Below are 72,089 nucleotides of genomic sequence, written 5' to 3' on the forward strand. Positions count from 1 at the left end.
TGTATAGTAGAAATCCTTAGGTTAGTAAACTAAATCCAAGTTCTTTTTTTAGCCTACTTTCCCAAAAAATATCCACCCTTAACCTAAGCCAAATTATATCCCTTAAAGTCCTCAAAGTGTGTAAATAATTTTAACTTGACTATTTGTATAAAATTGTTTCAAATTTATAGCAAGGTACATTCATGTGAAGACTGGAGTGGGAAAATGTCGTGACCATCCCTACTAGCTTTAGGACATACATACGTGTATCATAGAAAAGAGTATGGTTGAGAATATATCGTACTTTCACCTAATCGGACCCGCTTGAAGGTAATGTGGTAAGTTAGTTGCTGCTCTGCTGTAAATATGATGAATGATGTCCTAAGCACAATTTCGATAAAGGTATGTTTTCCTAAAAAAAATGCAAAAAATAAAATATGATTTCGGGACTTGAGGACAAGCAACAATTTAAGTTTGGGGTTGTGATGACAGGTCATCTTACGTTATTTTTATCATGTTTTTCTGTCATTTTCATTAGGTTTTAGCATAAAAAAGGAAGAGTATTAGAACGATTGTCTATGATTTCGGGACTTTTGTAATGTTTTCTATATTTGAGTCTGTAATTCTAGTTTTCCCGAAACATAGCAATTTTAGGGGGTTTTTAAAGTAATTCACAAAGAAATCATACAAATCGGAAAATCAAGAACATCAGAAGATTTGTGAAGACTTTTGGAAGACCAATATTGAAGATTCAAGAGGTCTCAGGAGACTTTACAGTGGAAGGAATTCTATTCACAGGTTCCGAGGCAAGTTATTTGAAGAGGAACACCTAAAACAACGGAAAATCGGAGAAACTGGGCCCGGACAGTTGTGCCATGCGCCGAGGGCATCCTGGCAGCAAGCCATGCGCCAAGGGCATGGTTTTTGCTAAACTCACTTGCAGCTAGGCCAAGTGCCATGCCTCCCAAGCATCCAAAATGCACGGGGCACAAGTGTCTTTTTTTGCTTTTTGTGGGTAAAACCCGCGTTTTTAGCCCAAACCTAATTAGATACTCTCACTATAAATATCAGCCTTCCTTATTCAGATTTTCTCGTTCAGATTTGAAGCAATACAAGATGAGGCAATTCTAGAGCTTCGGAGGAGTTTCTATCTTCTTGATTTTCTAGGGTATGTTTTTATCTTTAGTAATTTGTTTTTAGTTACCATGTGTAACTAATTCTTTTTAGGTTAGAGTTCTAAGATGAACCTCTAATTATTTTTGTTGGATATTTATTTAATTTAATGTTGTTTATATTTTATTTATTTTTTGTTCGCTATTTTGTTTTATTTGGAATTTAGTTTATTTCTGTAGTTGCGCAAGATTAGATACTTAGGTTGTGACATGGCCTAATATTGATATTAACATCCTGATGCTTATATATTGATATTTATATCTTGCTATTAATATCTATATGTCTAGGAAGTAATTAGTTATAGCTTGCGAAAGATACCAAAAGCGAGTTCACCCTAGTAGTAAGTACTTAGGAGGTGACATTACTAATATGGAGTAAATTTGATGAACCTAGGAGGTAACTAGTTAATAATTAAGGAGACACGTGTCTGCTTGAAGGAAATAAGTTGTAGCCTAGTAGAACCATTCTCTTAAACCCTTGGTAAGGTAGACGCTGATAGGGTTGCCGATTTGTAGAACTACTAAGAGCGAGAGAGTGTGTGCTATTAGTGTTCTAGGATTCATATATGGAAAGACCTACATGAACATTGGCCTTCATTGTCGTTGGAAATCTTGAAAAGCCAATATAAAGTCTATGCTTTCAATTACCTTTGAGGTGGTAAGACCCCACACGTAAGGATCACCGTGTGACCAGTAGGTGCAACCAAACATTGGAGGGATAGACCTAGTCAATTGAGATAGTATAGACACCACACGTAAGGATCACCGTGTAATCAGCAGGTGCAGGTTGACAACTGATTAGGTTAGTAGCATCCCAACAGCCTCATCACTTGTATAATCTACCTAAGATAAATAAACGCGACATTACAATTATTTAATATCCAACAATATAAATAGGGGGGATTTGAAGAATCATAATCGCTGGTTACTTTTCTGCAACCAAAAATAGGTAACTTGCTCTGTTGCAAACAGATAAAAATTGCAAATCTCTAACCCTTTAACTCTTTTACTTTAGGCTTAATTGCACTTTTGGACCCTTATCTTTCCAAAAGTTGCGGTTATGGACCACTAACTAATTTAAATACAAAACAGCCCCCTATGTTTTGATTCTTTGGCAGTTTTAGACCCCCAAGGCAAAAAAAAAAAAAAAAGACACGTGGCACCTCACTTAGGGTGCCACGTCAGCGTTGACCGAGTCAACAATGGACTGGGGGTCCAAAACTGCCAAAGAATCAAAACATAGGGGTCTGTTTTGTATTTAAATTAGTTAGGGGTCCATAACCGTAACTTTTGGAAAGATAGGGGTCCAAAAGTGCAATTAAGCCTTTACTTTATTGTCAACTTAAAATAAGTAACGCGAATTGTTTGAAACGACAATCCATGTGGATACGATACTGTACTTATCACTTTATTACTTGGTAAACAATTTGGTACACTTGCCTAATCCGCACATCAAAGGCCCCTTTGTTATTTTTAACTACATTAATTATTTTTTTACCAACATACACTTATTTATTTTACACATTTTTCTTCAATCAAAAATAAATACTATGTTGGAAATATATACCAAGTCTCGCTCTTAAAGGATATAATTATAAAAACAAGCAGTAATTACAAATAATTTAATACTACAATTAACTTTTTAAATTCCTATAATTTTGTCTATAAGGTCCTCTATTTAAGGACATAGGTAGTAGTTGCTATAGGATATGTATGAAATCGTACAAGTATCTATTTTATCTTTTGTATTGAAGTGATCTCTTGAGTTGAAGGGATTTTTATTGAATAACGACTTTGTACTTAAAGATCGAATAGATACTTAACTAATTCAGAGTTGAGTGCTTGATATTCAACAATGGAACCATATGATTGTCTTGAACTCTTCATGTATCATTCATTCAGTTGATTGCTCGGTAAGACAAGTGAATTTTGGCGTTAATTGTAGCTGACTCTAAATATGATCATCATGTCTAGACAATGGCTTTTGACCTTCAATAGAGATGATGATTTTTGTTGACGCTCTATTGACCGAAAAGCTCCTTCTTTCTTGATCAATTTGTCATGTGTTTGATGACCACTTGTCATTTCCTCTTAAGTTGTTGCTCGTCTTCTAAACGACTAAAATTTATATTGAGACAAAAGTATTAACTTTATTATATACTAGACTTTCCACTCGTGCTGCCGCACGGGTCATATACAATGTAAAATAGTAGACAAAGCAAAATGATAACGTACATTTGGAACTTATTATTAAAACGTCTTAGCTTTAAATACAACAATAATTTAAGTTTAGAGTATCTACATATTAGTGGAATTTTTTTTAAACACAACATTCGAAATACTATCAATGCAAATACCGTCTTCATCATGACAATTTAAAGTCTTCATTCTCTCTTGTTTGTATATCTTAGGAGATAGCTTAATTCAAAGTGCTAATCAAACATGTATTCACAGATAACAAAAACGTTACGATCCACTTGACCTCCAACTATCAACATCACAAATGCATCATCACTTGACCTATTTGTCAAAAAAAGAAAAAATCACTTGACCCATCATATAAAAAAGCTACCGAAAATTAAAAACTGATAAAAAGGATTATGAATACCACTGAAAGAAATACCATAAATCAAAGATCCATGTTGTGTGAGTGCATGTTAATTCTAAATCTATCTTTGAAAATAATGTTGATTTTAGAAAACTGGAAAACTTGACTTTAGTTAAATTAGTCATTGAAAAACAACAGTACTCATTATAGAGACAAAATAACAGACAAAATAATCATAAAATAGTACCAAATGCAATGTTTATAGAGAATAAGAGAAAGGGACAATAAACCTTTATCTTATTGTCATCGTTGCAAGCGACCGACCACAGTGAACACAACAACAGTTCATAAGCAGAAGGCTTTTCATTGGTTCCAAATCGAAACATCAAGATAAAGCATTTGAATTTTCAATATAGGCCCCAAGTCTTCAAAACTGCAACATGGCAGTTCAAACAACATTAAAATTCAAACTCTATCACATATAAGACTTTTACAACTTGTCAAAATAGCCTGCAAATGAAGTAAGGAAATCAAATTGTTTTAAATTTATAAGCATGTTAAGCAATTAAAGGTAAAACAAAGATTCATATTAGTTTAGTGATGGGTTGAATCATATTCTTCAACCGGAAAAATGTAAAACAAATAACCAATAAGAAGCATATTAGTGGACTAAATCCTAACCTAACCTATACAGAAGCCAAAGGAAATAATAGCACACAAATTAAAGAAACGAAAAATGAAGGAGATGCCATTTCAGAGACTCCCAAAGCCAGGAAGAGTTCGTGAGAAACAATGAGAGAGAGAGAGAGAGAGAGAGAGAGAGAGAGAGAGAGTTGAAGATGAATGTGGGAAATGGCATAGAAGACATTGAAAAATGAGAGAGTTAACATATTAACCTTGGAAATGAAAAAGGTGTGACTACCAAACTTCCTTGAGCAGAGTAATGTCAACGGCTGAAAGATGATTAGGATAAGCACTTAGATGAATATGTAAAGTCTACTACTTTGTAGCCAAATTTTTTTAGGGTTAACTTATTAGCATTAATTGTTGCTAATTTGGCTCCAAATCTTTAGGGTTAAGTTGTTGCAACCTAATAAGATTAAGGAGTAAGGGATTTTTGGGTTAATAGTGTTTTTTACCCCTGTAATATACTAGATCGTCTACCCGTGCTGCCGCACGGGTCATATATAGTTTAAAAGACAACTCAGAGAGATATAAAATACCCACAAATTATTTGTCAAAGCAATACAATTGATTCAATGTGAGTTTGTGATAAATGGAGTTCACTGTCAAATAAGTCTTAAGCACTTGGTAATATTAAGCATTCGCAGTCATATTCAAGCATATCATAATGCACTTCCAATGTCATGAAATAGACTTCCAATACATATATTGACTAATGTGTCTGTATTGATAATGACATCAAAATCTTCTCACTTAATTCCCAATTCACGTGCAAACATTAAACATATCAACAGTTTGAAACATCACACACAAATTGAATTCGCCTGTACAAATACAGGAACAACCAAAAGAATCCTTCACAGTAGCATTATACTATATCTAATTCATAAGAATCTCAGGTCAGTGTTTACCTCTCTTCGATCAAAAGTACTATGACTCCGTTCTAAACGAACCATGTGAAGGCACGCTCATCATAATAATTTTGCATTCCAAGCAATTATTAATAACCTATAGCATAAGTACAAACAAAAACACAAATTCGTGTGCTGATACAAAATTCTGCATAGTTATGTAGAATTGCAAGAGCAGTCATGTTCTTTGATTTTTTTTACCTATTCCTTCATTCTGATCACTCATCCAAAAGTTTTGATATGTACTTGGAACTATGGTTTGAAGTGAATCATCATAATTAGAGATCAACAATTCAGGTGGGATATCAATATCTGCATAACTATCATTAGGTTCATATATTTTTCCATCTCCAACTTTCAGTATTCATTTGGAAAACTGTTCAAACTCCGGATCATTGGAACTCTGACCATTCTGTTGCAGCCACATGTTCTTTTTGAGTCTCACCACCTGACAGTGATCTCATATGCATGAAGAATTAATTGTGGCATGAATTATATCAGAACGGCTTCCTCTGGGTATAACTGGTAGTATTTATCGAAAATCACCACCGAAAACAATTACTTTCCCTCCAAATATTTTTGATGAAGACTTAGATCCGGTCATTATGTCTTTGAGTGTTCTATCCAATGCTTCAAAATAAAACTTGTGAGCCATTGGAGCTTCGTCCCAAATTATCAACTTGGTTAATTTCAAAAGTGCTGCACGATCACTTCCTTTGAAAACTGTTAATAGTTGCCATAAACATTAGTCAATAATACAATGGCAACAAATTTTGAAAACCAAACAAACCAAAACTGATAATAATAATAATAAATAAAACTGACCTTGTGCATCCTTGATCATTGCTTGAGTTAGGATAATGACAATAGCACCATAGTTTTTGTTTTGGTTGTAGTAATTTAGGAACTTAGATCCATAGCTTTCCCAAAAAGTGAAGTTAATCATATTGCCACTATGTTGACAGTTTTGAAAATCAAGTTAAAAATCTTGAACATATATCAATTCAATAAAACATGCATCAATTCATGACAAATGATGGGATCCATAAAGCATATATCAACTTGCAAAATACAACTTAAAATCATAGACAAAGTCTTACTTCACTAAAACGAACATCAATTTAAAAATCAATTTAAGACATATCAATTGATATTGATATACTAATTAAAGTAAATAATAATGGATAGAGTCTTACAACAATGGATACATTCATATATGAGAGTCTTAGTTCAGAGTAATCAATATCAGTAATGGTGTATTGCAATACCAATATGCTCACAAAGTAGAAACTAAAATAAAACATGACTTGTATCTATAGCATTATGATACATGCAGAGCAATACTTTTCATTTAAAAACTTGGATACATTCATATATGAGTCTTGGTTCAAATTTGTATCTAACTTCATAAAACTAAAATATATATCAAGTTGAAAATCACTTTCAGAAGTGAGAGAAATGAGAGTTGAAGATGAATGTGGGAAATGGCATAGAAGACATTGAAAAATGAGAGAGTTAACATATTAACCTTGGAAATGAAAAAGGTGTGACTACCAAACTTCCTTGAGCAGAGTAATGTCAACGGCTGAAAGATGATTAGGATAAGCACTTAGATGAATATGTAAAGTCTACTACTTTGTAGCCAAATTTTTTTAGGGTTAACTTATTAGCATTAATTGCTACTAATTTGGCTCCAAATCTTTAGGGTTAAGTTGTTGCAACCTAATAAGATTAAGGAGTAAGGGATTTTTGGGTTAATAGTGTTTTTTACCCCTATAATATATGTCATTTCCGGTTTTCACCCCTATAAAATTTTTGATTTGATTTGCACCCTCGTAAATTTTTTATTTTCCAGAAAACACCCTTAATAGGCCATTCAAAAACCAAAATTTCTTAAAAAAAACTTCTGAAAATGGCCTATTAGGGGTGTTTTCCGGAAAATAAAATTTTTACGAGGGTGCAAATCAAACCGAAAATTTTATAGGGACGAAAACCGGAAATGACATATATTACAGAGGTTAAAAACACTATTAACCCTATATTTTTCTATTTTATTCTCGATACTAACCTTCACCCTTGAGCACACATTTAGTAGAGCAACTGTTCCTTTATTATTAGTATTATTATTGTTAAAATTAAAATTGAAGTAAAATAATATCACAAAAATGAGGGTTTGAATTGTGATCTAATAAAAATTATCAAATAAAAATTCTCAAGTATATACTTGGATTAGGTTAGTGCGTTAGTTAACAAAACAATAATATTGTGAAGTGTGTGATATTGTTTAAAATAAAAGAGATAGGGAAAGAGAAAATCACACACAAGAAGTTTTCCTGGTTCCCCCAATGTGGGTTAGTCCAGTCCCCACAATACCGTGAGATTTTCCAATATTTAGTTGAGTATTAACTATATCTCAACTATGTCTTTTATCTTAGATCACTTCCTTGATCTATACAATTTATTTCTTTTCACCCCTTGGGATTTACACTAGTTTCACTCACTAGCTTTTTACAAACAACAATCACCAAAACACTTTTAGTGATTCTTTTCAATATCTTTTCTTTTGATTTACAATGTTTTTGTCTTTGTAAAGAACTCAAGGAAAAAAGAGTTGCTGTTGGATTTTTGCTATTGCACACAATGAAAAAGCCTTTGAAGTATTCTTGATGCTTTGAAAATCAAGTATGATTATATTTGCTTAATAACTCAATGCCTTTCCTCTTGATGCTTTGTAATAAACACACACTCCTGAGGGTAAAATGGGGAGAGGAAAGTTTGCAAACTCATCAAAGTGAAAAGCTCTTGTGAAAAATTTCTTGGCAGATTGTTCTCGAAATTCTGAGAACGTTCTCAAAAATCTGCTTGGACAACTTGCAATAAAGTGTGACATCATGAATAGTACGATGCAGATTTCTTGTTTGCTAGTTGGCAACCAAGATTGCTTTTGTTTGTGCAGTCATACTTACACGCCTTGGAGAGAAAGAAAGCAAGTACAAGTGATTCTATTTTATCTATTCCTTTTAGCTTGATGGGTTGCCCATCTCTTATTGGCTCTTGTACTTCATTCTTGATGTGTTGTCTAATGCTCATGGGTTCCTTTTTGTTTTCCTCCATATTTATTTATTTTCATTCTTATAAGTTACATTATACTCCCTCCGATCCTATTTATAAGAGACAGTTGACTTTTTAGATAAATTGAATAATGTATGTATCTAGTCAAGAACCTAAACCAAATACATAAATTATTCAATGTATCTAAAAAGTAAATTGTCTCTTGTAAATAGGACCGGAGGTAGTAATAAATATGTTCCTTTTGTAGCATAGAACTCTTGATCCTTTTGTTCTATATTTCCACAAAGATCCTTGACACATTAATTCTTCTTAAATGCCAAGATCTTCTAATTTGTCTTTGCTTGAGCTGACTTTGGCGTGGCATATCAAGATAGTGGTGATGAGCTTTGTTCTGAGAATATTCTTGAAAAACATTTGCTTGCTTTGTAACCTATCTTTTTCTTGGTTACATTTTGTAACCTATCTTTAAAATCACTCAAAAACACATGTTAAATAACAAATAATCTCAAAATTCATTTAATATAATGGCTTAATGATGTGTTTCATCTATGAAATTAGGCTTCATTTAAAAATTTGTCCATGTAATCGCTAATCCTGGCAAATTACCCTTCCATTGTTTAATCATTTAAAAATTCGTCCCTCTCCCCACTTAATTACTACCACGTCTCTAATTAGCTGATGTGGCACATCTGATTTCACATACAAACGTGAAAGGACGAAAATGCCCTTGATTTCATCTTCCTTCTCCCTATTCTTTCTCGTGTTCTTCTTCATGTTATTCATCATCATCAGCAACAAGACCAAGAACAAAAACAACAACAAGAACAACAACCCATAACCAAACCAGACCAAACTTCCGATCGCGAGCCGTCCATGCCGCCGCCGTATCTGCTCTGATCCTCTTCCGGTCATGATTTCGCATCCAGTCACCACCGTCCCTCCGCCGGTAACAACCTCTTTTTCCCTCTCCCACGAGTTTCCGGTTTCTGAAATTGGAATCACAATAGTCACTCTTTTTCACTTGATCCTTACCTTCATGCTTCTGTTTGTTCTTCTTCCTCTTTCTTGTCTCCATTCCGTGAATAAACACCCATTTGATTTTGATTTCTGTTTTCATGTCCACACCCATTTGATTTTCCATAAAAAGGAGAAAGAAGAATCACTTTGTCATATACCCTATCCTTTTTGTTTGTTTCTTACTTGAATTACTGGAACAAAATAATAACATTAGCAATTTCTGGGTATTTTTTTTGTTGTTTTGAAAATATTCCAAATTAAAAAAAAAAAAAAAACTAATTTGAGAAATTAAATATATACAGGAGATAGTGAAATTAAATACCCATAAATGGATTGGAGAAAATAGTATGTAGGTGCAGTGTTTAGCTCTCGTGGAAAATGAAATTTTGATGTTAAATTTGTGAAATGTAATTGAAATTGAAAAGAGTATAAGGTGAAGTTATATTTGTGAGTGAAGAGATGGAATTTGAGGGCATATTGGTAATTTCTTAGTTGCCTGAAAGTTAGAGGGGTATTTTTGTTAGTTGCTGAGAAGTCAGTGGTATTTTTGTCAGTTCGCATCAATTTTTGCCGAGTCAAACAGTCATTTGACTAATTAACAGCGCCACGTCAGCTAATTAGGGACGTGGCAGTGATTAAGGGGGGAGAGAAACGAATTTTTAAATGATTAAACAATGCAAGGGTAAATTGTCAAGATTAGCGATTAGAGGGATGAAACACATCATTAAACCTAATATAATTTAATTGTTTTATTATCATTAAAATAATTTAAAAAGGGATTTTTAGAATTTATCTCAACAAAAATATAATACAAAGTTATTGTTCTTTGAATCTATTTGATTCTAGAAAATGGTGCCAAAACTTTGATAAGACGTAAGTTTGTGATTTCTATTGCTTAATAAAAGTATCAATCCCACGAGGACAAGATTTGATTACTGATTCCTTCTTCGAAATCAATTAGCTAAAAAAATAGTTTTTTTTTTGGGTTGAAATCGGTAGAGATTTAACAATAATATAAAAAACAATTTAGGATTGTGTTTTTCTTACAATAGAAATTACAAAATGCATGACCCATATTGATTTAAATCAACTAAAGAGTGAGTGTTATGAGAATGTTGAAAAAAGAGTGTTACTACCACTACTTTTGATATGAAAATCAAAGTTCCAAAGGTGAGGTAAACTAATGCAACCTAGTGGTGTCTCCCAAAACATTGTGAGTATTTTAAGATGAAAAGGGTTAGTGCAAGTATAAATTTGCCAATTTATAGTATAAAAAGATATTGATCCCACATGGATTGGGAGCTATAGCTCTCTATAGCTTTCTAGCAGAAAACTTGTTTGTAAGAAAATAAAATAAATCATTTGTCACAACAGTAAAAATAAAAGTTAAAGGTTTGGAAAACAGTTGAAAAGACTTCGAAATTCTCAAAGTAAAAAATGTGGTTTAAACTAAGCTAAGTTATGACATAGCTTTACTACGATCTACAGAGCTATAACTTTCTATGACTTCCTGACAACCTGGTGGTTGCTGGGAGTGTGCACTCAGCCTTTGTATTAAGCCCGTGAAGACTACTAGTCGGAGTTCAATCACACAAACTTAATGCACAACGTTTCTAGGTTAGGATCTCAACACTTTCCACCGGAGTTTTATTATGCTGAGCCTTTGACCTATGACAAGAGTCCTAGTTAGATCTTGGGGCGTAAAGCCTCACCCAAGATCTAGTACTCGTGCAAAGTAGTCTCTCTTGTTCCGTTCACCTTTTGTATGCATAGGGACTAAGTCATATCAAACAAACATGTTCCATTCCCATACCCTGTCGGTCTCAAGGAACTATAGCATTAGAAATAAAAGAGATAAAGTTTTAATTCTAAAGATTTTGAGTAAATTAGTTTGTTTGAAAGACACGAAGCTATACCTTTATAAATCGTAAGAAAAGAGTAGTATAACCTCACCATGTCTAAACCACAAAAAGGAGTTTAGATCATGGTGAGTTGAACCTCAGAGATGAAGATGAAATAAAACATAAATGAAAACATGAAAAACTAAAATAATAGATTTAAGACTAAATTATACCGGGGGTCCTTTAAGTTTGAGATTTGTAACAAATTGGTCCTTTAAGTTATTTTGGTCGCATATAAGTCCTTTAAGTTTGTAAACATTTTTGATTTAGTCCTTCTACCACATCATCGTTTTTGTAATGTTTGGTTAACAAAAGGACTAAATTGAAAACGTTTACAAACTGAAAGGACTTATGTGTGACTAAAATAACTTAAAGGTTCAATCTGTTACAAACCTTAAACTTAAAGGACTTTTGTGTGACCAAAATAACTTAAAGGACCAATCTGTTACAAACCTCAAACTTAAAGGACTCCTAGTGTAATTTAGCCTAGATTTAATAGAGCTGGTACAAGATTACAATCTTTGAAGCAGAGTGGTGAGCTAAAAGCATCACCAAGTAATCCAACCCTAATTGTCTAAAAACTAACACTCATGCTCATCTATGGAGAAGATGAGATGGAGTGAGAACTATAAAGCTGCTAACCTAGCTAAAAATTTGCCTATCCAATTCACTAATAAATTTTAAGACCCCTTGACACCAACACGTGGTTGTCCTTTTATATTACAAGGTCAACCACTAAAAGTTGTACCCTTTGGTCATTTTCCTATGAGATGTCCTTATCTTATCCTGCCTACTCCAGACAAATTTTGCATTATTCCTCGTACTCAAATCATTGGCGCCAACCCACAATCCTTACCTGTTAACCAATGGCCAGAAGTGGTCTCATGGATTTGTACTAGTGTACGACCCATCAAGCGATCCAGGGTGCTGCATCTTTCGATATCTTCAGTGAAGCAATCTTAATCCACGATGTAGCTTCCCAAATCTTTAAAGCCTTTTCTAATTATGTACCTTCAAACATCCACAACAAGCATTACTATTTTAAAATGATTAATTAACACTAAAAACTATAAAATCCTAAATAAACATTGATTAGATATTTTAGACAATGCATTCACTCAATATCTTGCTCATTATGAAAAATAAGTGCAACATGATAACCAATTATTTTCTCGGTTATCACCCACGACTCATTTAGGGTGTTTCATAAGTGTACTTTGAACCAACTATTCATCTTATTTTCATGATGGAATCATTGAGAAATCCTATTAATCTCAATTACCCTAAAACACCTCAAAGAAAACAAGACTATTTTCACTCTTTGCATCCTTTGTTTTATCTTATAGGTCCGACAACAAATTTATCCTTTTGATCCATCACTCGGTGTATAAGATTATGAATGATAGTGTTATGGTTATCCATTCCTATATAGTGATATACTTCCCCTTTCCGTCCCTCGTTGATATCATATGTTTGAATAAATTATAATTATATGATTATCTTGTCTTATTATGCTCATTATTTGTCATCTTAATTAGCTAAGATCAAATAATCATATCTATGATTAATAGATAAAATAATAATATAAAATTAGAATTTTTAAAAAAATCATAGCAACAAGAAAGAATTAGGAGTTATGAAAAGTCTATCACTGTGACTTCTTTCCACAATTTGAGAATAAAAGGTGTCACCTCACAGAAGCTCACTATAGACAAAATAAAGTAATATAAAAGCACAAGAAAGAAGATAATAAAGCTTCCTTTGATTAAAATTCAATAAATGGAAAAAACAAGAACAAAATCTCTCAAAAGTTTAGAGAATATGAAATTATGTTACAAAACTAAAGCTAATTGAAGTTGCTCCTAGTGTTAGGTTTGTGTTTTGATGATGTTTACTAGCTAGATTCTTTTGATGATGTTTGATAAGTATTAGTTAAATGCCTAGAATATTAAAGCATCTAGTAATTCTTATCTAATTGTGTCATATGTGTCTTGAATATCAAGTTTATCTTTGTGTGGGAAAACCTTAATTTTTGTGTGTCAAAACCACTTTTCTACGCATTGATTCGATTCAAATATGGTTGAATCGTATCATTTCTTTTCTCTGTCCCTACCTTTTTGTTGACCATTTGAATTTGATTCGATTCATGATTCTATGAATTGTATCATGTATGAATCGAATCAAAATTGCTTGATTCGTATCATTTGTTTTCTTTAGTCTTGTGTTTTGCCTTGTTTAATCATATCATTGTTCTTTGGTTCATATCAATCTTCATCTAGGTCGTCTTGATTTGATTCAAATATTTTCTAAATCATATCAACCTTCATTGTTTCAGATTTGCCAATTTACACATGTTTGAATCGAATTACACTTTATCTGATTTGAATCATAAAATTGCTTTTGCCTAAAATATTGCACTTACCACTCATTCCTGTAGTTATACCCATACCATTTTCAAACTATTGAATCAATTGCGAGTAACATTCTAGAGTCTCCAAACTTCTCTCTCCACTTGTTCTTCAGATTAAACATTTTTTTCTAAGATTTTTTGTGGATTTTGAGTCATAGACTGCCATGGTGCTATAGGGATTGTATATTGATTTCATTCAAGGAACTTGGTTGGGAATCAAGGGTTCAAAGGTAAAAAGAGTGATTTATTTCCACTTCCAAGGTGAATTGTGGGGGTCTTTCTAATCTTCTCAAGTTCAAAGGGATCCAAGCTCCGGACATTGCAAAGAAGAGTTCAAGGTGAAAGAATTCTAAAGATTGCACGAGAGTTTAAGTTTCGAAGACTGAGAGAATCTATAATTTCAAGGGTTACTTGAAGATTGACGGTGTTGTGGTTGCTTATAATTGAAGATTTGGATTAACATATTATAATAGGATATACAACAAAATAGGTTACTACCTCTAGTAGGGACAAGTATATGATGATGGACCTTCACATCCACTTTCTCCCTATGGGCGCTAGATGTCAAGGTCTCCTTGCCTAGTCGGCGATCTATGTGAGTTTGGATTGTCAAACATATTTACACGACAAAAAACAATGAAAAACTTATTCATACATTCCATCAATCACTTGGAGTGAAAAATATAAAACATTGATTGATTGTGCTATTTCAACTTTTAAACTACCTCATTGAAGTCAAACCTAGCCTAAACAACATTCTCATTGCAAATAGACAATCATTGGATCATTTACTACCAAAAAAATTCAACATTTACATAAACCATAAATACTAACTTTTATCAATTTTAACAAAAACAAAAAAACTCAATGCAAAAAGATCAGACACTTACTTGTAGTTGAAGTTGATTTGCTTGAGTATGGATGGAGAAATGTTTTTATTTTGTGTTTTGAAGGAATGAGTTAAATGCAGTTGTTGTTCCCGAATAAACCAGAGTGCAACACTTAGCGAGCGGTAATTAATTGTCATTGTGACAAACGACAATTAACTATCGTTTTAGGGTGTTAAAAAACAAATTTTGAAGTTAAGAAAACAATTTCCAAAGAAAAATAGTATACCTCTGTTCAGGTTCATGCTTCGTAAGTCTAAATAGAGGAATACTGTCAATACTCACTTTTAAACACTCTTCTTAACATTCACTCTTTTATGTAAGAAATTAATGTATCTTCCACCATTTTGAGTGAGTTCTATTTCTAAAGTGTAGACTCTTACTCCCTCCGTCCCTGAATAAGTGACCTATTTGTAAAAAAAAATTATCCCAAAATACTCGACCTTCTCAAATTTTAAAGCAAAATTTGATAATTTTACTCCTTATAATTGCTTGTATGGTCTCCATGTAAAAAAGTGTGTCAGTTACTACTCCATTGAGTGCCAAGCATGCTTAAGTTACTACTTCACGTAGCTAATCAAATAATTAAGCATTGTCTAGCATGGAAAATTGGCCAATAACGTGAACTGCAAAACGGTTGAGGAAATAGACAGTCACACAACATAATTAAAAGCGAAGATTTAAAAATAATAATAAGGGCAATTCAGTAAAAATATCACTTTTTTTCTTTCATCTTTACACTCTTCTTAATCTGTGTGAAATGGTCAAGTAGTCACTTATTCAGGAACGGAGGGAGTAATAATTTAAACCAATAAAAAAAATGAAATTTAAAAAATATGTTCGAAAAAAAATGTTCATAACATTACTCTTTTAAATAAGCCATCCGAACCGAATGAACCCTAACCAAAAGATAATAATACTCCATCCGTCCCAAATTGTATGTCACTTTAGAAAAAATATTTGTTCCAAATTGTATGTCACTTTAGAATACCAATGAAACATTAATGTTACTTTTTCTATTATATCATTAACTATTTATTACCATTTCTTTTTTCAATTCTTCATTTATCTTTCCCATATCATTTATTAAGGATAATTTTGTAAAACAACTCATAATATCTCTTTCCCACGCAATATTAATTACATTTTTTAATATATATGAAATGCTCAAAACATTATACAATTTGGTACGGAGGGATTAATATAAATTTGTCTCATAAATTTCATTTAGTGTTTTGAATTTTTGATATTGTGTCATAAATATTTTGAAGTACTCCCTCCGTTTTAAAATATAAGTAAAATTTACTTTTTAGGTTTATTCATTTAATGATGTATGTGGTTCATAATATGAACCACATATATCATTAAATAAATGAACATAAAAAGTGAATTTTACTTATATTCTGAAACGGATGAAGAAAGGACACAATAAAGCACTTGAGGCCCCACGTGATTAGCATCCCTAAGGTGGGAGGACATGCGTGTCTCAAACGGCTTGTATTCTATTATTAAATTATTAATTAACCATAATGAAAAGTGTACTTCTCTCGTGCATTCTCATTATTGGGGTACCCCACTTTAGGGGACAAAATTTATCAATGTGGCATTCTTGTCCTGTCCCTTTTGGGTCACAGTCCCATTTGTTTGCCCCTCTTCAATTCCCACAAGAGAAGCGCAAAAGCCATGCAATTGCACCCTATCGTTACTTTCACATTATATAAATATTTGCATATTTTTTCTTACAATACTGTACATCCTCTGATCACTAATATAAGCAAAAATTTGATTTTTAAATTTATTTATTAAATGACGTATGTAGTCTTTATTATAAACTACATACGTCATTTAATAAATAAATCTAAAAATCAAACTTTTACTTATATTAGTGATCGAATGGTGTACGAAACAGTACAAATGAAAGAATTTAATGAACCCCCACCAGACCTAGTAATTGTTTGACTCTCTATCTCTAGTCTGAATTCTTCATGATGACGAGTGACTGCTGCTGAGGTTGAAGTCTTCAAAAAACGAAATCATTAAAAAGCAGACTGATCAATAGGTTTGAAAATCTCTTGGTTTTTTCTGAAAAAGTTGCCTTGAACCACGGCATTCGCCTCCTCACCCCATGACCATTAGGTCATAGCCTACCTAACTCTGACTACTCACCTTTATTATTATTTTCGACCAACAATATGAAACTTCATTTTACATTCTCCCTCAAGTCGTTATCACAAACAAAAAATGCATACAATCTTGGTTTTATTAACATTTTTTTTTTTTGAGGAATGGTTATTAACATAAATGAAGGGTGTGTTATAAACACTTTTTTTATCTAACATACACAAAATATTTAGTACTATGATTTATTATTATATGTTAATTTTCATCAATTTCTAATACAATATTTATATATGTTTTCTTGCCAAATTTTTTAATTGCTTTGCATTAATGTTAAACATTAAATTATCATAGTTAATAGATAAATTTAATTTTTTTAAAAAAATTACTACCTTATATTTACCTGAAAAATAACAATTGAGTTTGATATACGCCAGTGCAGATTATTTGTAGGGAAGTGGAGGCCTACTATAATTGGTGCAATTGTCTGTTGTTATGTCCACATTCTATCTAACACATTTTTGATGTAACATGATCACATTTTTTTTTTCTAATCAATTAATATTTTTAGGGTTAATTAAGTAAATGATCCTTATAAATGTTCAGAATTTTGTTTTTAGTCCCTATAAAATAAAATCATACTTTTTAGTCCTATAAAATTTTCCATCAACATTTTTAGTCCCTAAAAAATTTTCCATCAACATTTTTAGTCCCTAAAATGCTTAAGAAAAATATCACAGGGACTAAAATGTGTGATTTTAATTTCTAGGGACCAAAAACAAAACTGTGAATATTTATAGGGACTAAAAACTTATTTAACACATATTGTTATTTGTTTCACAAGACTTGGTAGTATTTGTCAAAAAGAACACCAAAATTCTGACTTTGATTAGTATGCATGTTGTACTATGTAATCATAAATTTCATTGAAGTAGATTGTACGTTCTCCTTGATCTTTAGAACGTGTTTGTCGTCTTAAAAAATGAGAAATTAATGGAGGAGAGATTATCACAAAAAATAGTATCATTTCAGTTGTCTTCTTTTGAATATATATCTTCACAAGTCTAAAATTTTCTTGCATCAATCCAAAGAAATTAAAGGAATAATATCCAAAGAAATTTAAACTAGAAAAAACAAAAATCCAATTGATCAGCCTCTCATAAAATTCCCTATATACAAAACTAAATCAATTTCCAATAACTCACTATATAATCAATTCCAATGCTGGTTTTTGAGGTGGAATCATCACTGGTTAATTTTGTTATTGTTATTACCATTGATTGTGGCACTAGTATTAGTGACAGATGAAGTGGCTGTAGAATTTGTTGCAACACGTTCACAAGAAGGGCACATAGTTAAAGTAGTTGCTGGTAATTGCATGTTGAATGGATTTGAAGTTTTTAAAGCTCTTAATTCTTGAAGTTCCTTGTGTAGCCTCCTATTTTCTTCTGTTAGTGTTTCACAGCATCTCTTTAAGTATTCACAATCCACTTCTGTTTGCTTCAACTTAGTCCTTCATCAAAACATAAATAAATTCATATGATTAAATTATATTTTCATATCCAAAGTTTAAATAATAAAATTGTATCCACTGCATTTGACTATAATTTTTTTAATTTAATATGATTTATCAAAATTAGCAAAGTGTATATATGTACCTTGCTCTTCTGTTTTGGAACCAGACTTCTACTTGGCGAGGGCGAAGATTGAGTTGTTTTGCAAGAGCCAGTTTTTGTTTCTACACCACAATTGTCATAAAATTTTCATCTTATTACAAAATTAGTACAAAATAATGTAAAATTAAATAAAAAAAATTGTGTTAAAATCATTCATTTAAACATATACAACAATAACATTACATATAATATTTTCTTTTGAAAGGAACATTACATATATAGATTTATTATTGATATCGACATGTTAGGTATGTGTGGTATGAATCTGGAAGTATTTTTTATATATTTAATAATACTATTTATAATATGACTCTTATAATAACACTAATTTGTATTCACATGAGAGAAAAAAAAAAACACATACAGGGTTAAGAGTGTGATGTTCTTTGAAACTTTCTTCAAGAAAAGCAGATTGATCCTTAGAGAGCCTAAGTTTCTTCCTTGTGTTACGAACACCACAGTTATCATCTTCATCACTAACTCTTGATGAATTCCTTTGATCATAGCCTTCACCATCAGAAAATTCTCTCTTGTTCCCTCCTGAACCACTCAAACTCCTACCACCACTTCCTCCTCGACTGTACATGCATAGATCCATCTGAAAAGAAGATGCTGCACTATTCGGGGACGATGAAAGCGCAATCTCATCATCCGCCATAACAACCACCGTCGCCGGTGGAACCACGTTCACATCCAATCCCCTTGAACAACCTCCAAACTCGGTTGATAATAGATTACCTATTGCAAAAACAATATAACTAGTTAAATTTTATAAGAGAAAAAACAAGAGTAAAAGGTAAAATATTTGTAACTTTTTAGGAAGTGGGTCGTTACCGTTTTGAGAAGGATTATTCCATGGGAATGAGAGTTGAGGAAGAAGATCAAGTTGATGCAATACATGATTAGGATTTTCAGTTCTATTACTGTTGTTGTTGATGTTGATGTCTCTTTGAGTCTTTTCTTCTTCTTGTTGTTGATGAAGTTGATCTCTTGGTGTAGTATTAATGATTGGACAAATTGATAAAGTGGTGTTGAAGCCTAAGCCAAGTTCTTTGGAAGTTTGATGAGGATGCTTTTCCATTAACCCAATTAGAGGCTTTGAAGAGTCTCCTAAGCTTAAACCTAGCTCCATGATTTCTTTCTCTACTTCTGCTGCATAGGGAAGAAGAAACACACAAAGTGGAGAGAGAAAAGGAATGAGGAATGTAAGTGGGGAAAGGGAATTCTAGCTTGGACTAATAAATGAAGATGAAAAGGTTGAAAGAGAAGAGTCTTTATAATCATAGAAATGAGAGGGTCCAACGTGATCATAGCAAGACCAAAATGGTCACTTTCTTTAATTAAAATAATATTTAAAAAATGTGTGGTGGCTATTTTCTTTTGTTATTTGCTCTCAAGACTTTTGATGTATGATGTGTACTTATAAATTAAAATATAATATCTGTAAAAATTAAACTAAATCAAATCTACTTTTTCTGTTTCATACTTTCATATCCTAACCATTTAAATTTAGGGTTAAATAAGTCTTTAGTCCTATAAATATTCACAGTTTTATTTTTAGTTCCTACAAACTAAAATCATACTTTTTAGTTCCTGTGACATTTTTCTTAAGTATTTTAGGGACTAAAAATGTTGATGAAAAAATTTTATAGGGACTAAAAATGCTGTTGGGAAATTTTTTAGGGACTAAAAATGTTGATGGAAAATTTTATAGGGATTAAAAAATGTGATTTTATTTTATAGGGACTAAAAACAAAATTTTAAATATTTATAGGGACCATTTACTTAATTAACTCTTAAATATATACTCCGTCCGATCATATATATAAGAAAAGATTCTCTTATTAGATACATTGAATAATTAATGTATCTCGTTTACAATGAAGAGTAGATACATTAATTATTAAATGTATCTAAAAAAAAGAATTTTTTTCTTATATATAGGACCGGAGGGAGTAATACTCTTATATCTAGTAATTTTAAGTATTAAAAAATATTTCTTTGATCTTATAAAATACAAGCAAATGGAAATTAATTTTATTTTATTTAATGTTATCATTTTTAAAGTATTCATAATTAATTTTGATTTCATTTTTTAAAAAAAATATTGATTTGTTTCTGCGGTTTCATCTTTTATCTAATTTAGCTATAAGCTAAAAAATTATGTTGCAACAATCAAGAATAATAGTTAAAAAACTGTTTTTCAATGAAATCAATATTACTTATATTTTAAAAATAAAGAATAGAAATAAATATTAATTTTGACAAAAAAAAGAAATAAATATTAATCATTTAGCATATGAAAAAATATATACACGGTCATAAATTATATGATTTGGATACAACAATGATATGATATGCGTACATCTCATATCACATCATTCTCTTTATCTAGTATCATCATGGTCGATTTAAGGGAGCTGCCACTAGAATAAGAACTTTAGCGCCCAAAAAAAATTAGGCTTCATATTAGAGCCTTAATTTATTTTTCGCTTTAAATATATTTCAGTATAATGTTAGTTGCAAGAAATATATTAAGACATATTGTGTGCAATTAAAATATGCAAAAAGTAAGTGTTTTATATTTGTGTTACAGTTAAATATTATTTTGTTATTTGAAAGTTTAACAATTGGTAAATAAGGTATATATCAAACATTTTTTTCAACTTGTATCATTAATTAAACTAAATTTTTGGTTAAAACGGTTCTTGCGCTTATAAGGTTGAGTCTAACGGAATGAGCTAGAATTTTACAGCCTAACAAATCAATGTTTGAACTTTGATTGGAAGTGATACTCATATTTAGTGTTCGACATGCCTCGTATAAAATTGTACTCCCTCGGAATCAAAATAATTGTCACTTTAAAATATTAATGCATCATTTATTATTATTTTTCCACTATTATACCCTAATTTATTGAATTTCATTCAACTTAATTATTTTACTAAGGGAAATGTTAATTTGTACTCTTAGGTCACATGTTAAGAATTTCACTGATAGAAATTATGTCTTGAAAATTATGTTAATTGTTGGTTAAAATATTTAATATTAATTTTTTTTCAATAAATTATTATCACTGATGGAATGTTTAACATGTGTCTTAAAAAGAAAAATTAGCATAAAATAGACAAATAATTTAAGAGAAAAAACTTTAGGAAAAAGTGCAACTATTGTAAAAAGGAGGATAAGATTTACTCCCAAAACAAATTGTGGAACGGAAATGGGTCTTTGACCGACAAAGCTTAACAAGGTTGACAAACACACGTGAAACCCTATTTTTATGGTAGATACTCATGCTAGATTAGATTGCATTAGTAGATTTAGTAGCAGATAGAATGGACAAAATTATTCCTCAAAAGAATTATGTTTGGCGCGTGACCACCATCCATGTTACTCCCTCTCATAGCAGCCGCAGGTAGGGGTTTGGTATTTACGAATAAATTGATTAAAATAAGATTTTTTTTTCCCTAAAATTATAAAAAAGATGATTTTAATCCATAAAAATAAAAACAAAATATTTGAATTCTTCCGAAGTTTTTTTCTTCATTTTTTATTTGATGGTAAGTTTATATTCATGCTTATGATTTTTTTTAACAATATTCATGCTTATGATTATGATCATTTTATGATTGAGATGTGTCTAAATTATGATAATATATTATGTTGTGTTGAACCAAAATGAATTTTGAACAATGTCTATGAAGTTTTGAAGATAACAATATATAAAAGAACGTGTTTATGAAGTTTTGATGATAATAACGTAAGAAAGAACAATTGAAAATGTTAATGTGTGTTCAGATATGCAAGACCATATAATTAAATTCTAACTCTTATAGTCTAGTTTTGGTTCTGAAAACACAAAGGAAAACATTTGATACAAAAGAGAAGTTGGTTTAACTTCAGACAAGATTTGAAGAAATGTCAACGTCAATGTCAATGTCAAAGCTCTGATCAGAAGAAGCATTTTGCTTGGAAGCTTCTTATGGAATCAGACTCTAAAGGATATAACATATGAAGATGATGTCATCAACTTGAACACTCTGATTTGATTTGTTGTCTTTTGAAGAAATGTAGCTATCTAAATTTGAATAATACAATTTTTCTTCTTCTGACCACGTGCAGAAACAAACAAAAAAAACTCAAGAACAATGAGGAAGTAATAGATCATTATATTAAAAGCAAAGAATTTTCAAATGACTATTCAGCGACATTATCCATTTGAGGCAACTTGACAACGACTCTGATCAAGCTTCTCAAAGACGAATTTGATGAGTTGACAAATCTTCAACAACGACTCCTTTGTTGGTTTATATGGCCAATAAGTTTATAACCTAGAGGGGTGGGGGGTGAATAGCGCTTTAAAAAAGTTTTTCAGAGTTTTAATAAAGAGTGAATTGAATTAAATTGACTATTGCGTGAACAATCACAACAATAAGCAAAACGATAAAACTATGAGCTAATAAGATTCAATATAGAATTGAGAGATTCACAATACAAATCTTATTACAATCAAAACTTAATGTGTTTTGAACAATTTCCAAAACTTAGCCAATTTCAAAACCAAACCTATATGAAAATATACCAAGCTATCAATCAAAAAACACAATGCATATGGAATTGAAGAATTGAATAGAACTTGAATCCAATTGATCTAAACTAAGTACTAAAACCTAATTCAATGAATTAGGTTAATTTTTAACGAAAACAACTTAGATCAATACAAGTTTCTATCCGAACAATTATTCAATTAACATATGCAATAATCGAAAGTAAAGAGGATAAGGAAGAGAGATAACACCGATATTTTTATAGTAGTTCGCTCTTTACGTCCTCGCTAGAGCTACGTCTACTCTTCTTGATGAAGTACACATCCACCAAGGTCATCCACTAATAGTAACAATGTTGAATACAAATGTGTTTACAAGAGTTCGTTGAAATTAAACTAATTCTTCAACCCCTATGTGAACATTCCCCCAAACTTCAAATAACCTTTGAATTTGGTGCTCCTTAAATATTTGAATCCTTGATTATTCGCGCACCCGTTCTAACTCTTTACTCAAGTCTTCGATGCTACGTCCGGTAAACAAACCCCTTTCAATTGCAAGAACGGTTAGAAAGACCCCCAAGACCTTTGGAGGTGGAATGAGATTATTCACTTCACTTTTGAACCTTGATTAAGCCCAATCAATTTCCTCGAGAGAACCAACTTACATTCCCTATAAGCACCCTAGCAAATCAATGTGACTTAATGTACAAAGTGATTCTAAGAAAAAGTGTTTAATCTTGAAGAATTTATAAACAATAAGTTTTTAAGACCTAGAGAGAATATATGCAAATGATTCAGTATTTTGGGAATTATGAGAGAGTGAGTATATATAAAAAATGAGTGCAAGTGTAATTTTTCGTCCAAAATCAACTATGTGAATCAATTCATTAAATGAGGGAATCGATTCAGACCATACAAGACAAAACTGGAGAAGGGAAGAAAGTTATGAAGAATGATGTGTATCAATCAAGATTTGAAATGATTCAAAATGCCTGAGATGAAGATTGATACGATTCAATTTAATATGAATCGATTGAGACTAAGTCAGAAGGTTTGATGATACGATTCAGGCATTTATGATATGATTCAACACTGAATCGATTCAGAATTATGTGAAACAATTTACACAAAGTCAGAGACAAAATGTGATACGATTCAGACATATGTGAATCGATTCATGCAGAGGAAACACATATTTAGAGAGATGATATGTAATGGAATGCAGTTTTCTTGAAACACACGCAATCTAGGGTGCTTTAAAAAATTCTAAGACACAACCATTAAACAATCAACATGCTAGACTAATAACATTAAATTAAAGTACAAAAATCAACATCATCAAAATAACTAACTGGCTAGAGGCTTCATCCTTTACTCTCACCTTTATTTGGTTGACATCAAAATAACTAACTGGCTAGAGGCTTCATCCTTTACTCTCACCTTTATTTGGACTTCAATCGTTGAAGAAACATAACAAGAATTCTATCATTTACTAGTGTCAATACTCTACCAAATTCTCTAGCGCATAAACACTTACAAAAATTCTTAAAAACTTTTAATCTTAGAATTTCTTAAGTGTTTGGAAGTCACTTACACATTAAGTTACTTACACCTCTTATTCTATATCAAGTGTAAACACAATCTTTTTACTTGATGAACTCTGATTGTAGAAGTTGTAAAGCCCCATATTTTAGATATATATATAAAGCCCTATAAACTCTGACGAGTACAGATTCTGATACAGAGTTTGAGTGCAGCAAAATATATAACACATAAATAAAAGATTTCACAATCAACTTAACTTCGTTACGACTTCACAGTCATGAGGACGAAAACCACTTTATGGCCTGCTAGTTATTCTTAATCTTATTACTACCGCTTATCCAAATTCCCTTTTCTTAAGGTTTTACAAGAATTCAGTCTTTATGAATTGAACTTTAATAATAGGGAGGTTATCCAAACTCAACTTATATCACTGACGATCCGTTTCCAAATAATGCTCTTCCTTTAGACATATACTACATATTAGTTCTCACAAAGCGATTTCTTGAATACCTTCCCCATTCACATCATTATATACTAAAACTCACAGATGGTTTGTGTTATCATGGTTTTTGGGTGCCAAGCCATTAATTGGACTTGAACCTTTCGACCGTTGATATCTCTCTTTTTTCTTGGGAAGGGTAAAAGGAGAAAAACCCTTAAAAAGTTCTAGATTCGGAGGTCGTTTTCGCTAAGGGAAGGTGTTAGGCACCCGGAGCGATTATGGTATTCCATAAGAACCGCTTTCCTAAGTTGATTTCTACGCTTTAGTTTTATTGCTTATTTGTAAAAAAAAGAAGGTGTGATTAGTTAAGAATGGGGGTGAGAAGAAGTAGAATTTGATTTTTATTTCGGCTTGGATGAGTTTTGACTCATTGCCTACGTACCCTTTTAAGGGATCAAAACCGTTCGTAGTTCATTCTCAAAAATGGTTTTTTGTTTTTGTTGGTTGATTTTAAGTTTGAAAAGAGATTTTGAAGAATAGAGATGAGAGGCCTCAAGGGCATAAGATTTGGAAAGTGTGAGGTGGAATTAGTCATTTTGCAAAAATAAAGTCCAAGGAGGATTAAGATTCATTAAAAGTTTTACTTAAGAAAATAAAAGGGGAAATAAGGAGTTTTGACTCCTTTTCATTTTCAAAAAAAGGTTTTCAAGTGAGGTTATTTGCATGTCTTGGAAAAAGTTGATTTTTTACTAAGTATTTAAACCTAAACGCTTATCTAACCATACAATCCTATGCATACATCTAAGGTGAGTGTGTGCGTGCCGGTGCGTCATAGTGTCCATAGTCCATATTACAACATTGCCTAAATACATTCTATGGCCTCTTTGCCAAGCTACAAACCAATGGTAAAATATTACATCACCGAATGAATTACAATTTGTAAAAAAAGAAAACTAAACTAACGGAGACAATAGTGAAGATAATGAAGTGCTATGAAGTGATCAACATGAAAGGAAATGTTAGTAGAAAATGGTAAAAAAAGGAATATGGCATAAAGCGATGGAAGAAAGTATGGCATAAGACGGTAAAGTGACGATGAAAATAAGCCAGAAACATGTGATGAATAATGCGCATGATGCAAGAATAAAACTCAACACATCAAAACAGTGACATATGCATAGCAAACAGTAGCAAAATTCACATGGAATAGCATGCAAATCAAACATGACGAACACGAACATTATGCACATGAAATGACGGAGAAAATACGAGAAGAAAACAACTAAAATAGTAAAATACGCTAACAAAACAACACATATGTTTTTACCAGTCTTTTCCAAGCAAAATACCACTAAAAATTATCAAGAAAGTAGTAAAAATTACGTGGTAATTTCCTCGGATTTCATGGTAAAATTTGGAGCAAGCAGGGGTGCAGGAAGCAAAGGGGGGGCGCGCATAGCAAGAGAAGCCAAGGGAAAGCTGATACCCTAGGCCCAACAGCGTAAGCCCATTGGGCTTAGAGGATAAAACCTCTATAAAAGAGGTGAGACAGACCTAGGGTTTCACTTTCCCCTTGTCTTTCTCTCTCTATACCACAATTGCTCTGTCTTCTCTCTAGCATGAGCTCACCAGATTTTGGGTTGAGCCACCGTGAGAGATGAAGGCCTGGCTGGAGCCACCGTAGGCTCGCCGGAACCTTCATCTTCTCCGGTGAGCTCCCCAGGGTTCCGGCGAGCTTTCAACCCAGAATTTGATGAAAATCATATCATTCTCTTCGTCTTTTCACTGCGATTACGATTCTGGCCTTGGCTTTTACAAACACTACGTGAATCAACGTGAATCTGGTCTTCTCACTTACGTTTTTCGTAAAATTAGAGTTTGCTTTTTTTTGATAAAATTCTTTGAATCTTTTTAAGATTCTGTTGATTCACGTACTGATGATCCTTTTTTACGAAAAGATGAAGAGATTAACGGCCTGGATGATGTAGATCTGTGCTTTTGGTGTTACGGTTTTTCTTTGAATTTTTTTAGATTTTTGGCTTAAATGTTTTCAACTTCACAGATCTACATCTTCTCTGAGTTTGTTATTGGCTTTGATGATGAGAATGATGAAGATTCACGTGTTTACCTGAGTTTGTATGGAGATTGTTGATTTCTTCGGAAAATCTTCAAATCTTGCTTCCGTTTTGATCTGATTTCGTTTCTGGAAACTGAAAATAAATCAGTGTGGTTCTTGTTAGCCTTGAATCTTCATCTTCTTCGGTGTAAACCTTGCTTCTTTCCTTCTTCTTCTTCCTCTGCGATCAACGCTTGAGTTTGCTTCAATGCGAGCTCGCGTTTGGAATTGCAGAGAAACGGTCAATTCTGTGATGAAGATTCCACAGAATCTCTGAGAATTGATCTAAAAAATGTTGATTCTGATGAAAATTAGGGTTTCTGGAAAAACGGTTAGGGTTTTTGTTCTTGGTGTTCTTGAGAAACTCTGAGAAATTTTTCTGTTTTGATTCAATTGCTGAGAAAGAGAAAGTTGGATTTTTGTTTGTGAGTTGGTGTGTGATTATGGGTCTGTGTGGCACTGTGCACTGTATTTATAAGCTGACAGATGTGTATTTGGCCCAATAAAGAACTGACACGCGTCCTGGCTTGCTCACTTGGGCGCTGCTTGCTATTTTCATTTAAGGACCAATCTGCAAATTGTGAAATGACAAGGACTGGACTGCAATTGTAAAACAGACTCAAAAATAAAAGAGAATTGGACAATTTGGACTTAAATGCAATCTTTAAAAAGTTGAAGGATTAAAATGCAAAGTAAAAATAAAAAATGAATTAAAAATATGTAATTTGACTAAGCGTAAAGCGAAATAAAACGGACTAAAACGAGCCAATGGCCTAAATGAGGTACTTCAAAGTAACCTCTCTATGCCAAAATTTCGTGTGAAATGACCAAAATGCCCCTGGGGCTAAAAATGACCTAAACCAACTCAAATTGACTCTGACACTGACTCAGATGCAAGTTTGAAATGAATTTAAACAGGGTTTACTGATGAAATGTTAAAAATGAATTTGAAAAGACTCAGAGACAGTCACAAGGATGAAAATGGGTCCCACTGCAGGAAATGACCAAAATACCCTTCTGTATGACTTTTTGCAAATTTTGAAATAAACTGTAGAAAAAGCAATGTAATGATTCAGAGACACTTTTGAATGACTTACAAGACAAGTAAAGACATTTTGAAAGTTTTATGCAAGAAAAAACATAGGTAAAATTGCGATTGAAAATACTGCGAGGCAGAGACAATTTGAACTGTGCAGTTGAAATTTGACAATTGACAAAGTTTTGAAATGAAATTGGGTCCAGTATTTTTTAGGTCCAAAAACAGGGTATAACAGTTTGAGTCTCGCTTCCGTTCATTCTATTCTTATCCGTAAAAAAATTATACTTAATCTCTCGTGTGAAGTCGATAACACGTAACCCATATCGAGTTTCTAGATTACATCAACAAGATAACTTTTGAATGAAAACATACAACTGTTTGATATCCAAACTACATTCTTAACTTCTTCGTAAGGATTTTGATCTTTCATATGAATGAACCCTAAGATACTTCTCAACCCAAAATTTTAGATTATTCCTCAGAATACCGGCCTGCTATATCTTTGCGTTAATTAACCTCAAATACATAATATAGCATAAAACTCCAAAGTTGTTCATTATACATTCAAGTTAACATTAATATCCTTCAATTATTTCTAATATAATATTCAAGTGTAATATCAATTGTATTATGTAACTTTTCTTACTCATCCATCATTTCAATCATTTAACATTAGGACAAGAAAATAAAATTTATATATTGAAGGCTAATAGGGGAAATGCAAGGTTACAAGAGGTATATGATATCTAAAATGAGTCACAATAGGAGTAATATATTTTCAGTGCGACATGATTGGAATCAACCTTGAAGGTGATTCAGATTATGCAACCTATAACAAGATTTTATCAATTTATACATAATGTGATTTGAATAAACACTATCGATGTTTCAAATCATGTTGCGATTTTCTATTCCTAATGCATGTTAGCATGAGTTATTTAAATCACAATAAATGTACTTTGATGTCTGTTTGAATTACATTAGAAATTTTGTAAAAACATTGTTTAAAACCATGTTTCTGTAAACCTACTCTACCTCATAACATTCGAATCAATATCTTATAGATAGAGTAATTCATAAGTACTTGAACAAGAAAACATAACCAAATTCACACAAATGATAAACAATTGTTACCATGGATTTTCAATCTATAAAACAAAATATGTAAAATTCAAAAGTACCACCAATCAACTAATGCACAAACAATTTCACACATGCATGCATCAATCTACAAATTGAACATGATCTCTCTTCAAATTCACGTAGTTTCATATTCTCGATTTATCCCAATTAAACTCTTATATCCTAAACCTTCACTCATTCCTCACATACATGTAGAGGAAGGGAATGGAAACCAACCTCGAAATAATGACATATTCTTCAAATTATTGTCCTCTTTTATCTTTTCCCTCGTAATTTTGTGCTTATTTTTTCTTTCTACAATTCCAATCTCATTTTCTTTCCCTTATCTCTTTATCTTCTCTACTAATACAATTTTCCTTTTCTTTTTCACCCTTTTGAATTTTTCCTTCTCTCTTGTTTCACTTTTCTTCTCACAAGTTCTGATCTTTAAAAGTGTCTTTCCCACCTTCTCTTTTTCTATGACGTGTGTTGTGTTAAAGGGAGTGAGTGAGCATTAAGATGGTTGGATATATGTGTGTTGGTATGGGTGAGTTGTTGTGTGTATGATATTCTTTGACTAAGTCCAAGTCCACTTTTAGACGCTATAGTGAATATTTTGTATGGCTTGAAATTCCAATAAAAACTATTTACAAATGAAAATATGGGGTGCTATAGTGAATATTTTGGATGCTTTAAAGGGATTAATTATAATTTAATTAATAATCTTAAGATGACTGTTATTCAGGCTATTGGTTTTTAATCAACTAGGATTTATTGAATAATAGAGTGGTGCCTTTTGACAAGTAACTTATATATCTAACAAAATAGCATGTAAAGTCTATGAGATGCAAGAAAAACTTTTAGCATGTAAATTATGGAATTAAACCTTAAAGAGATATGTGCAACAAGAAATATTTGCTTTCAACCTTCAAGTAATAGTTCTTTAAAGTTATGATGGTACTTTAGACGAAGTTAGGTGCAGTAAAAATACAATGGGTGAAACAATTATTTATGTAATACATTGGTTTGGGTGGATGGGGGTATGTGGTGTTGCAGTTTAGTATTATAAGTAAGCTGGATTATAATTTTTTAAGATAATTCAATTCAAAATGTTATTGGAGTACATGGTTTTAATCATGAAAACATTGAATTTAGAAACATTTTCAGTGGTTTGAGGGAGTTTTAAGATTACACATATAGATTAGAAGATTTGATCCCCAACCTGATGTTAGTGGTTGAGTTGTAAGGATTCTAATCAGATTAAAATTCTAATTTATACCTATATGGTTCTATGTAGTTGTGAGGTCAAACGGAATTATTAATTTGGGTGTACTTTAGATTTTTGAGATTTTTTGTAAAAACAATTTTTGTAATAAGTGAATGAATATGGATTTTATGTGGTTTGTAATAAGTGAACATAATTATCTTTAGGGAACCTTATAAGTGCTTGATAAATAGATTTTATATGGTGTTTCAGATTTGGATTGTTAGCTACGTATATGTCTGCTACTCTCATTGTTGCAATATGGAAACCGTTGGATTAGCTTTCTGTTATTCAGTTGTTAGATCGATGTGTATAACATTATTATCGGTAACTTTTTTTTTTTGGACCAAATTATTCTCAATAACTTCTAACAGCAAACAAATGTAACAAAACTTGCATAATACAATAATGTGGTTTTGAGAATATCAAATAACTTTGAATGTTCGACAAACAAAGACTTAAATGTTACAAAACTCACAAAAATACCAAAATTAGTATTTTAAATGAAATTATACTTTTAGAATTACCATGTAATTATTTTTCAACTTAATTTCTACTAACAACATTGGCAAATCATCCTTATGCACTTTGCATATTCAGGAACCATACACGGCATTATATGACAATCTTCGTCATCCTCACATAAATAAACTCCTGTGACAACAATTATTAAAAAGTAATGTTAATAATAAGGAATGAAATATTACGTATACGACAAAATAATTTCGAAAAATATAGTATATATTGGACTTACCATCGGTTGCCATGATAAAAATGAAAAGAAAAAGTATCACTACATAAAAATACTTGCAAGTTTCAACCATATTATTCATCGCTTGCAAGTAGAAATATACAATAGTATTATAAATTTATAGTGTGAAAACCTTGATGTTTCAAATTAAAATTATTGTTAAATGTCTCTTAAGTGTATCTATGTGTTATTTTTGTATTTATAGCTCATCGAATCGGTCATTTGACCTTAAATGTCTCTTGATTGTCATTAGATGTGATTTTTTTTACCAATATTTCATCATCATCATCATCATCATTATTATAATTATAATTACTAGCGAAAAGACGGGCACTCACGTGCTTGTCTTTCTGCTCTTATTATTGCGCTAACGTTTGAAAATTATAAACGGTGTTTTTTATGAAATTTTGATTTTGATCAAAAGTAAAAATATAAATGTTTTTTGTTTTCAAATTATAAAAAATCAAACTAACCATGATTATCTATTTCAATGGCACCAATAATATAACAAAAAAATATAATCTAAATTCTTAAGGGTATAATTGTGATAATGAAAAAGTAAGTATAAATATACTCATCTAGTTTGTTACACTTTTTAAAGGATAAATGAAAAAAAAACTGAACACACACACACACACACACACACATATATACTCATATCGTGTTTGTTACACTTTTATTTTAATATTTGAATTTATTCTTATCTATTTATTATATGTGTTATTTGTTTCGAAAGTTGAGGGTGATTTTGGGAAGAGAAAAAACCAAACCAAAAGAGCTAAAAGAGGTTATTTTCTTTATATATAGTATAGATTATTATTATTATTATTATTATTATTAATTTATTATTTTTGTTATTGTTGTTTTTGTGTCTATTTTATCCTTTCATGATGACATGGGTAATGTCCAATAGAGACGTTATAATGTTAAATGATGACAAAATCAATCGTATGAAGTGTAAACATATATTCTTAGTTTATCTTTCTTTTCTGTTGTCTCTTTTGTTTTGCATTTTCGAGGGTTATGGTTTGGTCCCCCCTCTTGTATATATTTCTTTCTATATACATATTGTGAGTGACTGGCAGAGGATGTAAGTTCTTGGGGGTGTCGACCTAGTCGGAATGTCTAAGTTCTCCTTGATGTTTTTCTCACTCTTGCCTTATAAAAAAAAATATTAATTAAGCATTACAAATATGAAAACTACATGAGTCGAATAAAATGTTCTTTCTCACACAAGGAAATAAAGGGGATTTTTTCATTATAAAGATTTTTTATACTAGGCCATGCAAGCATTGCCAACGGATGAAAAAACATGGCCATAAAATAATGATATATAAAGTCTTTTACGTGCTTCTAAGTTTCTACATCTTTTTTTCCGCCATAAAAAAAGTTGTTGGCTTTTCTTTTTAAGTCATGGTTGAAAAAGTGTAGATGTAAATAATTTGTGAGATCAAGTTAACACGATTGTGAGTGTTGTTGGAACAAGAAATGTCTTGTATAATTCCTCTAAAGTTTTGATCATAACAAAGTATTGAAGAACAATTGGATATACTAATATTTGTTTAAGTGTGCATGATCAACGAATATATCTATCAAATTATTGAACATGTATTAAAGCATAAAAAACACAAGGGAAACTCAAAAGACTATGGTAGAAGATCTAATGAAAGGTCAACCAGAAGTCAACTCATTGGATTAGAAGAAAAGGACACCTCTCAGAAGCTGAAGAGATCATCAAACTCTGTGGATATCATTAGACTCAGAAGACCTAACCAGACACAGGAGACCCCATCTGACTTGGAAGACCTTCATACTTCATAAGCACTTGAAGGACCCAGACTCCACATGAGATTTGTCGTCTTCTGTAGCTGTCCACAACAAAGGATCTGAGCACAGTTTTGTCTTCTTCTGACCACGTGTAGAAACAAGAAAAGAACTTCAAGGGCAATAAGAATGAACATATACTTCTAGTTTCAGCAAATGATTTTCGAATGACTATCCAACAGAATTATCCATATCAGGCAATGGCTCAACGTCCTTGATTTGAAGCTTCTCAACGACTCTTATCTGCTGGCACTCTTCTCAAACATCTCTCAAATCCCTGCCTATATAACGAGCTAAAGACATCAAGAAGATGAACATGACTCTGCTGTTTTTACCGTGTCATTACTCTGCCAAATCAAATAGCACAAAACACTTAGGACTTTTGTTTCAACTTTCGTATGTTAGAAATCCTTAAAGTCATAAGAGTATGTTCAACATGGTTTAGTTTACACCAACAAATTTTTATCCGATGTAAGAACAAATTTTTTTTATATTTGTTGTAAACAAATGGAAGTCTCTTGACTACAAATCTTGAGCACCAGAAGTTTCTTGACTACAAATGGAACCAGTATAAATTTCTTGTGTCTGCTCTTTCTCTCTCTATCTATCTTTTAGCTTTTTGTTCTATTATTTTTCTGCACTCATAATCTGTGTTAGAACCTGAACCTCTAAGAATCTGACAATTATTAAACACTCAAAAAATGAAACTAGTGAAAGCCAACGCAATTCAATCCCCCCTCCCTTCTTGTATTTTTCTCACCTTCAGTTGGTATCAAAGTACCTTTTGTGCTCAGCCACTTAATAGTGTTACAGTCAAAGATCTAGTGAGGAAAACATGTCTTATGACAATGAACCTAGCACTTCAGGAAGAAACCACCATGCAGCCGTCTACTATGATTACAACACTCCCAAAGTTGAGAAGAACAATTACTCAATGAAACCTCCAGTCTTCAATGGGATGCTGCCCAATTTTCCTCGTGGAAGAGTAACATCCCATTGCAAGAGCTATAATATATATGATCATGTCAAGAATATTTTTAGGAGTCATCCTGCCAGATTCATTCCAAAGGTAACAACCATTCAGGAGGCAAAGGACTTGGATACACTAAGTCTGGAGAACCTCATATGTTCTCTCAAAAGTCATGAGATTGAGCTTTTGGAGATAAACCAACGAAGAAATTCAGATATCTAGCCCTGATAGCCGAGGACAAATTTGTTGAAGCTCTTCAGACTACTGAGTCAATAAGAGAATTATCATAAGGAGATTTTGACATTGATTCATACGTAGAAAATATGGCATATTTGACAAAAAAATTCTGTACCTAACCAAAGAAAAGAAGCTCTCAAGTAGAATAAGTGGTTCAAAAGGTTCGGAGCTCAAGGACTAAAAGAAAAACACAAGAAGGGGGGTTTGAATTGTGTTAGCTTTTTCTTCTTTTTAAACTAAGTCTAGAGTTCAAAGTCTGATAAAGTTCAGATCCTGAAGCAATGTTCAGAGTCTAATGTAGCAGATAAACTAAAGATGTATATATATATATATATATATATATATATATATATATATATATATATATAGAGAGAGAGAGAGAGAGAGAGAGAGAGAGAGAGAGACAAGCAATTATACAAGTTCTTTCCACAATCTGGAAGTAGTCCTGCCTCCCTTACACTTCCAAGGAGAGTTCACTAAAATCAGAATCTAATTACAAATGCTCAAGCACACAAGCAAGAGATCTACTATGCTCAAGCACAAAAGCAAGAGACTTCTAAATAAACAAAATTACATAGAAGGATGTTTGGTTTGAACACTTGATATACAATCAGTGGTGTTCACAATAAAAATCAAATACACACTCTTAAGACTCTAGAATTTCTAAATATGAAAGTTGTTAAGAAATTCTAAGTGAACTGATGTGCAAATCTTCAAGTCTTCATTAATTTATATAGAGGTATGAAACATACGTTATGCCAGCACATCAAAAGAGTCGTAGTTGAAGCTTAATCATCACCAATGATATGTTGCTTGATTTGGTTAATGTCCTAGGAGGGAATAATTTGAAATCCATTTCTTGTTTGTAGAATTAACTAGCATAGACATAGCTCTAGCAGTACAATGTGTAGACAAGAGAGTGGAGTAGTGGTTGTACAATTGTACTATTGTCCTTCTACTGCGCTCTTTAGTGGATAAGCATCCAATGCCTTCTAATTCCTCTGATGTAGACATTGCTCCAGACTTCTATTCCTTCTGCAAACTTGTGTCTTCAATAAATATAACTAACTGCAGGTTCTTGACTTCAGACTCCGACAATCTTCAGACTCTGGGTATTTTCAGACTTTGGCAGTCAACTTCTGATGTTCTTCAGACTCTGACTTCATTAGGCTTTGGCTTGCAACATAAGCTTCCTTTGTAAATTCCATTGCTCTCATTTGTTCTTCTAGAACCAATACCTTGTTTTAAGACTTATAAATTTTAGTCTATGGTCTTACACACTTGAACAAATATTAGCATATCCAACAAACAATTCATCTGAACGTTATAAAGAGAACTCTATGAGTCATAAGAAGTGATTAGAGACAGGTCTAAAAGGATTGGGTATGCCATATTCATGAATTCGTTGGCTAAGGTAGTGATCAGATATGTGTGTGTGTGTGTCTATATATATATATATATATATATATATATATATATATATATATATATATATATATATATATATATATATATATATATATATATAGACACACAAACACACACGGATGCATACAACCTAGAGAAGAAGGAGGAAGCAACACTGTAAGTTAGGATGACAAAATTCTTGCAACTACGATTTTGAACAGAGATATAGTAAATTTGCCCAAGTACATTTTCAACTACTTATGTGACAACATCAAGGAACAAAAGACATTTATTTCGTAAGGAAGACTTCTGTCATACATTTTCTATCAAAGCAAGATCATTGAACTGTTAGAAAACCTTCAAGCTATTGAAGATCCTGAAATCATTTTTGGGAAAACTTTTGATGCCCAGACTTTGGTACAAATGAAACTCATAAAGACAGCGTAAGCCTCCAACATTCCATTTTGTATCAGAAGAACACATCCTATCTTCATTGAAGGATTTCCTATCATCTCCAATCATGACAATAAGGAAGTCATCACGGAGTACATTCTAAGTGAAAAGGCGGAAGGAAACTTCAATCAGAGATCAAATTCCGAATACTCCAGCTGATGTCTACAGAGAACCCATAAGAAGGAATACTCCAGAAGAAGTGACTCAACATCCTATCAGAAGATCTCCGGTCAAAACTTCAAAGAAGATAGACAAATCTCTTGAAGAAGAAGTAGATGAAATTTTGGATTAAGTACCTATTGAATCACCTCAAACAAATAGTAAGAAGGCTAAAGTAACGACTCCGCCCAAAGCTACTACACCTGAGAAATCCAAGAGAATAAAGGGTAAAAAGGTTCAGACTCAAACCATACCCATTATTGTTGAAGAAGAAGAAGACGAAGAGGAAGAAATGCCTCGTAGAAGAAGACAAAGGATCTTTCAGACTACTGAACAAGCTCCAACAGAACCTGAAGCAATAGACTCTGTAGGTGAAAAAGAAGTTACTGCAGAAGAAGAAATACCACCAGAGTCTGAGAGAGTTGATATTGTACTTTTGCATGAAGCATCTCAGCTTCTAGATGAAAGTCTGAAGAATAGAGAACCTGCAATTACTACTTGATGCACACTTTCGTGTTTAATTCGATTAGCGTAGTTACGAAATGGCAAGTTAGTAAGTAGAGTATCGTATCCACATGGATTGTCCTTTCGTCCGAACAATTCTCGTTACTTATTTTTGTAAGTTGACATTATAAAAGTTAGTTGCAATTTTTATCTGTTTGCAACAGAGCGATTTTACCTGTTTTTGGTTGCAGAAAAGTGAGCAGTGATTATGATTCTTTGAATCCCCTTTGTATATTTATTGTTGGATAATATGTAATCTAAATGTCGCGTTAATTTATCTCTTGGTGACTGTAAATTTTAATTACCTACTAACTTCAAATTTTAAATATCCATACATAACATATTCCATTCAAATTTCATATTCCATACCATAATCCAACAAAAATCATGATTCTTATCATAATCCCAACCAAATTCATCATACCATAATGCATATGATTCTTACATAATCCATACAAATTCTTGAAGTAAAATAAAAGGATAAAAACATCCAAAATCCAAAAAAAACATCCAAAAACCATAAAAACCTCCAAATAAAATCTAGAAAGGGACTAAAATCCAAATAAACATCCAAAATTTCATATGCATTCCAATTTTTAATAATAGAATTTGAGACACCAAACTAGGTTTCTTTAGAGACACCAAACTCTTATATATATACACATGGATATTTTAGTAATTTACTTAATTTATTAACGGGTACGAATACCCGCGGGCACGGGTATCATCAAAATAACGGGTAGTTAAATACCCGTGGGTACCCATTTAGCTACCTGCTCTGTGCCCATGACAGATTTTATCCGCGGATACCCGCGGGCACGAATTTTTTTGCCACCCCTAGGTCTTCCCATCTATGAATTTTAGAACACTCATAGCACACTCTCTCTAAGCTTACTTAGTAGTTCTACAAACGAGCAGCCCTAATCTACGTCTACCTTACTAAGGGTTTCAAGAGAATGGTCTTACTAGGTTATAGTTTTAAGTCGGACTGTTAGGTGCTTGTTCCCTAATTACTAACCAGGTAATTCCTAGCTTCGGTAATTCACCACACGACCCAATGGGTTCTAGCCATTGGGTACCTACATCTAGGGTCAACAAATCCTATGGTATCTTTGGCTAATTAATAATTACTTACTTTCTAAACAGATAGTTAACGGTAAAATGATATAAATATCAAGATATAAGCATCCAGTTAGTGAAAACAATATTTGGTCATGTCACAACCTAAGTACCTAATCTAATAAAGACTATAATCTAATAAAACTCTACAGTGGACAAAAGCATAAATAAAATAAATAAACGACAAATTAAATTAAAGGGTTAATTAACTTTTTAGTCCCTATAAATATTCACAGTTTTGTTTTTACCCTACAAAATAAAATCACACTTTTTAGTCCCTGTAATATTTTCCTTAAGCATTTTAGGGACCAAAACTGTTGATGGAAATTTTTGACAAGGACTAAAAGTGTTGATGGAAAATTTTATAGGGCCTAAAAATGCTGACGGAAAATTTTATAGGGACTAAAAAGTGTGATTTTATTTTGTTGGGACTAAAAACAAAACTGTGAATATTTATAGGACTAAAAACTAATAAATATTCAACAAAAATATACAGAGGTTCATCTTAGAACACTATCCTAAAAAGATTTAGTAACACATGGTAACTAAAAACAAATTACTAAAGATAAAAACATACCCTAGAAAATCAAGGAGAAGATAGTAATTCTCCTTAACCTCCAAAGTTGCCTTCCTCTTGAACTGATCCAGTTCTGAACGAGAAATTCTAAATTAGGAAGGCTAGTATTTATAGTGACAGTTTCTAGCTAGGTTTGGGCTAAAAGTGCGGGCTTTACCTAAAATAATAACAAGAAAAGATAAATGTGCTCCGAGTTTTCAGGCGCTCGAGGCACATTGTTAGTGTGCCTAGCGCATGAGAGTATGGAAAAAGCCATGCCCTAGGCGCATGGACAGTGCCCTAGGTGCATGGATGCCAACTCCATGTGCTAAGCGTTAGCACATGGTTCATGTTCTAGGAACATTGCAAATGTGCTAGGCGCATGGAACCTCTTTCCTGGGCCCAAATTCTCCGATTTTTTGTCGTTTTAAGTCTTCGTCTTCAAATAACTTGCCTCAGGACTTTGGAACAAAATTCCTCTCATTTGTAAGTCTTCTGAGGCCTATTGAATCTTCATTCTTTGCTTCTTGAATCTTCACAATTCTTCGGATGTTCTTGATTTGCCGATTTGCATGATTTCTTCGTGAATTACTTCAAAACCCCCTCAAATTGCTATGTTTCTGGTAAACTATAATTACAGACTCAAATATAGAAAACATTATAAAAGTCCCGAAATCATAAGCAATCGTTCTAGTAATCCTCCATTTTATTGCTATTTTCTTACTAAAATAAATTGAAAAACATGCTAAAAATAACGTAAGATAACCTGTCATCACAACCCCAAACTTAGACTGTTGCTTGTCCTCATGTAACGAAAGAAAAATATAATTTATTCTTTGCATTTTTTTAGGAAAAATATACCTTTTTGGGAGTTGTGCTTAAGAATCATTCATCACATTTATAGCAGAGCAACAACTAAACTTACCATTATACATTCAAGCGGGTATGACTTGGTGAAAGTAACTTATATTATCAATCATACTCTTTTCTATGATACACGTATGTCTCTCCTAAAGACAATTGGGTTGTCACGGAATTTACCCACTCCAGTCGTCACATGAATGTACCTTGCTATAAATTTGAAACAATTCTAAACAGACAGTCAAGTTAAAGTTATTCACGCACTTGGATGACTTTGATGGTTATAACTTGGCTTAGGTTAAATGTGGATATATTTTGGGAAAGTAGGCTAATATAAGAACTTGGAGATAGTTTACTAACCTAGGGATTCCTAATAAAACATTAATGCACTGCCATCCTTCCTTCCTTGAATCAAACAAGATGGGTAAAACAGTATAACTATTTGTCTTTTTGACAGAAATATAATCTTTTTTTAAGAGACCATTTTTGGCTCTTGATTTTTTTTTCTTTTTTCAATATTTATTTTTGTGTAAGATCCATGGTCATCTACATTTTTTTTCATTTTTTTATTTTTTTGACAAATGTGTTCTACTGTTATCCCACCCCAAACTTAAGATGTTGCTAATTCCAAAGAGTAACCCCAAATTTAGTTTCAAGGCATGTGTAGTCATAAAAAATATTTACCTATCTAACTCCAAGTGAAATTAAACATGGTTCATGTAAGTGCAGGACTGTGACATGATTCGTCACTAATATAGAAAATAAAATTTCGTCTAGAGGCTCAAAGTAGTTTCACAAAGGATAAATAGAATATAATAGGGTGGCTTGAAAGGCTCTAGGTACCAAAGAAAAATTGCCTCGTGTGTAATATAACTTAACCGATCGTCAGTAAAGAACGGCCGAAAATTCAAGCAAAAATAACATTCATATGGAACACTCATAATATGATTTAGAAATATTTAAGTATCTAACAACCTAGAATGGATATGAAAAAATTTGGCTCTGAATCTCACCGGTTATGCTATTTGGAAAAGAGTAGGTGATTCTATAAGTACCTTCACTAGCAAGCCCTAGAAATTTACCTCTTTTGACGGAAAAAGAAAATTGTGCTCTTGAGCATATGGATAAACTAGCCTCTGCCTTAAATGCTTTGAATGAATACCTAAGACTAAAATAAATTGAAGCATAAAAAGAAAGGTTGTAAATGTAATGCAAAAGAAATAAATTTTTATTAGATAATACTTGAAATTCTCCACCTAGACTAGCCTATAAAAACTGCTCTATAGATGAAATTCTCTTATCTTTATCCTCTGCCTTATTTGACCCTGATGATGAACATTCAGATGCTAGCAGTTCATCTTCCGTTGAAGATGTAACTCACATCTTCAATCCAAATGCTCCACTTTCAATGTTGAATTTCCAATTAGCATTGAACATCCAGTGAGACTTTTAGCCTCTAATGAACCAGAGCAAGCCTTGACTAACCATAGTATTAACTTGCAATTGAGTTAACATCTCCATAAACTTCTTGAATTTCCCCTCTGTTTGATTGAGTTGACATCTTTTATGCACCTCTTCATCATCATCTAAAACCTCTCCTATGCATCATAGTGAGATTCAGTTTCACTTTGACAAAAATTCGTAATTTGGTATTTTTTTTCTTCCAAAAAATGGACAAAGGCAAAAACCTTTCCATAAATTTTACTTCTAATTCATCCTATGTCTGAATTGTTTTACTAGGCTATGCTAACAACCAATCTTTATCTCACCAGGTGGGAGTAAAAGTGAAAAGTCTAAGCTTCTTTTCATCCTCAATGGCATTATACAGAACACAATATTGGAACGTTCCATAGAATTTGTGGAGATGCTCATGCGGGTATTGAGTATCCTTTCCCTGGTACTGGTTTTCAAGAAGGCCCTGGATAACCGATTTTTTGATAACAAATGCCATAGGATTTGCAGGTTGGAAAACAAGAGCCATCTTCCCGCGGTTGGTTCTCAACCCATAATCTCCTAAAGTACGCCTCGGTGGAGGTGGTGGAGGAGCTTGATCACCTATTTTAGTTACTGATGTTTCAATAGGTTTAGGAAAAACTTGAGATTGTGCTGCTCTTAGTACCTCTTCTACTAACTGTGCTGATCAGAATGGTTTCCTATCAGCTCTTTATGTTTTTTCGACCTCGGGATCGTGGAGTAATTCTTCACGTGGAATTCTACCTTGCATAACCAATCACAAAACACCTTAGTAGTACTGCACAATACAAAATCCGAATAATAACACAAAAAGTTTTAGAAGAAAAATGATCAGGTCTATTGAATCATCTATTTCTCATTGTTCGGTAAATTGCATTTACTCTCTACAATTATTCTCTTAATCTGACGATAAATTAACAAAATAGTTTTGATCAATCTCTTGACTCAGCACGCTCTTCTCATATTATAACCCCTTAATCACTTAGGCGAGTTTGTAATAGTTGAAGGTTTTACAAAACATTAAGTTCTTAATCACAACCTAACAATCTAATATCTCTAAAGTGATTTGTTAGGCTGGACAATATACTAGATCTAAACCAACAGATAGGACAAGTAGTCAATTGATAATATGGATCAATTCATATGTGATCAAGATATAAAAATCATTAAACACAAATATACTAAATAATACTAGTATTGTAATTGCAGTGAATAGTCACAATTACATTTTTCAAACAACTGAAAATAGATTCATCTCTAAGACCAAATCCAGGATAATTTAGCTACACATAACTAAAGCATAAAAAAACTAAATTAATTGAAAACATTACCTGAAATAAGGACCGACTATGAGTTAAATGGCAAGCCACCAAGAAATACTTGCTCCTAAGTTGCAAAAGTGTCTTAAAAATCTTCAAAAATTGAACCCATACTAACAATTGCAAACTAGCTTTTATAGAAGAAAAAAAATTGGACATGTGAAATCATGTCATGATTTGCATAAATCGTTTCACGATTTGCCATTAATCTGACATGTCTATCGTCTTTAATGTGAAATCGCACCATAGTGCTTCTAGATCGTGACACGATTTTTTTGAAATTCAAATTTTGGTTTTGACGCTCCTCTGATTCGTGTCACGATTTCTTCGTTTCTTGCCACGAAATAATGCAAACTGAAATGTGTAATTTTGCCTCAAAATCGTGGCACAATTTCTTCATTTCATGACACGATTTCTTACTCCTTGATCCTTGAATTTCTTGTCCTTTCTAGCATCAAAACAACCTAAAAATACTTAAAACTCTACTAAAAGGCTTCAAAATGACTGAAATAACATCATATGATAGAGTGTCATCAATCGTATCCACATAGACATGATGATAATCGAGCCGTTCATCTATTTTTATAATCTAACCTAGGGTTTGAAATGGTTTGTTTTGTCCGGTAAATAAGTTGAAAATTAATTCATTAAAAAGTTTTGATGAGATTAGATGTCATAACTATTTTTCTAAGGTATCCTCTTTAATAGTTTATAGATTTTCAGTGTTTCAATTATACTTTCACTTGTTTGTTATTATACATTCCCTTTCGGTGTTTTAATTTGGATAACACCAATTAATATTTAATCTTTAATGGTAACAACAATAACAAACTGCAAAATTACAAATCTGACACATTTGTCCCTGTGGACATCATTGCTACAGGTAGATTTTATTTACTTATTACCTTGGTGACTTATTTGATGCACATATGTTGTTATTGCACTTTGATGAGTTTGTTAGTTTAGAAGATTGGCATGCAAGACTAATGTTGAACCACCTGATTATATGATTGAGTTTGATCCACTAAAAGGTAGATATTTGACAGCAACACAATGTAAAATAGAATAACAAATGATAAATTTTTAAGGTATTAAACAACTTTTTATCTTGTATAATATTTGGCGGATAAAAAATTATATTAAACAACTTATACTTGAGACAAAGATATCATTTTAAATAATTAAAAGCTATATCATATATTCCAATGGATTGGTTATATCTCCTTATTTTGTCTACCCCTTCAAGTTATATACCAACACAAAATCCCAAATGTGTTGTAGCGCCGGTAAACAAAAGATTTATTTTAAGGTTAATAGGTCTTTATCCTCTGTAATATAGGTCATTTCTAGTTTTTCTTCTGTAATTTTTTTTTTATTTACCCCCTGTAAAATATTTTTGTTTTGATTTACCCCCTAATAGGCCAAACAAAAACGAAAATTTCTTTAAAAAAATAAAATAAAATTGGTTTTTGTTTGGCCTATTAGGGGGTAAATCAAAACAATTTCTTTTTTTTACATGGGGTAAATAAAAAAAAATATTTTGCAGGGGGAAAAACCAGAAATGACCTATATTACAAGGGATAAAGACCTATTAACCCTTTATTTTATCTGTGTTGTGTTTTATAGATAACATCATGTTAAATATTCCTTCCGATCTTATATATAAGAAAAAATCTTTTCTTAGGTTCATTGAATAATTAACGTATATGATCAATATTATAAATCACATACATTAATTATTCAATAAACATCGTAACAAAAATAAATTTTGAGTTCGTCATTTTGTTCCATTATTATTATTATACATGTGAAGTGTAAAAGAAAATTCTAAAGAGAGAACATAAACCGTAATATTATTAAAAATGTCCTTAATAACTTCTTCTAAAGTTATATATAATAGTGATTTATCCGCGGTGTAAAACTTTTTACACATAAAAGAAAATGATGACTTATTGATATTATAGGTTATACTACTGATATCAGTTAAAACCAACAAAGCCATGGTTATTGATAACAAATTCACAATTTCGAGCAACTCTAGAAGAAATCATTTCCCTGTGTTGTGATCAAACTTGAAAGCTTATTGATATTAGACTCAAGGCAATGTACATAATTAGGTGAAAGCTTAAAGTCGAAATTCTAAAGAGAGAATATAAACATTAAACTTTATTGTGATAAAGATCATATGAAATTTTAACATGATTCATTAAGCTTCTTTGTTTGTTAAAATTTCCAATATATTTAAATATACTCATAAAAGATAAAAGCCATGGGATTTAGAATAAAATCCATAAGATATATTATGGATGTGTATTATTGAAATCATTTCAAACCAACAAAGTCACTACAATTTATTGATCATGATTTGAAACAACACTAGGAGTAGAACATAACCATGATCATTTCCCTTTGTTATGATCAACCTTGCTAACAAGAAGCTTCACACCATATTTTGGTACCAACAGAAAATTGGACGCAGGGCAATGGACATAATTTGGTGACAGTTTGAACTCGAAATTATTGACAAGAAGACCAAGAACAATCTTAATTTCTGTCAGGGTAAAGTTTTGGCCTAAGCAATGTCGACTTCCATATCCAAATGGTAGATAAGCTTGAGGATACTTACAAGCTCCAGAAAGACCATTAGCAAATCTTTCTGGCTTGAATTCTGTAGCATCCGGTCCCCAATTATCAGTGTCGCGATGCAGCAATGGGACGAACATCCATATGTAGAGTCCTTTAGGGAGAACTAAGTTTCCGATCTTCATCTCAGCTAAAGTTTCCCTTGAGTTCGTCACTGCAGGCCCATAAATACGCATACTCTCAAGAATCACCATTTGTAGCTACACAACATAAAACATCGTCATTAGTTTCAAATTTTGAGATTTTTAATCGTATTACAAAGAGATGTAATGAATTTAAAACTCCAGCAAAACACTCTCTCAATGCATATTTTGATTTCACATTTATTGGAGTTTAAGTTCAATTAAGAAATTTCAACTCCCAAAATAAAGTCCAAGGCCATAATATTGATTAAACATAAAGTCATGGGTCTAAGACAACCGCCATAATCGCCTTAGAGATTCGACAACCCTAGCAAGGTTGCCCTAGTGACATGCATGAAATGCTACAATATCATACCTCATGTTATTGAGTGGAACTATATAATAAAGAGTATTGAAAAGTGTTGATTATATACAGGAAACAAGATAATGAATTCGATATAATGGATACTATACATCCAGATCATGTCATATTCAATGTAGGATTATCAACCACCCCTCACGCTCAAGACTGGAGTGTAACCGTAGATGGTCCACGCATAAAAATTAGTATTAACACGACATTTGAATTGTAAATGTGTTTGTTTTCATGAAGAGGGGTTGAGAAAGGATGTACTAACCTTTTTCAGCTGGTTAAGTTTGGTGATATCAGTAAAAGAAGGAGGCAGATTACCAAAGGTCTCAGAAATCTCAGTTCGAATTCGTTGTTGCCATTCCGGATAAACTGCAAGGAGATACATTGCCCAAACTACTGAAAGAGCAGTGGACTCAGAACCAGCAAAGTAGATACTTTTGCAGATATCTATAATCAGTTGGTTCATGTCATGCCCTGCTTTCAAAGTACCCTTTCCACTAGCATTCAAAAGTTTCTCATTTGCAACACCTTCTATTATTTTTTGTAATAGATCATTATGTTTCTTATTATTATTGTTCTTTTGGTTTTCGATTTCTCGATCACGGATGATATTCATTATCAACACATCCACCTCTTTCTTCAATTTCCAGATCTCTCTACGGTCCTTATTGGGAAGAAAACTAGAAAAGTATCATATAAATCATTAATTGATTAACTTATCACATGGTGCAATATAATATCAGTAATGAAACATAGACACCCACTTCTTGTACACTGGCACGACACTGGTTAATCACATTCCAAAATGTGGTAAATTAGTTAAGTATATGGCTAATTAAATTCATAGTCAAAATTTAGGTTAAATCAACTACATGATTTAAACAAAACATAATATTCGGTGCAATTTGAATTAACCATCTAATCTACCGAATAAATCACATTTTTTTCACATGAATAATCAGGTGTCATGGATGTATGAAAAAGTGGGTGTACATGGAATATTTTTTATATAATATAAGATAGTATTGATTAATTTGTGAAATAAATTACCTTAGGTTTAGAAATCCCAAAAGAGTGCTAGTCTTCGAAAGTTTTGCTTGAATAGCATTCAATCTTTCAAAAATATGTTTTCCTTGTGTATAATCACTGCCAAAGCATGCTTTTGAAATAATATCCTCTGAAAGAACTTTCAGGTCACTTTCAATCACTATCTCTGCAATACCTTCTTTGCTTTCTGTTATACACCTCTCCCATTTTTTGATAATTTCCAAAGCAGATTCTTCCATATCACCTAACATAGTCTACAAAAAATAAAGAAAAGTAAAATAATTTATATGTTCATATATATGCATGTCTAGACTTCAAACCCCGAGTTCTCCACTTATTCCAAAAAAGATGAATTTATAGTCTCTGAAACTTCTTGACAAAAAAAAAACAAGATAGCATATACTAACCTTAACTTTGCTCATGAATAACTCAGCCATAATAAGATTCCTTTGGAAGATCCATGATTTTCCATTGGCTCTGAGGATGCCATCTCCCAGCATTGGATCCAAAGCTTTGTTAAGATATTCAACCCTACCAAGATCGGGTGACATAACAACGCTCATATCTTTTATTAGTTCACCCTTCTCCACGTATAGATGTTGCTTGATTCCGGTGGAGTACGTATACAATGAGCCTAATGATCATATTTGTTAACAAAACAATAAGGTTTACTATGAAAGAAAATTAAAAACAAAATGAGAATCACCGTTTTAAAATGATTTATGAATTTTAAGTTTTTGGAACTTATGTATATTTACTTTAGTTCGCAACATTATAAAAAGAATTTGATGTGCATGCTTAAAACTAATGTTTTCCTATTGTGGTCATGATCGAGTTTTTAGGTTTACAATTTTTTTTGACAAAAGGTTTACAACTTGTATTCGGCTTTTTAAAATAAAATAAAAAATATAAAAAAAAAAAAAAACAGTTTTTCATTGGACTGGTTTGATGACAGTAGGCACCATTAAAATATCTATGAAACAATGAATGAAATTAACATTGGACTGGTTTTTCATTGATCTATTTTACAAATATAATTTTTTTTTATTAATACTAATATTATAAAGTTCAGTTCAAGTAATAGGTTTGATACATATATAAAAAATTAACAGTTTAAAATAAAAATGATTTATTATATTTTAAACATATGAAATAGTAAAAAAAATTAACAAGTATAAAGTATTATTAATGAAAAATCAACAAATAATAATAGATTAATGCAATATTTTATATTAAAAAAAACCCATTTGGGTTGGCCTGGTGGTATTGGTTTGGGACCTGAGAGTGTGTTTATCCTCGAAGTCTCAGATTCGATTCTCTTTGGTGTCAATTTGGATGAGTTAATTTAGTTTCTTCAAAAAAAAACTTTATATTAAAAAATAACTACTAAAATTTATATGCGGTTTGATTTGACTTTGAAAAAGATTTGAGATTTGTTCAGATCTAAACTATCTTCACAAAAAGATTCAATAGTATTTTTGTCAAAAAAAAAAAAAAAAGATTCAATAGTATTAAATTTCATGTTGATTTAGTCGGTGTTTGGTGCAACGGTGGTGTAAACGTAGCCTTGTGTTTAGTGTGAAACTCAAATAGGTAGCTTAATAAAATTGCGGTGAGAACGGCATCGTAACGCGAGATTGGATGTTTGTTCGCATTACCAAACATGCCATTAAACTTTGTTTAGATCGAATTGCGATTTTGATTTGAATGGATTTAGATATTACCATCCTGACTCAAAACAAAAGTAAAATTGAATCCGATGTGACTTGTGAGTATTTATCTCAAAAGAAAAAGAAAAAAACATACTCACTGATCACATTTATAAATAAAAAATATTATTTTACTTTTATCAAATAATTAATGTATTTGGTCACATTTATAGATCAAATACATTGGTTATTCAATGAACCTAAAAAGTTGTTTTACCTCATCTTCTTAAAATATGTTCAAATGAAAATAAACAAAAATTTCATATTTGACATACCGTAGCGTTGTTTCCAGGTTTCAAAATATGGGAACAAGGAATAAACCCATTCCTCAGTTGAATCAGCACCAGCAGGAGGTTGGGGACGAATCTGTTGCATCTCAGAAATGTTACCAAATGGGAAAGAAGGCTTTGGTCCTTTGATACCTTGTTTTTCAAGCACCGATCGAATCCTTCGTGGCTTCAGTAACACTTTCTCCAACAATATTATAACACTGGTTATCACTATCATCCACACTGTCCAATATAACTTGTTCATTGCTATCTCCATGATATCACCCCTCTCTCTTTTTGTGCTCACACTGAAATGTTTGATTTATACTCTCAAATTTTATACACTTTTTCTATTTGACAAGTGTCCTTGACTTGGGTATTTATAATAGCAATTTTTTCCTTTTTTCACACATTTGAATACAAAGCACTTGTGATAGGCTCCACTTGACAAGTAATAATAGAAGCTTCCAAAGTAAAATTAATCATAAAATACTTTTTTAAAATGGAATTTAATATATTTTCTGAACAAATGCATGAACAAGTGCAATATAATGTCAAAAAAAATTCTTGACTGAAGAAATGTTGACTAATATTGTCTACTATTCTGGAAAAAATTGAATTTTAAAATATAATATAAAATTTATTGAATTGGAAAATCAATAAAAGTTCATTTTTTTAGAGGAATCTACAAAAAAATTCATGATTTCCTAATAATCAGTATTGTAAATAAAAGTTCTCATGATTATCACCAATGCTTTCATTTATATTTTTGCCTGATCTTAAATTTTTATCACCGTGAACTTAGCTCAGTTGGTAGGGATATTGTATATTAAATGCAAGGGCTGACGTTCGAACTCCAGACACCCCACTACTCCACATTAAAATGTGTGAGTTACAGCCATTAGGTTACTTGACAAAAAAAAAAATCTTAAATAAAGTGAATTTTAAACTATAATTATGACATATACTACACACAAATATATATATATATATATATATATATATATATATATATATATATATATATATATATATATCACACACAATTTCTTTTTCATGATTCTTTATTTCCCAATGCATGACTCTTCTAAAACGTTTATAATGCAAGACTCCTCATGACGTTTATTGTCACACACTATTGTATTTTCGATGTGTTGTATTTCCGATGTGATATAGTGTCATCATTACATCTCATTCTTTAGTTTTAGTGTAAATTTGATCAAGAGTTAAAGCGCATATACTACACCAACATACCTACGACCACAAGTAATAATTATTTTTTCTTGCATTTTCATTTTCCAATGAATTACTCATATTATATATTTATTGTCACACATCATACCTGATGGTTGGATTTAGACTAGTGAGTGTACCACATCGTTTATTAAGCAATAAAGTGTAAGTAGAGAATCATATTCACACGGATGATTGTTCCAACTAGGCAATCGGTTTTACTTATTTAGGAACAATAAACAATAAAATAAAATAAAGAATCAAAGATACACACCTACTACTACAATTGATAATTTCTTTTTCATGATTCTTTATTTCCCAATGCATGACTCTTCTTAAACGTTTATAATGCATGACTCCTCATAACGTTTATTGTCACACACTATTGCATTTTTTGATGTGTTGTATTCCCCATGTGATATAGTGTCATCATTACATCTCATTCTTTAGTTTTAGTGTAAGTTTTATCAAGAGTTAAAGCGCATATACTACACCAACATACCTACGACCACAAGTAATAATTATTTTTTCTTGCATTTTCATTTTTCAATGAATTACTCATATTATCTATTTATTGTCACACACTCTGAAGCCCATATACTTCAAAATGGATGATGTATCGTATCCCCTGCGTATCATGCACCAATATCTATCTGATACTTCTCGATACAGATCAGGAGAGTATCCGAAGATTAAATTTAATTTTTTGAAAAAATAATTATTTCAGATATATCTGGGATATGAGGGATAGGTGGTGGAAAATCGATATGTGCGGGCTAGCCGATGTTTCTATTATATTTAGTATATATGTAATCGACTAAGTAATGATGTTTTCTATTTAGGATATATCATATATGTAATTGACTAATTGTCGCTTTCTTTATTAACAATATTACTTACATTTATATTTCTATTGTTGTCGCCGTCTGTTTTGTGTCTCTTTGTTTGTTTAAGCACGATGTTATTGTTGATTGTTGTGTGAAGGCAATTTCATTGTTGTGCCTTATCGTTTTTCTATGGCTGCTTGGTCTAGGTTTTGCGCCAAATTTTTTGCTTTTGAGTTTTAATATGTAGTTTAAATTTAATGTTTATTGAAGTAACTCAGCCGTATTGTATCTTCAATTTTAAAATTTTCCAATATCGACGTATCGGTGTCGTATCGTATCATGTATTTGGGCTTCATAGGTCACACATCATACTTGATGTAACACCCCGTTTTCCCAATATACAAATTTCTTAAACAATTATCAGAGTAAAAACCATAAACGGGTTATCACATAGAAACGTAATCCAAAACAGTTAAATAATGATTTAACCTTCACAAATTATCTTTAACATAGCAGCGGAAAATCATAATCATAATTCGTAAAACGATTTTGGCACGCAGGCCCAACAAGTATCTCAAAAGAGTTTATCAAAACATAAGCAGTTCACGTAAAAGAATGAAGCATGTTATAGCATAAAACCCCATCCCGTTACGTATCAGAGCGACCTAAACGACACAGTGAAGGCAAGGCCAACTCACGAAGCAACTGCACACTAAGCACGATCACCTGCAAGTTACCCATACGAAGGGCAACATTTTCAAGCAGAAGGGGTGAGATTTCATAATAAAATAACATTAATCAATGTAATTGCGAATCATAAATTAACATCATAATCATTCCATTATTAACTTTGCATAAATGCTAAACAGTTATCACGTAATCATATATCCAATTCATTATGAACAACGTAGCATAATCAATAAACACTTATCACGTAATCACATATTCATTCATTATCAACAAGGCATCTTAATCATGACAATGTGACAATGCTCCTAGACTCCTTATATGCATGTGGTACCAATCGTCATCATAAGTATTAATATACTTTAATCGTGCGGAGGACAAAGCTCCTATAAACGTGCGGAGGACAAAGCTCCTAATTTTCGTGGTGAGGACTAAGCTCAATGATATGCTATGCATGGACACATATGAACAAAACAACGTAATCGACTTATCAACATGCATCCAATAATTTGGAGCTAGACTTCATCATATACTTATGCACTTAGTTAAATAACGGAAGCAGCATAAACAGGTCACATAACAAGATGATATCATTATATCAAAGCACATAATTTGTATCATTATCACATCTTCTTATCTTGCATGAATATACAATACAATAGTTCATATTCAATTAATATTAATATAACTTAAACAACTCTACAGTCTGCATTAAACGACATCACTAGGTCTCATTACCAGTTAGGGGTTCACTCTTGATCAACAAGTGCGACACAGATCGCATAAACACATAAACAAGTTCATCCTGGTTGTACTCGCGAGGCGAGAGTACTTACTCGCCATGGCGAGTACCACTCAACTCCCAAACTAAGGTTGTTCTGGGTTCCCTCTGATCCTACATTCATTCCTAATCAATACTAGGTATGTTCAGGCACTCATAGGCATCCAAGGTCCAACTCAAAAGGTCGAAACACAAAATATGACATGCACTCTGCCTAAGCTCGCGAGGCGAGGAGGGGTTGCTCGCCATGGCGAGTTGAACCAAACAACTCGCGAGGCGAAAAGGAAGGGCTCGCGTGGCGAGCGATGAAGATCATCACTCGCGAGGCGAGGATCATCACTCGCCGTGGCGAGCGATGAACAGAAGCACGGGCAGACTAGGGTTTTTCTCAAAATTCCATCATACAACATGGTTCAAAGCCTAATTTTGATTCAATAATCCATCCTAAACATGTTCTAAGGTTAAAGGACGGTTTCTACATCAATCTAAACAAGTTTTACCGTTTGATCATCAATTTTTAGGGTTTTGACCTAATTCCAAAACTTCTCTAAATCAATCCTAACTTTGTCAACTAATCATCAGAATTACAGTAAATAACATTATTGAATTATTAGTCTCACCCTTACCTTGTATGAAGAAAATCGCAGCACTCTACCTTGGTTCCTCTTGACTTGGCTTTTTCTCCCTTTTCCAAAAGTTTTCACGTACAAAGTGTTTTTTCTAAACCTAGGTCTATTCTTTTATATCTCCTCTTAAAATACTTATCTTATCTCACTTTCATCCCCAAAACTATCTAAAATATCAAAACAGCCCTCAACTAAATATTTTTCAAATCTTTATTTTATTTAACAATAAAATAAATTCTCTAATCTTATCAAATCCTCCAAAACTCATAACTATCACGTCATCAATCAAAGTCACCACAAATCATCAAAACATATCAAAATCATGCACATATTATATAATTATAATATAATTGCCTAAACTCGATTAGATAACGATTAAACGAAAGTGGGCGTTACAACTCTCCCCCACTTAAAAGATTTTCGTCCTCGAAAATTTACCTTAAGCAAACAACTCTGGATAAGACTCCAGCATCTTACTCTCAAGCTCCCACGTCAAGCTTACACCAGTCGCTCCCGTCCAAACGACTCTCACGAGAGGTATCTCCTTGCCTCTCAATGTCTTCACTTTACGATCATCAATCCTCACCGGTAAAGTCTCTACCGTAAGGTTGTCTCTAACTTGCACATCGTCACTTTGGATTACATGAGATGGATCCGGAACATACTTCCGAAGTTGCGACACATGGAAAACGTTGTGCAAATTCGAAAGATGCGGCGGTAAACCCACTCGATAAGCCACCGTTCCAACTCTTTCCAATATCTGATACAGACCAATGAACTTCGGGGTCAACTTCTTTGACTTCAAAGCACGTCCTACACCAGTCATAGGAGTGACTCTCAAAAACACGTGGTCTCCTTCCTGAAATTCAAGATCTTTTCTACGCTTATCATGATAACTCTTTTGTCGACTCTGCGACGCCTTCATTTTCTCTTGGATCATCCGAACTTTCTCAGTAGTTTGCTGAACAATCTCTGGTCCTAAGACCACTCTTTCTCCTGATTCAAACCAACACAACGGAGTTCTGCATCTCCGACCATACAAAGCCTCGAACGGTGCCATTCCAATACTGGAATGATAACTATTATTATAAGTGAACTCGATCAACGGAAGATGACTGTCCCAAGTTCCTCCTTGCTCAAGAACACAAATTCTCAACAAACCCTCTAGCGACTGAATTGTCCTCTCCGACTGACCATCTGTCTGTGGATGATACGCCGAACTCAATCTCAACTTCGAACCCAAGGCCTCTTGCAAACTTTTCCAAAATCTAGAAGTAAATCTTGGATCTCTATCTGACACGATGCTCGAAGGAACACCATGCAACTTCACTATCTCCTTGATATAAATCTCTGCCAACTGGGCAACGGGAAAACTAATATTAATGGGTAGAAAATGAGTTGACTTCGTCAACCTATCAACAATAACCCAAATTGTGTCGCTCCCTCTCGGAGTATTCGGCAAACTCGTCACAAAATCCATGGATATACTATCCCATTTCCATTCTGGCACGTCTAAAGGTACCATCATCCCAGCAGGTTTCTGATGCTCAACTTTCGACTTCTGACAAACTAAACAGGAATACACAAACTGTGCCACATCTCGTTTCAAACCAGACCACCAGAAAATCTTCTTTAAATCATGGTACATCTTCGTAGCTCCCGGGTGAATACTCAAGCTACTTCTATGACTCTCTTCAAGAATCATCTTCTTAATCTCTTCATTGTCTGGGATACAAATTCTTCCTCGGAATCTCAACACACCTTGATCATCGATTTTAAAATCACTGTCTTCAGTCTGATCTCTAGCAACCAACAAGTCCACAAACTTTACATCAACTTTCTGTGCTTCCTTGATATTTTTCAGAAATTCACTATCAATCTTCAGCATACCCAGTTTCACACTCTGAGGTGACCATTCACAAACCAAACTCATATCTCTAAACTGTTCAAGCAATTCGAACTCTCTGACCATCATGGCGGACATATGCAATGTCTTCCTACTCAAGGCATCTGCAACAACATTAGCTTTACCTGGATGATAATTCAAACCAAAGTCATAATCTTTCAACAATTCGAGCCATCTTCGCTGTCTCATATTCAATTCCTTCTGATCGAACAAATACTTCAAACTCTTGTGATCACTAAACACTTCAAATCTCGAACCATACAAGTAATGTCTCCATATCTTCAATACAAAGACTACGGCCGCCAACTCGAGATCATGCGTAGGATAATTCTTCTCATGAATTCTCAACTGTCTTGAAGCATAAGCTACCACTTTACCTTCTTGCATAAGTACACCTCCTAAACCCAACTTGGACGCATCACAATATACCACAAAAGGTTCATCTGACTTCGGCAAAATTAACACTAGAGCAGTCGTCAAACGCTTCTTCAATTCACCGAAACTTTTCTCACAATGAACGTCCCACACAAAAGTTTTACCTTTACAAGTCAACTGCGTTAGCGGAAGAGCTAACTTAGAAAACCCTTCAATAAACCTTCTATAGTAACCAGCTAAACCCAAGAAACTTCTAATCTCAGTAACTGACTTAGGAGTCTCCCACTGTGATACCGCTTCAACTTTAGACGGATCCACTGCAATTCCATCACCAGAAATAACATGGCCTAGAAAACTCACTTCTTTCAACCAGAATTCACACTTAGACAATTTAGCATAAAGCTTCTTCTCTTTCAACACTTGCAAAACAATCTTCAGATGCTCAGCATGTTCTTCTTCAGTCTTGGAGTAAATCAAAATATCGTCGATAAACACAACCACAAACCGATCCAAAAATGCATGGAAGATGCGATTCATATACTCCATAAACACTCCAGGTGCATTGGTAACACCAAAAGGCATAACTTTATATTCATAGTGACCATAACGCGTTCTGAAAGCTGTCTTCTGCATATCTTCGTCTTTTACTTTAATCTGGTGATAACCTGATCTCAAATCAATCTTGCTGAAAACTCGTGCACCCACTAGCTGATCCATCAATTCTCGGAAGTGGATGCCTATTCTTGATAGTTACCTTGTTCAACTGCCGATAATCAATACACAACCGCATACTACCATCTTTCTTCTTTACTAGCAAAACCGGCGCTCCCCAAGGTGAAACACTTGGTCTAACAAACTTCTTCTCAAGCAAGTCTTCCAACTGTTTCTTCAACTCAGATAACTCAGAAGCAGACATACGATAAGGTGCCATCGAGACCGGCTTCGTTCCAGGAACAAGATCAATAGAAAACTCAACCTCTCTCTCTGGAGGCACATCAGGAATCTCATCTGGAAAAACTTCAGGAAATTCACACACCACCGGTAACCTATCAATCACTGCTTGATTCTCAACAGATAAAGAAGCCATCAATGAAAACATCAATATACCATCGCGTTCCAGTTGCTTCAGCTGTTTAGTAGATAAAAACTCTGCACCACTTTCCTCTTCGATGGAAGAGAAATGTACTGACTTGCTAAAACAATTAATAAGAATGTGGTTGTACTCTAACCAGTTCATACCCAGAATCACATCCATACCGCTCAAAGGTAGACAAACTAAATCCATTTCGAAATCACGACCAAACATAGACAAAGGACATTTCAAACATACGAGAGAAGTAGTCACCGAACCCTTAGCTGGAGTTTCGACAACCATCTCTCCATTCATATCAGACAAATCAAGACCCAAAGCAGAAACACAATCGAAAGCAATAAAACAATGCGTAGCACCAGTATCAATAATAGCAACTAAAGGAGTATTATTAATATAGCAAGTACCTCTGATCAAACGATCCTCATTCTCTGTCTGAGTCCCAGTCAAAGCAAAGACCCTACCAGTAGTCGGCGCCCTCTTAGGCTGAGTACACTGTGAACTAATGTGACCCTCTCCATTGCAATTAAAGCACACAATGTCCGAACGATTGCAATCAGCTACAACATGACCTTTCTTGCCACACCGGACACACTTCTTGGTTTCCTCAGGGCAGACGTTGCTCTTGTGGCCTTTCTCACCACAATTGAAACACACAATCTCTGCAGCATCCTTCTTCTTAGGCCGCCTGACATCGACCATCTTCTGTTTCCCCTTTATCAGCAGGGGCACTGTACGGCTTAGGACGACTCTGCTGTCCCTTGCCCTTTCTCTCATTCACTACCTTGTAGTGAGCCTTCGTATCCTCTTCGTAGATCCTGCAGCTATTAACCAAATCCTGAAAAACTCTCAGCTGTTGGTATCCAATCGCCCTCTTGATGTCGGGCCTCAAACCGTTCTCGAACTTGATGCATCTCGAGAACTCAGCATTCTCAGCAGTATAGTGCGGATAGAACTTAGACAGCTCCACGAACTTGGCAGCATACTCTGTCACGGACATATTTCCTTGCTTCAGCTCAAGGAATTCGATCTCTTTCTTCCCGCGAACATCTTCCGGAAAGTATCTTCTCAGGAACTCTCTCCTGAAAACAGCCCAAGTCACAACAGCTCCCTCCTGCCCAAGGGTAGGCAGAAGAGCAACCCACCAGTCATCAGCTTCCTCGGCCAGCTGATGAGTACCAAACCGCACCTTCTGATCTTCAGTGCACTGCATAACTCGGAAAATCCTCTCAATCTCTTTAAGCCACGTCTGGGCTCCATCAGGGTCGTAACGTCCTTTGAAAGTCGGAGGGTTCTTCTTCATGAACGTCTCCAACATCCTAGCTTCAGCATTTGCACCAGCATTCACGTTAGGTTGTTGTCCCACAGCTTGGGCAACAGCTTGTAGAGCAGCAGCTAACGCAGCATCGTTTCTTCCAGCCATTTCTGATATTCTACAAAAGTAGCAACAACAACATAAGATAGTAATATAAATATTACTAAGACTCGACACGACTCTCTAATTGACCGGACGGACCGACCTGCTCTGATACCAATTGTAACACCCCGTTTTCCCAATATACAAATTTCTTAAACAATTATCAGAGTAAAAACCATAAACGGGTTATCACATAGAAACGTAATCCAAAACAGTTAAATAATGATTTAACCTTCACAAATTATCTTTAACATAGCAGCGGAAAATCATAATCATAATTCGTAAAACGATTTTGGCACGCAGGCCCAACAAGTATCTCAAAAGAGTTTATCAAAACATAAGCAGTTCACGTAAAAGAATGAAGCATGTTATAGCATAAAACCCCATCCCGTTACGTATCAGAGCGACCTAAACGACACAGTGAAGGCAAGGCCAACTCACGAAGCAACTGCACACTAAGCACGATCACCTGCAAGTTACCCATACGAAGGGCAACATTTTCAAGCAGAAGGGGTGAGATTTCATAATAAAATAACATTAATCAATGTAATTGCGAATCATAAATTAACATCATAATCATTCCATTATTAACTTTGCATAAATGCTAAACAGTTATCACGTAATCATATATCCAATTCATTATGAACAACGTAGCATAATCAATAAACACTTATCACGTAATCACATATTCATTCATTATCAACAAGGCATCTTAATCATGACAATGTGACAATGCTCCTAGACTCCTTATATGCATGTGGTACCAATCGTCATCATAAGTATTAATATACTTTAATCGTGCGGAGGACAAAGCTCTTATAAACGTGCGGAGGACAAAGCTCCTAATTTTCGTGGTGAGGACTAAGCTCAATGATATGCTATGCATGGACACATATGAACAAAACAACGTAATCGACTTATCAACATGCATCCAATAATTTGGAGCTAGACTTCATCATATACTTATGCACTTAGTTAAATAACGGAAGCAGCATAAACAGGTCACATAACAAGATGATATCATTATATCAAAGCACATAATTTGTATCATTATCACATCTTCTTATCTTGCATGAATATACAATACAATAGTTCATATTCAATTAATATTAATATAACTTAAACAACTCTACAGTCTGCATTAAACGACATCACTAGGTCTCATTACCAGTTAGGGGTTCACTCTTGATCAACAAGTGCGACACAGATCGCATAAACACATAAACAAGTTCATCCTGGTTGTACTCGCGAGGCGAGAGTACTTACTCGCCATGGCGAGTACCACTCAACTCCCAAACTAAGGTTGTTCTGGGTTCCCTCTGATCCTACATTCATTCCTAATCAATACTAGGTATGTTCAGGCACTCATAGGCATCCAAGGTCCAACTCAAAAGGTCGAAACACAAAATATGACATGCACTCTGCCTAAGCTCGCGAGGCGAGGAGGGGTTGCTCGCCATGGCGAGTTGAACCAAACAACTCGCGAGGCGAAAAGGAAGGGCTCGCGTGGCGAGCGATGAAGATCATCACTCGCGAGGCGAGGATCATCACTCGCCGTGGCGAGCGATGAACAGAAGCACGGGCAGACTAGGGTTTTTCTCAAAATTCCATCATACAACATGGTTCAAAGCCTAATTTTGATTCAATAATCCATCCTAAACATGTTCTAAGGTTAAAGGACGGTTTCTACATCAATCTAAACAAGTTTTACCGTTTGATCATCAATTTTTAGGGTTTTGACCTAATTCCAAAACTTCTCTAAATCAATCCTAACTTTGTCAACTAATCATCAGAATTACAGTAAATAACATTATTGAATTATTAGTCTCACCCTTACCTTGTATGAAGAAAATCGCAGCACTCTACCTTGGTTCCTCTAGACTTGGCTTTTTCTCCCTTTTCCAAAAGTTTTCACGTACAAAGTGTTTTTTCTAAACCTAGGTCTATTCTTTTATATCTCCTCTTAAAATACTTATCTTATCTCACTTTCATCCCCAAAACTATCTAAAATATCAAAACAGTCCTCAACTAAATATTTTTCAAATCTTTATTTTATTTAACAATAAAATAAATTCTCTAATCTTATCAAATCCTCCAAAACTCATAACTATCACGTCATCAATCAAAGTCACCACAAATCATCAAAACATATCAAAATCATGCACATATTATATAATTATAATATAATTGCCTAAACTCGATTAGATAACGATTAAACGAAAGTGGGCGTTACACTTGATGGTTGGATTTAGACTAGTGTACCACATCGTTTATTAAGTAATAAAGTGTAAGTAGAGAATCATATCCACATGTATGATTGTTCCAACTAGGCAATTTGTGTTACTTATTTAGGAACAATAAACAATAAAATAAAATAAAAGATAAAAGAGGATTTTGCAATTTAGTCTGTTTACAGTTGAGCAAGAGTTTAGGAATAACATGTTTTGATTGCAGAATGTTTGCGGCGGTTAGGATTCCTCGAATCCCTTTTATTCATTTGTTGGAATTAATTAATGGTCAAGCATTATTCAGATGTTGATTTTACGTCTTTTATTTAAGTGATGAGTTTGTGGGATTTTATTTCTTACCAACTATCGAGTTGCACCTACTAATCACACGTTTTTGTTCGTGTGGGGCCTTACTCTCTTAGAGGACTGGGTTTATTCCACTCCATCTGTCAAGTTTCAACCTTACATCAGAGTGTCTACACAGTTCAATGCTTAGGGTCATCAATCTTGTAGGGACATGCACCTTCGCGCGTAGAGGTATGTGGAGTTCTTCCTCTCTCAGAGGTAATTGAAACAATGACTTAAATTAGGGTTACGTAAATTCTCAATGGTCCTAAATGTTCCATCGTTTATTGATTCTTAAAAGTTCATCTTACATACTCTCTCTCTCTCTCTCTCTCTCTCTCTCTCTCTCTCTCTCTCTCTCTCTCTCTCTCTCTCTCTCTCTCTCTCTCTCTCTCTCTCTCTCTCTCTCTCTCTCTCTCTCTCGAGTTCTAAAAATGTGCAGCCCTATCTCGTCTACCTTACCAAGGATGAAAGAAGAATAGTTACTATGCTGGTTTAATTCCCTGAAGTTACTAATGTTTCCCTAATTATTGTAATCGTTGTCTTAGTTACTTCCTGATTCGGATAGGTTTTCACCAGTATTGGGTATGTCATTTCCTTAAGTACCGCTATCTTAGCGTTGGTTCGCATTTAGAAGAAATATATAATTAACATGATAAAATTAAATAGGATTCATAAAGTATCTAAATAAAGAACTTAAATTAAATAATCCAACAAATAAAATAGAGGTTCATCTTATAACCCTACCCTAATAGGTTTAGTTACTCATGGTAACTAAAGACAAATTACAAAAGAAATAAAACATACGCCGGAGACTTAGAATGAGGAGAGACTCCTCCCTTAAAGATCCTAGTACTTGCATTCGTCTTGAACCGCTTCGTTCTGAATGAAAATTTATGAATGAGAGGAGTTGTATGTATAGTCAAAGTTTCCACTTGGTTTGGGCTTGAAAACTGGGCTTTTTCACTTTAAAAGTGGAAAAAGGAGTTCTTGCTAGCTCACAGCATGCCCAGAGCGCATGAGTGTAAAAACTCATGCCTAGGGCGCATGCATCAATCATTTTTACGCGCGTAATCAATTATTTCTTCGTCTTTTGTGTGTTCCCTTTCATATAAGATGTCTTAGGACTTGGGAACATAATTCCTCCCTTTGTAATGTCTTCTGAAGTCTATTGAATCTTCATTTATGGTTTTCAAGATGTTTTGTTTTACCAATTTGCATAATTTCTTCTTGAATTACATCAAAACACTCTAAGATTGCTATGTTTTGGTGAAAAACTATAATTACATTACTCAAATAGAAAACAATAAAAAAAATGTCCCAAAAACCATAGGCAATTGCTCTAATACTATTCTATTTTGGATTAAAACTAAATAAAAAAGACTGAAAAATATGGTAAAAACAATGTAAGATGACCTATGATCAATACCAAACCACAATTTGGCATGATATAGTGTCAATATAGATGGAAAATTTTCCCGAAATATACTACACCACCAAGCATGGGTTTGTAACTATATACCACCCAAAAACTCATAGTGTTTATTTGTGATTATGCTTAAGTGGATTTATTGTGTTTGAGCTATGTGGATTGATGGTCGGATTATGCAAGTGTACCAAATCGTTATACACACACCTACTACTACAATTGATAATTTCTTTTTCATGATTCTTTATTTCCCAATGCATGACTCTTCTTAAACGTTTATAATGCATGACTCCTCATAATGTTTATTGTCACACACTTATTATATTTCCGATGTGATATAATTTCATCATTACATCTCATTCTTTAGTCTTAGTGTAAATTTTTTCAAGAGTTAGAGCACATATACTTGACCAACATACCTACAACCACAAGTAATAATTACTTTTTCTTGCATTTTCCTTTTCCATTGAATTACTCATATTATATATTTAGTGTCACACATCATACCTGATGGTCGGATTTAGACTAGTGTACCACATCATTTATCAAGTAATAAAGTGTAAGTAAAGTATCGTATCCATAAGGATTTTCGTTTCAACCAAACAATTCACGTTACTTGTCTGAGAACAATAAAATAAATAAAAGAGATAAGGGTTTAGAGTTTTGCAATTTAATATGTTTGCAATAAGGCAAAGTTTAGCGGCGGTTAGATTCTTTGAATCCCTTCTTTTTTTTTTTGTTGGAATTAGATAATAGTCAAGTCAAGTTCAGTATTCTACGTAGACTATCTAAGTGATGAGTTCGTTGGGACGTGATAACCTAATCAACCGTCAAGTTGCACATGTTGGTTACACGATGATCCTTACTTGTGGGTTCTTACTCTCTCATAGATGTAGGTTTATACCTCCGCCTGTCGAGTTACACCTGCTGATCCATGTGATAGTTTGTGGGGGTCTTACTCACTCAAAGGTAATTGAAACATAAACTTAAATTAGCATTCCTAAATTTCCAAAGGTATGGCCTCCCAATGTTCCTAAAGGTTCCCTCATCTATGAATCTTAAAAGAACATAGAACACTCTCCCTCTCGGTAGTTCTACAAACGGGGAGACCTATCAGCGTCTACCTTACCAAGGTGAAAGGAGAATGGAATTACTGGACTTATTTAAGTCATGAAGTCACATGTTTCCTTAATTACTAACTAATTACTACCTGGTTTCAATAGATATGCATCAATATTAGGTATATCACCACCCTAATTACTTACTCTCAGGGTACGCTCACTTTCGGTTTGTTTCGCTAGTTACTAATCAATTACTTCCTAATTACACATATATACATCAATATTAGGTATGTCACCTCCCTAAGTGTCTAATTCCGGATTATACTTCAGAGGAGACAAATCTTACGCATTACAGTATAACTAAATAACAAACAAAAAATAACTGAATAAAAGACTTTAAATTAAATAGTTATCCAACAAACATTATGTATATCACATAAGTTTTACTTAACTTACATTGACTCCACTATGAAGTTTTTTTTTCCCATGGTAGTAATTTGTCTAAGTGTTGTTTGGATTGGCGGCTGGAAAAATTGATTTTGATAGAATTGATTTTTTTTTTTATTTTGTTAAAAGTGAGTTTGATGTGAATTGATTTATATTTGAATACACTCGTATAGAAGTGATTATTATGAGATGATGTTGTTTGGACAGTTTGAATCAAAATTGATTTTGAATATATAATGACCAAATTATCCTTCTAATTGCATTTAACATTAGACATCACATTCTCATTGTTTTAATCATTTGAGCTTATGTTGAAATTATTCATATACTTTTGTGCAATTGGATTATTAAATTTAATATAATTGTATAAAATTAGTAAAAAGAATATTAAGACTTGACCAAAAAAAATATTCAGACAAATTCGAGAAGGGGCAAAATAGAAAGGAACCAAGCCAATTTGGTGAATGAGTCACCAACTCGGTTTCAAAAACTAAATTGAGATACCATTGGAAACAACTGATTTCTTCTCTACAAGCAACGATTTCTCAACCCGCCACTCCCTATTATCTCCTTTTCTTTCTTGAACTGCAAAATGAGGAGCCATTCTCTTATTTTCCTGCAAATGTCACTGTAGCAAGCAACAAAAGTAGCAGAAAATGTTGTTGGTGATCCATACCATAGCAAGCCAACAACACTGATATGAAGGGGCAAAATAGAAATATTGTTGGTGACTTATGATGTTGCTAAGAGAATCGATTCTCTCACAATTGAAAAGCTAAGAATTCTAGCTTTAGCCAGACGCACGATTTTTGGCAAAAAGTGCAATTACGGCGAAAGTAGAATTGAGAGCCAAACATATCAGACTTGCGTTGGACAGAGCAAAAATGTACGTTTGGTGTTTCCACAGCTGTAGAGGCGTTAATATTGCGGGTTTTTTTTTCGCGGTTACACCTGTTTTGAAAAATAAGTACAAGAATACCACTCTTTTTGTAATTGAGAAGTGGTGGGACACGTGATTGGCTAGAAAGAAGGTAAATAGGGAGGATAATTAGTTGGTTTTGTCTTTTTGTGTAAAATTTATTTTTGTTTTTGTTTTCATTTAGTTTTTTGTTTTTCTTCCTTCTTTGTTTTTTTGTTTATTACGTGTAAATAAATGATTGATTAATTAAACTAAATATTAATTAAATCGTTAATTCAAATTTAATTAAACATTAATCATTTAATTAATTATATTTCATTTAAGCTCAAATTATTAAGTCTTTGTCAGCGTTATCTCATCTAAATATCAATCAACCAATCATATTTTGAATTCCTCTGACGCGGATGATGACGTCAACATTATTTTATCTAAATCTCAGTTAGCCAATCAAGTTCAGATTACGAATTACGCTGACGTCATCGCATACATCAACATTATCTTATCCAAATCTCAGTCAACCAATCAAACCCAGATTACGGATTACGTTGACGAAAGCGCTTACGTCAACATTATCTTATCCAAATTTTAGTCAGCCAATCAGATTGCATTTACAGATTACGCTGACGTCAGCGTTATCTTAATCAAATCCAATATAAATAAATGTCATCCTCCCTCATTCACCACACATCTAAACTCATCATCATCCACCATCTACACTAAAAACTATCTTACGAAATCCAACCCATAATCATGCCTCCAACAGAGTTTTTTGTCTAAGTATATTACGACGGCCATGTTCAAAGGACAGACACAGAAGGTGTTGTATTTTCATGCAATAATTCATCCTTGTTTAAAGTGAAGAAAAACATCAAACAGGATGGACTTATCCAGTGTATCCAGAAAAAGATTCAACCAGACAACTCCAAGAGGGTGGTGGATATTGTTTATCGATACCCTACAACTCTTGCACAAGGACTTGTCTGGTTTGAGTCATTAAATCTTGTAGGAGATGACGATGTTCAAATGATGTTTGACATGTTCATGACAGGTAAGCGTCTTGGTATTTCAACAATGGAGGTTTACGCAGGCTTGATGGATGCCTCATGTGATGAAACCCATGTAGAACCACCATATATTGAACCAACACCTTCGTCATCTCCTCACTCCATACCCAGTTCATATCCTTTTACAGTGCGTAAAAGAATACCATATGAATAAGGCCCCAGACTTTGTGGTTGAACACTCTGATACCACTAGATGGATTGTCCATTGTCCCATCGAAAATTGTATGTGGAGATGTAGAGTTATACTTAGCAAGAAATCACATGTCTGGAAGATCATAAAAGCGCATAGTCCACATACTTGTGCATCATCAATTGTTTCACAAGATCACCGACAACTATCCTCAGCTTTCATTTGCCAAAGCATATTACAAATGGTAAAGCAGGATTCTACAATCTCAGTTCCAGTGCTCATTGCACATATACGATCAAAGTACACATATACTACTACTTACAGGAAAGCATGGATTGCAAAACAAAAGGCTATAGAGATGATTTACGGGAATTGGGAGGATTCTTACACGAACTTCCAAGGTGGCTCCCTGCTTTCCAAACTTATCTTCCATAAACTATTACTGATATTGAAACGGTGCCTTTTATTAAAGATGGATATGTTGTTCCGGGGAAGGCTACTTTCAAACGTGTCTTTTGGAGTTTCAGACCATGCATCGAAGGATTTGCTTACTGTAAGCCAGTTGTTTCAGTTGATGGAACATGATTGTATGGTAAGTATCGTGGGACATTACTAATTGCAATGGCTCAGGATGGGAGGAACAATACCATTCCATTAGCATACGCCATTGTTGAGGGTGAGACATCTGATGCATGGTTTTTCTTCCTCCAACGCTTGCGATTGTGGGTCACACCCCAACCCGGTCTGTGCTTGATTTTAGATAGACACGAGTCAATCAAAAGTGTTGTTAGGCGTCTAAACAGTAATTGGCATCATGTCTTCTGCATTCGACACATAGCGCAAAACTTCATGAGGACTTTCAAGAACACGGAGATGAAAAAAAAAGTAACCAATATAGGTTAGTATTTTTCTTATATACTGTCGCGCATATATAATTTATTTTATGAAGTCTTAAACAACGTTAATTTTTGTGCCTTCAGGATACTCAATGACTCAATCAAGCATCACACACTACAGGAATCAAATCAGGGATTGGTCTGATGATGCTGTGAAATGGGTCGACGATATTCCAAAGAAACAATGGCTACAAGCACATGATGAAGGGAGACGTTGGGGGCACATGACAACTAACATTTCTGAGTGTGTGAACAATGTACTAAGAGGGGTGCACAATCTTCCAATCAGTCCAATTGTTCAGGCAACCTATTACAGGTCTATTGAACTTTTCGTAAAGAGAGGGAGTGAGGCCCGAGCAATGATGGCATCTGGTAAAATTTACTTAGATAAAGTCATGGATAATCTTGCCAAAGAACGAGCAATATCAAACACTCATCAAGTCTACATTCACAATCGGGGACAAAATATTTTTAGTGTTCAAGAGTTAGTTCGTCAACCAAGTGGCCGACCAACAGGCACATTCATGGTAGACCTTGACAAAAAATGGTGTGATTGTGGTGAATTTCAGGCATTACATTATCCTTGCTCACATGTTATAGGCGCTTGTTCAAAAATTCACCATGACTTCATGATGTATGTGTCTCCCTGTTACACATTACAATATGTTTACAACGTTTACCAAAAGGAGTTTCAACCAGTTCCTCGTCAATCCTACTGGCCAGAGTATGATGGAATTGAATTGTGCCACAATCCAATCATGCGGAGGGATCCGAAAGGTCGTCCACAGTCGGCTCGAATTCATACTGAAATGGATCAAAGGGATAGTAGTAGACACCCAAAGAGATGTGGTATCTGCCGAAATGAGGGACACAAAAAAAAAAAAAAAAAGTCCTAACAATACTAATGTTCCTCAAAGAAATTGATTTGTTGTTATATATCAGTTTCGTTTTTTGATAAGTAGTGTATTGGAAGGTCAAATTATTGTAATCTATAATATATTTTATATGTCAAATTTTATTTTACATTTTTCTTTAATATCACTAATTAAATAACTAATTAATTAATTAAAATTTATTTTAATTAATTAATCAATTAAAAAACTTCAATTAATGATTAAATAAAATAGGACTTTAATTACATTTTTTTATTATAACAAAACAATTGATAAAATTTTAAAAAAAAAAAACAACGTATAAAGAAAATGGAATTAGATGAATGAAGAAAGAAGAAATAAAAAAACTATATGAAAACAAAATGAAATAGCTACACAAAAGACAAAACAGAATTATTCTCCCACTTGCCAAGTACATGTCATGCATTTAGTGGAAGGATTGTCAAAGTCATAAAAAAGAGTGACATTTTGGTACTTAATTTAAAAACAATGGTACTTTGATACTTAATATTCAAAACAAGTGTAACAGTGTAAAAAAGCCCTAATATTGTAGCAATGAGTTCATGCTCCTCTGAGTCAAATCAAAATCATCTTTCACTTCATCCATGTGACAACTCACATCACCATTGCAAAGTAATCAAGGTGTCATGAAAAAGAATGATACAAAATTATAACTCAAAACTAAAGATAGTTATAAAACATTAAGTTTCCCTGTCCTTGACAACACTAGCAAAAATTTGTACTTTATCTATTAAAGAAACCTATGTGATGCTAGTAGAAGGGTGCCGTTTAGGATGGGAGACCACATTAGGTCTCCTACCGTAAGAGACCACATGTTTATTTTTTCTTTTTTCGGACAACTTAAATGACTTGTTTTTGTCTGTGATGCATATTGTTAACCTAGTTTAGGAGGTAAAAAAGTATATAAATAATTCTTATGATAATTTCATGCCCATTATATTACTTTGCAATTATCCATAAAACATATCATTTTATTTTTTAAATGATTTCTAATATTTTTTTGTTGGAATAATTACCATCCAGTTTGTTAGAGAATATAATTTGAGTTAATAATTTTTTTAAGAGATATTTACAATAATATTCTACACAATTTCGTTAAAAAATATAAATATTACACATTTTTTTGAATAAGTACAAATATTACACATGAATTGACTTAGAAATAGAGACCAAATTTGATGATTAAAAATGTTATAGGAACTAAAGAGGTCTCGCACCGTAGCCTTTGCCCTAGTAGGAGTTTAAAACTTAATATGTCCTCTTTGTAGCGCCGTTTAAGGTAGGCGACCCTTATGGGTCTTGCATGGTGCGACAAGCTTTTACAAGTTTTTTTTTATTGTATGTTGGTCTTATAACTTGCATGTGTTGGTCAATCCAGTATTAGTTTACCTGTTGTTGCAGGTAATCAGTAATATATTAATAACATATATAAATTTAGTGTTGAGGTTATTTTGGGTAGTTTAAAAGCAATACCTTTCCTCTTTTCCTTGCCTTTACTAAAACGAGAAGAACATCTTCCTTCACAATTTTTTCATAACTACACAAAATCGATCTGGGAATTAGATATCAAAATCGATTTTTTGGTTGGATCCGTTTCAATTCGTCCAGATTTTGGCATCACTTCACTTTGTTGAATGATAATCAGTGGTAAGTTTGTATTATTTTAACCTTTACTCAGTTTTGAAAATAATCAATTTGAATTTTATTTTTTGATAGAAACTGTATATATTTGAAGGTTAAAGCTTATATGTTAATATTGGGCTTAAATGATCTTTTGGTCCCTTAAGTATTTATTCGGTATCGCTTTGGTCCCATAAGTAATAAAAGATCTGTTTAGGTCCCTTAACTTTATTTAAAGTATCAGTTTGATCCTTTCAGTTAATTTAATTCAAAAAAACGTTAAGTTTAGGGACCAAACTAATATTAATTAAATAAGTTAAGGGACCAAACTAATACTAATTAAATAAGATAAGGGACCAAAATTTAACATTTTTTTGAATTAAATTAACCGAAAGGACCAAACCAATACTTTCTATAAAGTTAAGGGACCAAAACAGACCTTTTATTACTTATGGAACCAAAGCAATATCAAATAAATACTTAAGGGACTAAAAGAGCATTTAAGCCTTAATATTGTTGTTGTCTCTTTTTTCTCCCCTGCTCTCTTCAAATCGAAGGCCCTGGTCACTAAATCTACCTCACACTTCACTTATTTTATCTGGATAAGAATAGCTTATAAACTGAATCATACAAGTTTTAAGATAATACTAAGCAAGTGTGAACCTAGATGAAATTATTTACCTTACCTTGTATATTTGCTATATTTAGAGCTAAATAGTAAAGTAAGTTCATGAACCTTTTGGTTTGGGTGAGGTTCATCCTTTCTGGGCATGATTGAGGGAGGCACCTCTAGTGGAAAATTTCATTCAATTAATTAACAAGCTTCTAGTTTGACACGAGTTAGAAACCAAGCATCACAATTAACCTCTCTAGTGGAAAATTTCATTGCTTTTGTAAAATGCTTGTCTTAAGAATTTGAATCAATTGGGAATCCACTGTTTCTGCCTCCATGATAAAAGGGGGACAACCACTGGTAAGACAACAAATCTAATTTTTAGTTGAATTCCCTTGTTACCTGTTTCTTTATTGTTAGATTAACTACAAAATTTTGTTTCAATTATGCAATTGGATGCTGAAACTTCACTCCTTCTTCACACGTAGATGATTCCAGCACATGTCGTACAAACAAAGCTCAATGAAAGATCGAGTCATATAAAAGTATCAATTATGGGAGGAGTAATTGAAAACTGGAGCCTGATTTGGAACGACAAACGCAAATCACAGTGTCATATTGGTCTAGGATGGTATAGGTTTTTTTATAAGGCTTTAACATGCATTGGTGACAAAATTCAATTCTGGTATCAAGGTCCAGGGATATTTCGGGTTACTATAATTTAATTTCATCTACATTCAACTATGTATGAGATAATAATATGTCCAGGTGCTTAATATTACATCATTATAACATTACACCATTGTAAAGGCAACATCAAATGGGACTTACTATTCGACTAAAATTATCATGAGTTTAAGTTTATGTAACATTATGCCATTGTTGATTAGTTATTTCAAAATTTTACTATTACAAATTTCTTCGTGAAAAAAACATTATTAGTTTCAAAATTTATAAGTAAATTTACCCAACTTTGAAAACTAACTAATAATGTCATACAAATATTATTGTGCTTGATCGAAATGAGCAAGTGTGAACCCAAGTCGCAAGATTAACTAGTATCAAAATTGATCTCATCAAATTGTAATCACTAACTTATTGTATAATTGTGATTACAAACATGTATTACTATTTGCACCTGAACTTTCTCCTACTTGTGCAGTCATTATAATACATTATAGACTAATACAACACCCACAATGTGGGAGGGTAAATTAATGAATTTGAATACGTATGCGCCTTTACGTAATACACCTGAACATGTATTACTATTTGCACTTGAACTTTCTCCTACTTCTCAGGGTTATTGTTAGTGAAATATGTGACCTATAATGGGCTGAAGTCTAAACGGACCCATTTTAATCAATTTTATTATCTCTTCCTTTCCACACCTCTAAGTTAGTAATACCTCTTGTGTAATTTTTCTTTTATATTTTGAAATTAAAAAAGTTTTTTTTCACCAAGGAATTAATAATGTTAAAAATATGAAATAACTAATCAACAAATAATATTAGTGATTAAAAATTGCTATCACACATGATTTGATTATTGGTAGCTCTCATACGTTATTAACTGTTTAGAAGATATTTTAGATTGATTAGTCATTGAACATTCTTTCATCGTGATGTATCCAAATAAGTGTTTTTGTGTCCTGCTGTGGCATTGTTATGTTTGAAAAAATAATAATAAACGTTGATAAACAATTAAACATTGTTTTTATTAAAAAAAAATTGATAGATTAAGATATATTATATGAGTTTGCACATGTTAAAGCAATTAAAAGTAGTTAGCGTTTTTATTGAAAAACAACAATTATTTATTTAAAAATTATATATTTATTACAAAATGTATAAATTTCAATGCAAAATTTCAATTATAAATTTCTTAACATGTGCAAATTTGCACATTTATGAAAAAGGGATATATTAGCCGTAATCTTATTTAATTCAAGTATTACCAAGTTTTCTATTATTGTCTTTAGCGTTAAAATTTCTATTATAATACAAAATCATGCCTTCGTTCATCAAATTAAATAACCATTTAATAAACATCCCCAACTAAAACTTCAATATGCAAAAAAAAGGATACTATATTTTTGTTGAATATTTATTTTTCTTTTCTTGAGTTTGTGGAGCAAAAATATTGATGAAACTTTGATGGGAACATATATAATGCACGCCAATAGTTTATTGGGCATTTTCATATTTTTCCAACTATGACATAAATACCCTTTACGTAAATTGATTGCTAATTCAATTACTTTATTAAAGACAAAAATTAAACATTATAATATACATTGCTAGTGGGTCAATATGCCTATATATCTGTGCCATTGAAAAGTTCTTTCCACATCCAATGGCTCACAAGCAATTTAAAAACAAAAAAAAAAAACAAAATGTAGTCATCTACGGTAGGAGATCCATTGAGGTTATGTACCGTAACCTGAGTCCTCTTTGTATCCAATATTATCTGCTTCAGCCTCAATTGCTCTGCAAAAATTAAAATCTGCAACACTTACTTTACATATTTAATTTAACAAACACGCAAGCAAATAGGAAAAACAAATGCGACTTTTGTTTATTTATAGTTAGCGTATACGCAGCAATGGATTTTGGATAAGTCTTTTCCATGTCTTCAACCTATGTGCCACTAAGTTTGATACTATTCCCAAATCTATTTTTCACTCTACATCATACATCTTAACAGCACATTCGGCACTCACCCAACCAAACAAACAAATACTCCCTAAAAACGACTTCAAATGATACAAAAGTACCCATAACAGCCCAAAAAATGGTAAAGGGATAAAAAATATGAAATAGGATTGTCATATTATTAGATGTGTTAAATATATTGTATGAACAAGTTATTTATAGTATGACTATTGCCTATTAGCCAAACGACGTGGCCCATAGTGCTGAAACTTCCATTCTTATAATTTTGCGGGTGTTACATAAGAATTCCTTTTTTGGTTGGATTGTGGTGCTCCACGTTCAGCTTCAATCTCCTCTTCTCAACATGATCATGTTGTCTCACTCATTCCTCAAAGAAGTTATTGGCGTTAAGAACATAGATTGTGGGTTTCTCGCGTCATTGTTCGGTACCACTACACTTTGACTCGATTCTGGACCCTTAATGACCCACGTTATGAATTAGTGTCCTTGAGAAAGAATTGGTTCCCTTGCTCAGCTGCTCTAGCATTGCATATCCTTCCCTCGACTGCGGGGACTTCCTAG

At 33.0% G+C, this 72,089-nt stretch overlaps 3 protein-coding genes and 2 long non-coding RNA genes across 5 annotated transcripts; 1 reads left to right on the top strand and 4 right to left on the bottom strand.

Annotated features, from left to right (window-relative positions):
* Positions 1 to 5,064: 5,064 nt before the first annotated feature.
* LOC120578216 (uncharacterized) lies at positions 5,065 to 6,754 on the bottom strand. Its single transcript, XR_005644153.1, has 2 exons — positions 6,120 to 6,754; positions 5,065 to 6,017 (listed from the first exon to the last, which is right to left on the bottom strand). It is a non-coding gene; the product is annotated as an uncharacterized lncRNA (long non-coding RNA).
* Positions 6,755 to 17,704: 10,950 nt separating this feature from the next.
* Positions 17,705 to 19,637, bottom strand: LOC11440706 (homeobox-leucine zipper protein HOX11). The gene is made up of 4 exons (XM_003595757.4): positions 19,210 to 19,637; positions 18,740 to 19,113; positions 18,358 to 18,437; positions 17,705 to 18,212 (listed from the first exon to the last, which is right to left on the bottom strand). The coding sequence occupies exons 1-4, from the start codon at positions 19,505 to 19,507 to the stop codon at positions 17,945 to 17,947; spliced, it is 1,020 nt and encodes a 339-aa protein (XP_003595805.1). The 5' UTR covers positions 19,508 to 19,637; the 3' UTR covers positions 17,705 to 17,944.
* Positions 19,638 to 30,833: 11,196 nt separating this feature from the next.
* On the bottom strand, positions 30,834 to 31,343 carry LOC112419528 (uncharacterized). Its single transcript, XR_003009652.2, has 2 exons — positions 31,204 to 31,343; positions 30,834 to 31,103 (listed from the first exon to the last, which is right to left on the bottom strand). It is a non-coding gene; the product is annotated as an uncharacterized lncRNA (long non-coding RNA).
* A 13,014-nt stretch (positions 31,344 to 44,357) lies between these two features.
* LOC25486842 (cytochrome P450 714C2) lies at positions 44,358 to 48,602 on the bottom strand. The gene is made up of 5 exons (XM_013608663.3): positions 48,252 to 48,602; positions 46,675 to 46,901; positions 46,271 to 46,521; positions 45,486 to 45,900; positions 44,358 to 44,925 (listed from the first exon to the last, which is right to left on the bottom strand). Exons 1-5 carry the CDS (start codon positions 48,520 to 48,522, stop codon positions 44,482 to 44,484), a joined length of 1,608 nt encoding a protein of 535 aa, XP_013464117.3. The 5' UTR covers positions 48,523 to 48,602; the 3' UTR covers positions 44,358 to 44,481.
* Positions 48,603 to 64,324: 15,722 nt separating this feature from the next.
* LOC112419405 (uncharacterized) lies at positions 64,325 to 66,602 on the top strand. Its single transcript, XM_024777051.2, has 2 exons — positions 64,325 to 65,708; positions 65,791 to 66,602. Exons 1-2 carry the CDS (start codon positions 65,432 to 65,434, stop codon positions 66,600 to 66,602), a joined length of 1,089 nt encoding a protein of 362 aa, XP_024632819.1. The 5' UTR covers positions 64,325 to 65,431.
* The last annotated feature ends 5,487 nt before the right edge of the window (positions 66,603 to 72,089 follow it).

This window comes from Medicago truncatula, chromosome 2 (genome assembly GCF_003473485.1).
Source record: "Medicago truncatula cultivar Jemalong A17 chromosome 2, MtrunA17r5.0-ANR, whole genome shotgun sequence".
Classification (NCBI taxonomy): Eukaryota; Viridiplantae; Streptophyta; class Magnoliopsida; order Fabales; family Fabaceae; genus Medicago; species Medicago truncatula.

Excerpts from the sequence above, each read along its gene's own strand:
- LOC25486842 (XM_013608663.3), bottom strand. The coding sequence starts at position 48,522 with ATGGAGATAGCAATGAACAAGTTATATTGGACAGTGTGGATGATAGTG. Across the intron at positions 46,902-48,251 it reads AACCTGGAAACAACGCTACG|GCTCATTGTATACGTACTCC; the intron begins GTATGTCAAATA and ends TATGATCATTAG. Across the intron at positions 46,522-46,674 it reads TATTCATGAGCAAAGTTAAG|ACTATGTTAGGTGATATGGA; the intron begins GTTAGTATATGC and ends TATTTTTTGTAG.
- LOC112419405 (XM_024777051.2), top strand. The coding sequence starts at position 65,432 with ATGGCTCAGGATGGGAGGAACAATACCATTCCATTAGCATACGCCATT. Across the intron at positions 65,709-65,790 it reads AAAAAAAGTAACCAATATAG|GATACTCAATGACTCAATCA; the intron begins GTTAGTATTTTT and ends TTGTGCCTTCAG.
- LOC11440706 (XM_003595757.4), bottom strand. The coding sequence starts at position 19,507 with ATGGAGCTAGGTTTAAGCTTAGGAGACTCTTCAAAGCCTCTAATTGGG. Across the intron at positions 19,114-19,209 it reads GAATAATCCTTCTCAAAACG|GTAATCTATTATCAACCGAG; the intron begins GTAACGACCCAC and ends TTTTTGCAATAG. Across the intron at positions 18,213-18,357 it reads TTCCAAAACAGAAGAGCAAG|GACTAAGTTGAAGCAAACAG; the intron begins GTACATATATAC and ends GTTTTGATGAAG.